We start from the raw sequence: 72,089 nt of genomic DNA, 5'->3' as shown, positions 1-72,089 counted from the left end.
TTATTAATAATATGATGTTTTAAGTTAATAAATGTCATGGTTTAAGTTTTAAAAGTTTTAAATCGGTTTTATATAAATTTCATTTTTTAAGCCGAAAACGACGGTTTTAGCCACGTTTTAAGCTAAATTAAACATTTAACCGAAAAACAAACTGAACCAGATTATCCAAAACATTATCCGGATTTCCAAAATCTAAATGAGTGGCTAGAAATGGAAAGGTGGGTCCCACCCCACCCCTCTCTTTGGTCCGATCGGAATAAGGGGATAAACCTCATTCCATTATTATTTTTTTCTAAACAACCATAGCAACATTTCTTCTCCTCTTCACTTCATGATCTAAAAACCGAGATTTGGATCAAGAAACCGAGGTAAAAAGTCGAGTTATTTACGTTTCCATCTTCGTTTCTTGAGTTTATTTGCAAGAAATGAGGTTTCAAGTGAAAAAGGGTGAAAACCCGAGATGAAACCGATTCTTGCATGATCAAGTGATGTATACGGGTTATACAAGGGATCTTGGTCCAAGAAAGGAGTTAAACGAACCAAAAAAACGAATTTTTACGGTTTAAACTTTAGTTTTGAAACAATAACTGAAACTATAGTGTAAGAAGCTTGATGGTGAGTGTAACTTGCTTGGTATTGTGGTATGTTGGTTGTAGGTTCTGTATTTAGTGGTAGATAAGGCGGAAAGACGAGTGTGTAGCTTGTAGTGGCGGAAAACAAAAGGTATATTCGGTTTTTGTTCGGTATGAGTGTTTTGGACAGATTGTGTACGCTTAGAGTTAGGCTACGAAATTTTACAGAGAGATCTACACATGAAAATATGAGATCTTGAAAATTTGTAATTTTTCGACAAAGGATGAATATTTGGTGAATTTAATGCTCGGTTTTGGCTAAAAATGGTGAAAAATAGTTAAATATCATGAAAAATTCTGGGAAATTCATATAATCTTTTTATAACATGTAAAAGTCACACAAAATTTTAGGTCCGTTGGATAAGTCTAAGTAGGCTTCTCGGTTAAACGAGTTCTAGGGTTTTCTAGCTCGGTTTTAGTGAAAATGGTATGTAAAAAAATATTTTGGTTCTGGATAAATTACAGGGGACTATGTGGATGGCAGGAGTCATCCAGGAAAAATTTGGGATTTTTCTAAGGTCGTTTGGTATTTACGACATATTTAGTGTTTAAATGGTGTTTAAAATAGATAATAAATTTTAAATATAAAAATTAATTCTGGAAATATTTTTATAAAATTCCCCACTGTCAAAAAGTGATTTGTGCAAAATTTCAAGATCTGAAATTAAACGGATAATTATTTGTGCTAAAAAGAAAATAAAAACAAACTTTTAAAGTTTAAAACGCGTAAACCGGTAAAGTTCGCCTAAACGAGCTGACTGGTGTATAAAACCCTAAAAATGGACTATTTTCATATAACTAAGTTAAACAGGTAAAATAAATCATCCGAAAATAATTCGGATGATTTGGGTAATTTTATCCGATTTAACAGTTTCCGGTGCACTAAAGACGGAAACGGGTCCCGCGGCCAATCGGGGCGTCTAAACCGAGCTCTAATTTCACAACTTTAATAAATTATCAGTCAATGACTATTTTCGGGTCGTGTGTGACCAAACTCAATTTTGGAACGTAAAAACGGATAACCGTGCTAGGCACGCAAAACGGGGGAAAACGAACTAATAGTAATTTTGACTACTGAACTCTAAACAATATCACAATCTGAGTCCGGAGAAGTGTTTCTGGGTTAACATGCCCCCGGAACGGGTACAGTATTGGGTTAACAGTGTCCCCAGATGTACCGGTTAACACGGTTAAAGCTATATTAATAGTGATTGTATAGTAACGATCGTAGGGATCATATTACAGATTGGACGTGTTAACTGATAATGACTGTTGTTACCTGGTTGCATGTGCTAAGGTGAGTTTCACGAGCCCTTTTTCTGAATTGTTTTTAAATATTTTCCCGGGGCGGAAAGCATGATACTATTAAAATGTTTATGTACATACTGAACGCCTGGAATTGCGTGGATTTATATATATTTTATTGTACGGGAATCGTACGGAAATGTACTAAGATGGTAATTGTCTGAGTTGCTAACATTGTAAGGCCCCGCAACACGAGTGATTAGCTAAAAGCCGGTAGAGTGTGAATAGTATTATTGGTCTGACAAACCCAACTGGTCCGGCATGGATTTGCTGATGTTTCCCAGCCAGTTGCACATGTCTATTTTGTTGTTATATATTTTTGCTATGTAATGTTAGGCATAGCGGTTTGGGGCAGGTTCGTGGGCGGAGTATGCCACGGGGTTGTATGTGGATAGTCAGAGGTTTCACTTGTGGGCTCAGCATAATTACATCGATAATATTATATTATGATATTGATTTATCATGGTTTACTCGAATTGTGAAACTCACCAACTATTCGTAGTTGACCCGTTTTCTCACATGCTTTTCAGGTACGATTAAGATGAAGTGATTGCTTACGTGCTAAGTGCTTGATGTGTGTAAGATTTGCGTGCGGGATGTTATGATACATTAAATTAAATAGAATTATGTATCGTATTGTATGATGTGTGTATCACCTAGACGGTAATGAAATATGAGATAATGTAATTTGAAGTATATTAATGTATTCAGTTTTCTTTATAAACAATGTGGTTGATATCAGAGGTGTCTGTGGCGCCCCGGTTACGTTTCCGCTGCGGTTACGGGGTGTTACAGAACTTGGTATCAGAGCCATTGGCTATAAAGATTTAGTATGTCTTTAAAAGATACCTAAAATATAACCGGAGGCTCAAGTATTATTGAAACTGAATATCAACTAATAATATATGGCGACGAGTATCGGGATGAACTCGGTCGGACAAGTGAGTTATTATGGTCCGGAACATAATAACAGACTTGTCTGCACGAGGTAATTCAGGGGAAGTCACTGGGTACATTAATAGGTAAAAATGGCAACATATGTGTAAAGTATATAATATTATTTATGCGTACTAATGTGTATATATATATATATATGTACATATCTTGTGGGTACATGTATTGAGAAATAGGACCCGGATAAGGAACCGGGGAATGAAATAATAAAAGTACCGAGGATGCTGAAATTTCTAGAGCATCGGTTGATGATAAGTCTGACTTATCGGGCCATAGTTATGATAGTACCAAATTAGATCTCCCGTTTGACATTAACCAGAAATATTTAGTAACTGTCACTCCCAACCGAAATTAATAAATCCCATACCCTACCAATACCGGTACCGTATATCTTAATAACCCCCTATGTTCACCCGAACCACCGACCCTAACGTACGGACGGACCTGTACCTGAACCCATTCTTATTCCATTAAGGAAAAAAAATATATAGAAATATATATGTGTATTTCTCACTCTCAAACATATGAGACATACCACCTCCAGATCGAGAATTACTGATTTTAGCGAACCTAGAACGCCTGAGGACATTGACTGAGCAAGTGATAGAGTTTCCCATAATAGTAATTGATAATATTTGAAGGCAACATGGGTTGCGCGATTACCTTGAACCTTGCAACTCCCTATGTTATCCTTACATCCGTTAGATGCCTATACCCATGTACACTCGAATAGAATGATTACCCATACACAAAGAGGTGTTGGAATCATTATAGCATAGTTGGTTGTTCGTTCGTAGGTGGTATACCGTGTATGCCGGATATACAAATAGACACGGATATTATAACTCCGTGGTACGTAATCGTTTGGTGCTCACGGTGAGCATGTATCAGTTATGCTGACATGCAGAAAGATATTGAAATCAAGCATATTAAACATTAATCTTTGTTGAGAAAGATATATATGTCAGTTGGTGACAAGAGTTATGAAACATATTTAAACGTTAACCGACGTTAGGTTAAGTGCATATGTTATTATATTTGTGGGACATATATACTAGATACTGGTATGTGTAATGTGTATGATAATATTTGGTGTATATGTGTACCTGCTGTTATGATTGAGCTGGTAACGAGTTATACTGTGAGATTAGTATTGATTACTGCGTACGGGATGGGTACGGCAGAATGACATAAAAAGAGTAACTCCAATGATGGAGATTGATATGATTCAGTTGATTGCTCAAAGATAGCAGATGATGATACCGAATGTCGTATCACAGATCACTGCTAGTGTTGATGCAAATGTGGTCGCAGAATTATAGATTGAGCAATCACATGAGTATGAATATTTCAATTCTTAGTGGTATTACTAAGAGTGATAATGTCCCACCGAATACTATTATGACTACAAGTATTAGTTATAAACTAAACATGAATAGTAGTCGTAATGAATTAGATCCGGTATGAAGGATATGTTTGTTGGTTGTGTTAAGGAAATTATTAATAGTTTACTGATGGTAAAGGGAGGAATAGATTAGCGAGTGGATAGAAAAGATCGAAATGGTTAAGGATATTGGTAAGAGTCTAGAACATTGTGTAGTGAAATATGCTACAGATATGTTGGTAGATTATGTTGTATCGTGATGGAACACGATGGTACAAAATTATAGTTAGAAAATTATTACTCAGATGATATGGTCGGAATTTAAAATTCTTGGGCTAGAGCACTTTTATTCGAGTAATTAAGTTCAGAGATTGGAAACTGAGCTATAGAAGATGGAAATGTTGTGTGCTGATCACTTAGAACACGCTAATCGTTTGAAGGAATTGTCATGTCTGGAAACATGGCTAATTACTCCTGAAACTAAGCGAAGTGAGCGCTATATTGGGGACTAACTCCATCGATAAGGAGTATAGTCAATCCTGTAAAATATACAACCTTTGGAAGGGTTGTGTCACAAGCCAGCATTGATATATTTGACTCTATGGGAAGCATACTGGAAGGACGTTAGGTGAGACGTCGAGTGTCAAAGAAGAGAAATGATAAAGGTATAGTGCAAGATAGGCTTTTGAATAAGTAGGTATGTCCTACAACCCAGAATTATACTAAGACTAGTTCTGGTGTGAAAACATGAACCGCATGAAGGGTCCTTCCCTAAATGTGGAATATATGGTTATCGGCAGGAAGAAGAATGTCGAGTGATAGTTGGCCACAGGTGTGGTAAAGATGGACGTAATGCCCCATTTGTAGAACCAATTGAAGCCATGTGAACCGGCAACCCCAACCCATTCGTGTACAACCACTCCGAACCCAACAGCTTCAATAACAATCCATCCAAAGAAATCCGATTATGCCAAACAGTTGTACTTGCTATGAATGTGGCAGTACAGAACGTTTCAAGAGAAATTTCCCAAAGTTGAACCAAGGTGTCGTTGGAAGACAAACCTCATGACAAGCATCAACCTCTGATCAAGCAAGGAGCCGTGTTTTTGTGAGTAATTCGAATAAAGCACGTCATGATCCAAAGGTGGTATTAAGTATGTTGTAGTTTTAAATCAATAGGCTTCAGTGATATTTTTACGGTCGCCGATAGAAGATAGTTCCTGTTAACCTCCTACCATTTGGAAAGATACCGATTAGTGAAACTATAGAACCCTATACTGTAGAATCGCTAACGGTAAATCCCTAATGGTTAACTAAATTGTTCGGAATTGTCCTATTATTCTGAACGATTAACCTTTCCTTATTGACCTACGACCAGTAAAGTTAAGAAGTTTTGACGTAATAATTAACATGGATTGGCTAACTCAACATGAAGCTGAAATCCAATATGAAAAGAAGATGATTAGAAGCTCTCTTTCGGACGATGAAGCGATTTGATACAAAGAAAAGTGTACGATTTAAAGAAAACATATAGAAGATGTTCCGGTGATACGTAAATATCTAGAAGTTTTCCAAAAAAAAAAAAAAAAAAAAAAAACAACAATTGCCCGGAATACCACCAGCATGACAAGTTGAAATTCGTAATCGATCTAATACCAGGAGCGTATCCTATTGCCAAAGTATCTTACCGACTTGCACCAATTGAAATGCAAGAATTATTGGATAAGGTTTTATACGACCTAGTTAGTCACCATGGGGTGCACCAGTGTTATTTGGGAAATGAAGGACGGAAGTGTTAGGATATGTATTGATTAGGGAGAATTGAATAAAGTGACGATCAAGAATAGGTATTCACTTCTTCGAAGTAAATGATCTGTTTAACCAACCGCAAGGGGCGATTTATTTTTAGAAAATTGATCTTAGATATAGTTATCACCAAATGAAATAAAATCCAAGAGGAGGACGTTGCAACAACAGCGTTTCGGACTCGCTACGGCCATTACGAGTTCTTAGTTATGCCTTTCGGACTAACAAATGCGCCGGCAGTGTTCATGGACCTCATGAATCGAGTCTGTAAACCCTACCTCGACAAATTCGTCATCGTGTTTATTGACGATATTTTGATCTACTCGAAAAGTAAAGATGAGCACGAGCAACACTTAAGAATAATTTTAGAGCTTCTGAATCAGGAGAAGTTGTATGCAAAATTCTCCAAGTGTAACTTCTGGTTACAAGAAGTGCAATTCCTCGGTCACGTTGTAAACCATCAAGGAATACACGTTGACCCGAGTAAGGTTGAAGCAATTAAGAATTGGCAAGCGCCTAAATCGCCAAAGGAAATCCGCCAATTCTTAGGCTTAGCTGCATTTTATTGTCGATTTATAGAGAATTTTTCCAGCATCGCCCAACCTTTAACTCTCCTGACTCAAAAGGATCGAAAGTATGAATGGGGAGAAGAGCAGGAAACGGCGTTTCAAACGTTGAAGCAAAAATTGTGCCAAGCGCCGATTTTAAGTCTCCCCGATGGAGACGATGGTTTTGTCGCGTATTGTGACGCATCGCGTAGAGGGTTAGGATGCGTGTTGATGCAGAATAATAAGGCTATAGCCTATGCTTCCCGACAGTTAAAAGTACACGAGAAAAATTACACTACTCATGACTTAGAACTTGGAGCGGTTATCTTCGCACTTAAAATCTGGAGACATTATCTCTACGGTACGAAGTGCACTATCTTCACCGATCATAACAGTTTGCAGCACATATTCGATCAGAAAGAACTGAATATGAGGCAACGAAGATGGGTCGAGTTGTTAAGCGATTATGACTGTGACATCCGTTATCACCCTGGCAAGGCTAACGTCGTAGCCGATGATTAAGTAGAGAGGATCGGATTAGACTATTGATGATACGAATATCTGAAAGAATATTATTAATGGCCGAGTTTGGAGAAAGATATGGTTACGTACGTTGGTGAATATTTAAGTTATGCAAGAGATAAGGCTGCACACCGAAAACCCTAGGGAACGCCACAACGACAGAAAATTCGCCAATGATAGTGGGAATAAATTACAATGGATTTCGGGACGCAAATTCCCAAGATATATCAAAGGCATGATGTAAATTGGGTAATCGCGGATCGATTAACCAATCCTCGCATTTCATCCCAATCCATGACGATTACCACAATGAATTCTCGCTCAGATTCATGATGGTGAAATGGTATCTCGTCGTGGAGTACCATTTTCAATTATCTCAGATCGAAATAGTCATCCTACTTCCATTATTGGAAGGCGGGGAAGGAAGCATCGAGAGCTTGAAGCATTCTATGGGTGAAGTAATTATCACCAATTTGTTAAATTGAAAATGGGCGTCACTCAAGCCATAAGATTTGAATTGATTCAAGAAACAATCAATCGGATTTATAATATTTAAGATAAGTTGAAAGCAGCACGAGATTGACAAATGATTTATGCCAACATTCAAAGGAAACCGTTGTCACCGGAAAGAGGTGACAAGGCATTTTTAAGGCATCACCTTCGAGAGGTGATATAAGGTTTGGCAAAACCGAAAATAGCTCCTTAATATATTGGACCTTATGAGACTATCTCCATGACTGGTCATTTAGTTTATCGATTAAAGTACTTTAGGGGCTAAGTACTATACATGATGTTTTGCCATGTATACGGATTGAAAAGTACCTAAGGGATGAGGCAACGAAAGTGCTAGTAATGGAGGTACTCATAGAAGACATGCTTGATATCATAAATAATTCTGTAGAGATAGTAGACGGGAAAACTAAACAGTTTGGACATACCGAACTTTATTGATTAAGATTAAGTAGAATTCACAGCGAGGACCAGATTATACCTGGTAACGCGAGGGTGAATTCTGAAGGAAAAACCCCCCACCTTTCTCTCAGAAGGGGATAGTGGGCGTGTAAAATTTCGAGGACGAAATTTCTTAACGGGGGGAGAATGTAACGATTCCGACGAAACCAGGTATACCCTAACCGGTAGACAATAGTTACGTTATATTTAATGTCGGGTACATGAATTACCATAGTAATTATACGAGAATACATGGTTCACTGTATTGATTGTACGTGAATATATAATTCATCGTATTGAATATGCGATTAATCGATCGATAGTTATTGAAACCCGATCGAATCGAGGATTACATTATAGACGAGATATATGATATTTAGTGATGTTTACGAAGTATTAAAGCTTCGGGATAAGTGAATTAGAGCACAGAAAAAGAATTTTCGATTTAATGGTACGTCGGTACGTTAAACGAAACCTTTAATACCAAACCAAGCAAGAGACGATCGATCAAGCCGAAAAAGATGCACAATTATTAATAATATGATGTTTTAAGTTAATAAATGTCATGGTTTAAGTTTTAATAGTTTTTAAATCGGTTTTATATAAATTTCATTTTTTAAGCCGAAAACGACCGTTTTAGCCTCGTTTTAAGCTAAATTAAACATTTAACCAAAAACGAACTGAACCAGATTATCCAAAACATTATCCGGATTTCCAAATCTAAATGAGTGGCTAGAAATGGAAAGGTGGGTCCCACCCCACCCCTCTCTTTGGTCCGATCGGAATAAGGGGATAAACCCCATTCCATTATTATTTTTTTTTCTAAACAACCATAGCAACATTCTTCTTCTCCTCTCCAGTTCATGAACTAAAAACCGAGATTTGGAGCAAGAAAACCGAGGTAAAAAGTCAAGTTATTTACGTTTCCATCTTCGTTTCTTGAGTTTATTTGCAAGAAAATGAGGTTTCAAGTGAAAAAGGGTGAAAACCCGAGATGAAACCGATTCTTGCATGATCAAGTGATGTATACGGGTTATACAAGGGATCTTGGTCCAAGAAAGGAGTTAAACGAACAAAAAAAAAACGAATTTTTACGGTTTAAACTTTAGTTTTGAAACAATAACCGAAACTATAGTGTAAGAGGCTTGATGGTGAGTGTAACTTGCTTGGTATTGTGGTATGTTGGTTGTAGGTTCTGTATTTAGTGGTAGATAAGGCGGAAAGACGAGTGTGTAGCTTGTAGTGGTGGAAAACAAAAGGTATATTCGGTTTATGTTCGGTTATGAGTGTTTTCGAAAGATTGTGGTACGCTTAGAGTTAGGCTACGAAATTTTACAGAGATGATCTACACATGAAAATATGAGATCTGTGAAAATTTGGTAATTTTTAGACAAAGGATGAATATTTGGTGAATTTAATGCTCGGTTTTGGCTAAAAATGGTGAAAAATAGTTAAATATCATGAAAAATTCTGGAAAATTCCAGATAAGCTTTTTATAACATGTAAAAGTCACACGCAAAATTTTAGGTCCGTTGGAGAAGTCTAAGTAGGCTTTTCGGTTAAACGAGTTCTAGGGTTTTCTAGCTCGGTTTTAGTGAAAATGGCATGTAAAAAAAGCTTTTGGTTCTGGAAAAATTACAGGGGACTATGTGGATGGCAGGGGTCATCCAGGAAAAATTTGGGATTTTTCTAAGGTCGTTTGGTATTTACGACATATTTAGTGTTTAAATGGTGTTTAAAAATAGATAAATAAATTTTAAATGTAAAAATTAATTCTGGAAATATTTTTATAAAATTCCCCACTGTCAAAAAGTGATTTGTGCAAAATTTCAAGATCCAAGATTAAACGGATAATTATTTGTGCTAAAAAGAAAATAAAAACAAACTTTAAAAGTTTAAAACGCGTAAGCCGGTAAAGTTCGCCTAAACGAGCTGACTGGTGTATAAAAACCCTAAAAATGGACTATTTTCATATAACTAAGTTAAACAGGTAAAAATAAATCATCCGAAAATAATTCGGATGATTTGGGTAATTTTATCCGATTTAACAATTTCCGGTGCACTAAAGACGGAAACGGGTCCCGCGGCCAATCGGGGCGTCTAAACCGAGCTCTAATTTCACAACTTTATTTAAATTATCAGTCAACGACTATTTTCGGGTCGTGTGTGACCAAACTCAATTTTGGAACGTAAAAACGGATAACCGTGCTAGGCACGCAAAACGGGAAAAACGAACTAATAGTAATTTTGACTGCTGAACTCTAAACAATATCACAATCTGAGTCCGGAGAAGTGTTTCTGGGTTAACATTGCCCCCGGAACGGGTACAGTATTGGGTTAACAGTGTCCCCAGATGTACCGGTTAACGCGGTTAAAACTATATTAATAGTGATTGTATAGTAACGATCGTAGGGATCATATTACATATTGGACGTGTTAACTGATAATGACTGTTGTTACCTGCTTGCATGTGCTAAGATGAGTTTCACGAGCCCCTTTTTCTGAATTGTTTTTAAATATTTTCCTGGGGCGGAATGCATGATACTATTAAAATGTTTAAGTACGTACTGAACGCATTGAATTGCGTGGATTTATATATATTTTATTGTACGGGAATCGTACGAAAATGTACTAAGATGGTAATTGTCTGAGTTGCTAACATTGTAAGGCCCCGCAACATGAGTGATTAGCTAAAAGCCGGTAGAGTGTGAATAGTACTATTGGTCTGACAAATCCAACTGGTCCGGCATGGATTTGCTGATGTTTCACAGCCAGTTGCACATGTCTATTTTGTTGTTATATATTTTTGCTATGTAATGTTAGGCATAGCGGTTTGGGTCAGGTTCGTGGGCGGAGTATGTGTAACGATTCCGACGAAACCAGGTATACCCTAACCGGTAGACGTTAGTTACGTCATATGTAATGTCGGGTACAAGAGTTACCATGGTAATTATACGAGAATACATGGTTCATTGTATTGATTGTACGTGAATATATAATTCACCGTATTGAATATGCGATCAAACGATCGATAGTTATTGAAACCCGAATGAATCGAGGGTTCAATTATAGACGAGATATATGATATTTAGTGATGTTACGAAATATTAAAGCTTTGGGATAAGTGGATTAAAGCACAGAAAAAGGATTTCGATTTAATAGTACGTCGGTACGTTAAACGAAACCTTTAATACCAAACCGAGCAAGAGACGATCGATCAAGCCGAAAAAGATGCGTAATAACTAATAATATGACGTTTTAAGTTAATAAATGTCATGGATTAAGTTTTTAAATCGGTTTTATATAAATTTCAATTTTTAGACCAAAAACGACCTTTTGAGCCTCGTTTTAAGCCGAATTAAACATTTAACCGAGAAACGAACTAAACCAGATTATCCAAAACATTATCCAGATTTCGGAAATCCAAGTTTGTGGCCAAGAATGAACTTGTGGGTCCCACCCCACCCCATTAACATTTCCGATCGGCCTCCATGGCCCTCATTTTCTTTTTTTTTTCTTTTTTCAATCAACTCTCTCAAAGATTCATTAATCCTCTCAAGATCATGATCCAAAACCCGAGATAATTAGCAAGAAAAAAAGTTAAAGAATCGAGTTAATCACGTTTCCATCTTCGTTTCTTGAGTTTGTTTGCAAGAAAATGAGGTTTCAAAGATGAAAACCGATTCTTGCATGATCAAGTGATGTATACGGGTTATATAAGGGATCTTGGTCCAAGAAATGAGTTAAACGAATCAAAAACGAATTTTTACAGTTAAATCTTTGTTTTTAGTATCATAACCGTAACCATCAAAGAAATGGCTTGATCGTGAGTGTAACTTGCTTGGTATTGTGGTATGTTATTTGTAGGCTCTGTATTTAGTGGTAGATAAGGCGGAAAGATGAGTTTGTAGCTTGTAGTGGCGGAAAACAAAAGGTATATTCGGTTATGTTCGGTTTTGGGAAATTTGAACAGATTGTTGATGCTTTAGAGTTAGGTCATGAAATTTTACAGAGGTGTTAAACACATGAAAATATGAGTTCTGTGAATTTTTGGTAATATTTGGATAAAGGATGAATATTTGGTGAATTTAATGCTCGGTTTTGGCCAAAAATGGTGAAAAATAGTTAAACATCATGAAAAATTCTGGAAAATTTCAGATAAGCTTTTCATATCATGTATAAGTCACACACAAAATTTGAGGTCCGTTGGAGAAGTCTAAGTAGGCTTTTCGGTTAAACGAGTTTTAGGGTTTTCTAGTTCGGTTTTGGTGAAAATGGCATGAAAAATGAGTTTTTGGTTCTGTAAAAATTACTGGGAACTATGTGGATGGCAGGAGTCATCCCAGAAAAATTTGGGATTTTTCTAAGGTCGTTTGGTATTTTCGACATATTTGGTGTTTAAATGACGTTTAAAAATAGATAAATTAATGTTAAATATAAAAATTAATTCTGGAAATATTTTTATAAAATTTCCTACTGTCAAAAACTGATTTGTGCAAAATTTCAAGATCCGAGAGTAAACGGATAATTAATCGTGCTGATTATCAAACTTTTAAAGTTAAAACGCGTAAACCGGTGAAGTTCGCTTAAGCGAGCTGACTGGTGTATAAAAACCTTAAAAATAGACTATTTTCATATAATTGAGTTAAACAAGTAAAAATGAATCATCCGAAAATAAGTCGGATGATTTAGGTATTTTTAACCGATTTTAACGGTTCCGGTACGCCAAAGACGGAAACGAGTCCCGCGGCCAATCGGGACGTCTAAACCGAGCTATAATTTCACATTTTAAATTAAATTATCAGACAACCACTATTTTCGGGTCGTGTGTGACCAAACTCATTTTTGAAACATAAAACGGATATTCGTGCTAGGCACGCAAAACGAGAAAACGACTAATAGAAATTGTGACCATGGAACTCTAAAAGACATCACAATCTGAGTCCGGAGAAGTATTTCTGGGTTAACATTGCCCCCGGAACAGGTACAGTACTGGGTTAACAGTGTCCCCATATGTACCGATTGATAAGGTTAAAGATTATATAAACAATAATTGTATAATAACGATCGTAGGGATCATATTACAGATTGGACGTGTTAATTGATAATGATTGTTGTTACCTGCTTGCATGTGCTAAGGTGAGTTTTCACGAGCCCCTTTTTACTGAAATGTTTTAAATATTTTCCCGGGGCGGAAAGCATGTTTCTATCAAAAGGTTTAAGTACATGCTGAACGCATGGAAATGAATGTATTTATATAATGTTTATTGTACGGGAATCGTACGGTAATGTATTAAAATGGTAATTGTCTGAGTTGTTAATATTGAAAGGTCCCGCAACAGTGTTCTAGGTTAACAGTGTCCCCAGAGGTTATTGGAAGTGTTCTGGGTTAACAGTGTCCCCAGAGGTTATTGGAAGTGTTCTGGGTTAACAGTGTCCCCAGAGGTTAGTGGAAGTGTTCTGGGTTAACAGTGTCCCCAGAGGTTATTGGAAGTGTTCTGGGTCAACAATGTCCCCAGAGGTTAGTAAATGTGTTTATGGGTTAACAGTGTCCCCAGATAATATTATATTATGATATGGATTTATCATGGTTTACTAAAATTGTGAAACTCACCAACTATTCGTAGTTGACCCGTTTTCTCACATGCTTTTCAGGTACAACTAAGATAAAGTGATTGATTACGTGCTAAGTGCTTGATGTGTGTAAGGTTTGCGTGCTGGACGTTAGGATACATTATAACAGATAGAATTATGAACCGTAGTGTATGATGTGTGTATCACCTAGACGGTAATGAAAGATGAGATAATGTAATTTTGAAGTATATTAATGCATTCGGTTTTCTTTATAAACAATGTGGTTGATATCAGAGGTGTCTGTTGCATCCCGTTTACGTTTCCGCTGCGGTTACGGGGTGTTACAGAACTTGGTATCAGAGCCATTGGTTATAAAGAATTAGGATGTTTTTAAAAGATACCTAAAATATAACCAGTAGCTCAAGTGTTATAGGATCTGAATATTAACTAATAATTTATTGTGACGAGATCTGGATGAACTTGGATGGACAAGTGAGTTATTATGGTCCGGAACATAATAACAGACTTGTCTGCACGAGGGAATTCAGGGGAAGCCACTGGGTACATTAATAGGTAAAAATGGCAACATATGTGTAAAGTATATAATATTATTTATGCGTGCTAATGTGTATGTATATATATATGTACATTTCTTGTGGGTACATGTATTGAGAAATAGAACCCGGATAAGGAACCGGGGGATGAAATAAAAAAAGTACCGAGGATGCTGAAATTTCTAGAGCATCGGTTGATGATAAGACCGACTTATCGGGCCATAGTTATGATAGTACCAAGTTAAATCTCCCGTTTGACATTAATCAGAAATATTGAGTAACCGTCACTCCCAACCAAAATAATTAGTAGATCCCTTACCCTACCAACACCGGTACCGTATATCCTAACAAACCCCTATGTTCACCTGAACCGCCGACCCTCACGCACAGACGGACCTATACCTGAACCCATTCTTATTCCATTATGATAAAAAAAAATAAATAAATAAAAAATAAATAAAAAAATATATATATATATATATATATGATAAATTTGATGATAAATGAGCAGATAAAAATAATATATGGAAGTATATATATGTATTTCTCACTCTCAAACATATGAGACATACCACCTCCAGATCGAGAATTACCGAATTTAGCGAACCTAGAACGCCCGAGGACATTGACTGAGCAAGTGATAGAGTTTCACATAACAGTAATTGATAATATTTGAAGGCAACCCATGTTGCACGATTACCTTGAACCTTGCAACTCCCTATGTTATCCTTACATCCGTCAGATGCCTATACTCATGTATACTCGAGTAGAATGATTACCCGTACACAAAGAGGTGTTGGAATCATTAAAGCATAGTTGGTTATTCGTTCGTAGGTGGTATACCGTGTATGCCGGATATACAAATAGACACGGATATTATAACTCCGTGGTACGTAATCGTTTGGTGCTCACGGTGAGCATGTATCGGTTATGCTGACATGCAGAAGGATATTGAAATCAAGCATATTAAACACTAAACTTTGATGAGAAAGATCTATATGTCAGTTGGTGACAAGGGTTATGAAACATATTCAAACATTAACCGACGTCAGGTCAAGTCCATATGTTATTATATTTGTGGGACATATATACTAGATACTGGTATGTGTAATATGTATGATAATATTTGGTGGGTATGTGTACCTGCTGTTATGATTGAACTGGTAACAAGATATACGGTGAGATTAGTGTTGATTACTGCGTACGGGATGAGTACGGCAGAATGACATAAAGAGAGTAACTCCAATGATGGAGATTGATATGATTCAGTTGAATGCTCAAAGATAGCAGATGATGATACCGAATGTTATATCACAGATCACTGCTAGTGTTGATGCAAATGTGATCGCGGGATTATAAATCGAGCAATCACATGAATATGAATATTTAAATTCTTAGTGGTATTACTAAGAGTGATAATGTCCCACCGAATACAATTATGACTACAAGTATTAGTTATAAACTAAACATGAATAGTAGTCGTAATGATTTAGATCCGGTATGAAGGATATGTTTGTTGATCGTGTTAAGGAAATTATTAATAGTTTACTGATGGTAAAGGGAGGAATAGATTAGCAAGTGGATAGAAAAGATCAAAATGGTCAAGGATTTTGGTAAGAGCCTAGAACATTGTGTAGTGACATATGTTACAGATATGTTAGTAGATTATGTTGTATCGTGACGGAACACGACGGTACAAATTATAGTTAGAAAATTATTACTCTGATGTTACGGTCAGAATTTGAAATTCTTGTGCTAAGAGCACTTTTATTCGAGTAATTAAGTTCAGAGATTGGGAACTGAGCTATGGAAGATAGAAATGTTGTGTGCTGATCACTTAGAGCACGCTAATTGTTTGAAGGAATTGCCATGTCTGGTAACATGGTTAATTACTCCTGAAACTAAGCAAAGTGAGCGCTATATTGGGGACTAACTCCAGCGATAAGGAGTATAGTCAATCCTGCGAAATATACAACCTTTGGAAGGGTTGTGTCACAAGCCAGCATTGATGTATTTGACTCTATGGGAAGCGGACAGGAAGGACGTTGGGTGAGACGTCGAGTGTTAAAGAAGAGAAGTGATAAAGGCATGGTGCAAGATAGACTTTGAATAAGTAGGAAGAAGAATGTCGAGTAATAGTAGACCACAGGTGTGGTAAAGATGGACGTAATGCCCCAATTGTAGAACCAATTGAAGCCGTGTGAACCGGCAACCCCAACCCATTCATGTACAACCACTCCAAAACCAACAACTTCAATAACAATCCATTCAAAGAGACTAAATTATGCCAAACAGTTGTACTTGCTATGAATGTGGCAGTACAGAACGTTTCAAGAGAAATTGCCCAAAGTTGAACCAAGGTGTCATTGGAAGATGAACCTCAGGACAAGCATCAACCTTTGATCAAGCAAGGAACCGTGCTTTTGTGAGTAATTCAAATAAAGCACGTCATGGTCCAAAAGGGGTATTAAGTACGTTGTAATTTTAAATCAATTGGCTTCAGTGATACTTTTACGGTCGTCGATAGAAGTTAGTTCCTGCTAACCTCCTACCCTTTGGAAAGATACCGATTAGTGAAACTATAGAACCCTATACTGTAGATTTGCTAACGGCAAATCCCTAAGGGTTAACTAAATGGTTCGGAATTGTCCTATTATCCTGAACGATTAACCTTTCTTTATTGACCTACGACCCGTAAAGTTAAGAAGTTGTGACGTGATAGTTAACATTGATTGGCTAACTCAACATGAAGCTGAAATCAAATATGAAAAGAAGATGATTAGAAGGAGAAACACATATATATAGAAATATATATGTGTTGGGTACAGAGAAATATATAACATACAGAGAAAAGTGTACGGTATTATGTTACCACTCTAATCTCACCTTGAGGTGTTATAATATTTACGACAAGAAGACGTGGTATACTTAACAAACGCGATTGCCAAAGTATTTAAAAGAAAACATATAGAAGATATCCCGATGGTACGCGAATTCCACAAGTTTTCCCAGAAAAACTTCCTGGATTACCGCCAAACCGACAGGTCAAATGCAGAATCGATTTAATGGCTCAAGCTGGTCCTGTTGCTAAAGCACCCTACCGACTTACACCGTCCGAGATGCAAGAATTATCCAAGCAGTTACAAGAATTGTTGGGTAAAGGATTCATACGACCTAGTTAGTCACCATGGGGTGTACCAGTGTTATTTGGGAAATGAAGGAAGGAAGTGTTAGGATATGTATTGATTAGGGAGAACTGAATAAAGTGACGATCAAGAATAGGTATTCACTTCTTCGAAGTAAACGATCTGTCTAACCAACTGCAAGGGGCGATTTATTTTTAGAAAATTGGTCTTAGATATAGTTATCGCCAAATGAAAAATCCGAGAGGAGGACATTGCAACAATAGCGTTTCGGACTCGCTACGGCCATTATGAATTCTTAGTTATGCCTTTCGGGCTAACAAATGTGCCGGCAGCATTCATGGGACTCATGAACCGAGTCGGTAAACTTTATTTTGACAAACTTGTCATAACATTCATTGATGATATTTTGATATATTCGCAACGTAAAAAGGAGCACGAACGACGGTTAAGGAAAATTGTGGAAGGGTTAAAGCAAGAGGAGTTGTACGCGAAGTTTTCGAAATGTGATTTTGAATAAAGAAGGCATAATCCCTTGGTCATGTTGTAGAACAACAAGGATTTCACATAGATCCAAATAAGATAGAAACCATTAAAATTGTGCCAAGCGCCGATTTTAAGTCTCCCCGATGGAGACGATGGTTTTGTCGCGTATTGTGACGCATCGCATAGAGGGTTAGGATGCGTGTTAATGCTGAATAATAACGTTATAGATTATGCTTCCCGACAGTTAAAAATACACAAGAAAAATTACACTACTCATGACTTAGAACTGGGAGCAGTTATCTTCGCACTTGAGATCTGGAGACATTATCTCTACGGTACGAAGTGCACCATCTTCACCGATCATGTAAGTTTGCAGCACATATTTGATCAGAAGGAACTGAATATGAGGCAACGAAGATGGGTCGAGTTGTTAAGCGATTATGACTGTGACATCCGTTATCACCCTGGCAAGGCTAACGTCGTAGCCGATGCCTTGAGTAAGAAAGATCGGGTTAAGCCATTGCGAGTGCAAGTGCTGGGGATGATAGTCCAGTCGAACCTTCGAACCTGATTCGAGTCGCTCAACGTGAGGCGTTGAAAGAGGAACAATTGGAAAAGAAGGAAACTTACGGCAATGAGGAGAATTTCGAACAGCGCGTGGACCTAAATTCTCTACTTCAAAAATCGGGTTTGGATCCCGACCCTCCATGACCTTCGTGAATTAATCATTGACGAAGTGCATAGATCGAAATAATCCATACATCCGGGATCGGATTTGACTATTGATGATACGGATATCTGAAAGGATTTTTATTAATGGCCGAGTTTGGAGAAAGATATGGTTACGTGTGTTGGTGAATATTGAGTTATGCCAGAGATAAGGCTGCACACCGAAAACCCTAGGGAACGCCACGACGACAGAAAATTCGCCAATGATAGTGGGAATATATTACAATGAATTCTTGCCCAAATTCCTGATGGTGAAATGGTATCTCGTCGTGGAGTACCATTTTCAATGATCTCAGATCAAAATAGTCATCCTACTTCCATTATTGGAAGGCGGGGAAGGAAGCATCGAGAGCTTGAAGCTTTCTATGGGTGAAGTAATTATCACCAATTTGTAAATTGAAAATGGGCGTCAATCAAGCCATAAGATTTGAATTGATTCGAGAAACAACCAATCGGATTTATAATATTTAAGATGAGTTGAAAGCATCGCGACATTGGCAAAGGATTTATGCCAACATTCATAGGAAACCATTGTCATTGGAAAGAGGTGACAAGGCATTTTTAAAGGCATCACCTTAGAAAGGTGATATGAGGTTTGCCAAAACCGAAAATAGCTCCTTAATATATTGGGCCTCATGAGATTATCTCCATGATTGGTCACTTAGTTTATTGATTAAAGTATTCCAGGGGCTAAGTACTATACATGATATTTTGCCACGTATACGGATTGAGAAGTGCCTAAGCGATGAGGCAACGAAAGTACTAGTAATAGAGGTACTCATAGAAGACATGTTTGATATCATAACTAATTCCGTAGAGATAGTAGACGGGAAAACTAAACAGTTTGGACATACCAAGCGTTATTAATTAAGATTAAGTGGAAATTCACAGCGAGGACCAGATTATACTTGGTAACGCGAGGGTGAATTCTGAAGGAAAAACCCCCCACCTTTCTCTCGAAAGGAGATAGTGGGCGTGTAAAATTTCGAGGACGAAATTTCTTAACGGGGGGAGAATGTAACGATTCCAACGAAACCAGGTATACCCTAACCGGTAGACGTTAGTTACGTCATATGTAATGTCGGGTACAAGAGTTAACATGGTAATTATACGAGAATACATGGTTCATTGTATTGATTGTACGTGAATATATAATTCACCGTATTGAATATGCGATCAAACGATCGATAGTTATTGAAACCCGAATGAATCGAGGGTTCAATTATAGACGAGATATATGATATTTAGTGATGTTACGAAGTATTAAAGCTTCGGGATAAGTGGATTAAAGCACAGAAAAAGGATTTCGATTTAATAGTACGTCGGTACGTTAAACGAAACCTTTAATACCAAACCGAGCAAGAGACGATCGATCAAGCCGAAAAAGATGCGTAATAACTAATAATATGACGTTTTAAGTTAATAAATGTCATGGATTAAGTTTTTAAATCGGTTTTATATAAATTTCAATTTTTAGACCAAAAACGACCGTTTTAGCCTCGTTTTAAGCCGAATTAAATATTTAACCGAGAAACGAACTGAACCAGATTATCCAAAACATTATCCAGATTTCGGAAATCCAAGTTTGTGGCCAAGAATGAACTTGTGGGTCCCACACCACCCCATTAACATTTCCGATCGGCCTCCATGGCCCTCATTTTCTTTTTTTTTCTTTTTTCAATCAACTCTCTCAAAGATTCATCAATCCTCTCAAGATCATGATCCAAAACCCGAGATAATTAGCAAGAAAACAAGGTAAAGAATCGAGTTAATCACATTTCCATCTTCGTTTCTTGAGTTTGTTTGCAAGAAAATGAGGTTTCAAAGATGAAAACCGATTCTTGCAAGATCAAGTGATGTATACGGGTTATACAAGGGATCTTGGTCCAAGAAATGAGTTAAACGAATCAAAAACGAATTTTTACAGTTAAATCTTTGTTTTTAGTATCATAACCGTAACCATGAAAGAAATGGCTTGATCGTGAGTGTAACTTGCTTGGTATTGTGGTATGTTGTTTGTAGGCTCTGTATTTAGTGGTAGATAAGGCGGAAAGATGAGTTTGTAGCTTGTAGTGGCGGAAAACGAAAGGTATATTCGGTTATGTTTGGTTTTGGGAAATTTGAACAGATTGTTGATGCTTTAGAGTTAGGTCATGAAATTTTACAGAGGTGTTAAACACATGAAAATATGAGTTCTGTGAATTTTTGGTAATTTTTGGATAAAGGATAAATATTTGGTGAATTTAATGCTCGGTTTTGGCCAAAAATGGTGAAAAATAGTTAAACATCATGAAAAATTCTGGAAAATTTCAGATAAGCTTTTCATATCATGTATAAGTCACACACAAAATTTGAGGTCTGTTGGAGAAGTCTAAGTAGGCTTTTCGGTTAAACGAGTTTTAGGGTTTTCTAGTTCGGTTTTGGTGAAAATGGCATGAAAAATGAGTTTTTGGTTCTGTAAAAATTACTGGGAACTATGTGGATGGCAGGAGTCATCCCAGAAAAATTTGGGATTTTTCTAAGGTCGTTTGGTATTTTCGACATATTTGGTGTTTAAATGACGTTTAAAAATAGATAAATTAATGTTAAATATAAAAATTAATTCTGGAAATATTTTTATAAAATTCCTTACTGTCAAAAACTGATTTGTGCAAAATTTCAAGATCCGAGAGTAAACGGATAATTAATCGTGCTGATTATCAAACTTTTAAAGTTAAAACGCGTAAACCGGTGAAGTTCGCTTAAGCGAGCTGACTGGTGTATAAAAACCTTAAAAATAGACTATTTTCATATAATTGAGTTAAACAAGTAAAAATGAATCATCCGAAAATAAGTCGGATGATTTAGGTATTTTTAACCGATTTTAACGGTTTCCGGTACGCCAAACACGGAAACGAGTCCCGCGGCCAATCGGGACGTCTAAACCGAGCTATAATTTCACATTTTAAATTAAATTATCAGACAACCACTATTTTCGGGTCGTGTGTGACCAAACTCATTTTTGAAACATAAAACGGATATTCGTGCTAGGCACGCAAAACGAGAAAACGACTAATAGAAATTGTGACCATGGAACTCTAAAAGACATCACAATCTGAGTCCGGAGAAGTATTTCTGGGTTAACATTGCCCCCGGAACAGGTACAGTACTGGGTTAACAGTGTCCCCAGATGTACCGATTGATAAGGTTAAAGATTATATAAACAATAATTGTATAATAACGATCGTAGGGATCATATTACAGATTGGACGTGTTAATTGATAATGATTGTTGTTACCTGCTTGCATGTGCTAAGGTGAGTTTTCGCGAGCCCCTTTTTACTGAAATGTTTTAAATATTTTCACGGGGCGGAAAGCATGTTTCTATCAAAAGGTTTAAGTACATGCTGAACGCATAGAAATGAATGTATATATAATGTTTATTGTACGGGAATCGTACGGTAATGTATTAAAATGGTAATTGTCTGAGTTGTTAATATTGAAAGGTCCCGCAACAGTGTTTTGGGTTAACAGTGTCCCCAGAGGTTATTGGAAGTGTTCTGGGTTAACAGTGTCCCCAGAGGTTATTGGAAGTGTTCTGGGTTAAAAGTGTCCCCAGAGGTTATTGGAAGTGTTCTGGGTCAACAATGTCCCCAGAGGTTATTAAATGTGTTTATGGGTTAACAGTGTCCCCAGATAATATTATATTATGATATGGATTTATCATGGTTTACTAAAATTGTGAAACTCACCAACTATTCGTAGTTGACCCGTTTTCTCACATGCTTTTCAGGTACAACTAAGATAAAGTGATTGATTACGTGCTAAGTGCTTAATGTGTGTAAGGTTTGCGTGCTGGACGTTAGGATGCATTATAACAGATAGAATTATGAACCGTAGTGTATGATGTGTGTATCACCTAGACGGTAATGAAAGATGAGATAATGTAATTTTAAAGTATATTAATGCATTCGGTTTTCTTTATAAACAATGTGGTTGATATCAGAGGTGTCTGTTGCATCCCGTTTACGTTTCCGCTGCAGTTACGGGGTGTTACAGTATGCCACGGGGTTGTATGTGGATAGTCAGAGGTTTCACTTGTGGGCTCAGCATAATTACATCGATAATATTATATTATGATATTGATTTATCATGGTTTACTCGAATTGTGAAACTCACCAACTATTCGTAGTTGACCCGTTTTCTCACATGCTTTTCAGGTACGATTAAGATGAAGTGATTGCTTACGTGCTAAGTGCTTAATGTGTGTAAGATTTGCGTGCGGGATGTTATGATACATTAAATTAAATAGAATTATGTATCGTATTGTATGATGTGTGTATCACCTAGACGGTAATGAAATATGAGATAATGTAATTTGAAGTATATTAATGTATTCAGTTTTCTTTATAAACAATGTGGTTGATATCAGAGGTGTCTGTGGCGCCCCGGTTACGTTTCTGCTGCGGTTACGGGGTGTTACAATTCCTGAATGGAAAAATAGAAGAGGAGGTGTATGTTTCTCAACCACCAGGTTTTGAGGACCCTATTTATCCTAGTAGGGTGTATAATCTACACAAAGCCTTGTATGGACTTCATCAAGCTCCTAGAGCTTGGTATGATGAGTTGTAAAATCACCTACTTGAAAATGTTTCCAAAGGGGAGCTATTGACAAGACCATCTTTTATAAAATTAAAGGAAGATATTTGCTATTGTTACAAGTCTATGTGGATGACATTATATTTGGGTCAACCAATGAACATATGTGTATGGAGTTTGAAGAGGTAATGAAATCCAAGTACAGTATGAGCTCAATGGGAGAAATGAATTTCTTCCTTGGATTGCAAGTCCAACAAAAGGCTGATGGGATTTTCATCTACCAGTCTAAGTATGAGCAGGACATACTAGACAAATTCAAGTGTAATGATCTGAAGACATCTTCAACTCCTATGGAACCAAAAGAAAAGATGATAGCTGATGAAAAAGAGGAGCCAGTGGATGAGCATGAATACAGAGCAAATATTGGATCACTGATGTATCTGACTTCTTTAAGGCCTGATATCATGTTTGTTGTGTGTGTACGTGCAAGATTCCAGTCAAGTCCTAAGGTTTCTCACATGAATGCAGTCAAGAGAATCTTTAGATATTTGAAGGGAAGACCTGATTTGGGTATTTGGTATCCAAAGAACCAGTTATTTGATCTGATTGCCTACACAGATAGTGACTATGATGGGTGCAATATGAGCAGGAAGTCCACCTCAGGAGGGTGTCAATTTTTGGGAGACAGATTGGTGTCATGGCAATGCAAGAAACAGACAACAGTGTCAATCTCAACTACAGAAGTTGAGTATATAGTTGCATCTGCCTGCTGTGCACAAGTCCTCTAAATTCAAAATCAGATGCTAGATTATGGTCTGAATTTCTTAAACACCCGTATTTACATTGATAATTGTTGCATCTTTTATTGTTAAGAATCCTGTGCAACATTCCAATACTAAGCACATTGAAATCAGACATCATTTTATAAGAGACTGTAGTGAAAAAGGTTTAATTGAAGTAAAAAGAGTTGATACAAGTGATAATTTAGCTGACATATTCACAAAACCACTTGATAGAACCAGGTTGAAAGCCCTGGGGATGATCAACTCTAATGAAGTCTGATTCATGATGTGTTCTTGTTGAGCAAACTGACTATCTTCGCAAAGTCTCAGTGAATTTTGTGTGTATGTGTTTGATTATGATACTTTTTGATGTTAAGTGATATGTGCTTAACTGATTATCTGTGCAAATTTAGGTATCTTTGATTCTTATGCTTGTTTATCAGTTGAATTGTAGGATGTCATGATGAGTATTTTGAATTGACATACTTGATTATATGCTTATCTGATGTCATATTTGAGTGTTTGAATATGTGAGTAATCTGATCTAATGATGTTGTTAGGATAAATTAGACTATGCATTATGTGAAGTCTGCTTGTTTTAGCAATGTCTATAATTATTATGATTTGAATATGTTGCTTGTCTTTGTGTCAAAATGTGTTTTTGTGTCAAGATGTTATGCTCAATTGAAACTGTCAAGAAAACTTTTGATCAAAACAATTTTGATAACACAGAGAAAGTTGTTAATGGTGTAGAGATATGGTAATACTATTCAATTTAAGCTTTATAGAAGCTTAAAAGAAGTTTTCAATGAAAAGACTCAAAAGAATTACTTTTGCTTAAAACTATGTCATTTGCCCAAGTCTGAGGAGCATATACTTGTATATGTTTGGTCCTGTCATCTACTTGTAGATTTAAAAAGATAGCCATTAGTCCAAAGACTGAAAGCATTTGGGCAATTGTAATTTGTTCTTTCACTTAAAATTATGTCATTGACTCTAAGCCAAAAGGACATGTATTTATTTAGGTGTTTGGTTCTGCTGACTACTTGTAAATAGTCAGGATAGCCATTAACCTGGAAGCTAAGAGTAAGTGGGGTGATTGAAACTTTTAATTTGGGAAATGATAGTACATTGACTACTTGGCCAATCATCTGGATTTAATAGGCTAAAAAGGCACTTAGTACAATCATTAACATGTATGGTTGCTTTCCCATTATGTGTAAAATATAAGGTGATAGAAACATACAGAATCTACTAAGCTTTATGTGGAGTTACATTGTTGTCTGTGCATGTTCCAAGATAAATATTTCCGAATGATAGGCAGAAAAGTTATTATCCAGTCACACACGAGCCTATTGGTATTTGGTCCCCAAAATGAAGTATTTATATGAAAATGACAAAGAACAAATGCTGAGCAAAAAGTACAGTTTAAACAACACAATGTTGTTATGTGCTCACAACCTTACTAAAAATAAATTAAAAAATAAAAAAATTCTGTCATTAAAAGTTTTTAAACCAAAACCAGGGGATCAAAGTCAAATCAGGGTGATCTGGAGAAAGCAAATAAGCCTAGAGAATAGATATGGAGCATCAGAAAACAATATGTGTTATCCATTGAGTATTATGCATCTTAATTGAACATTAACCATATCACCAAGGAAATGAAATTCATGCTAAGTCTAGACCTGCTGTTAACCTATCTATACTGTCACAATAATTATGAGAATGAATTATTGAGAAAGTTACTTAGTCAATATGATCCCATACATGAGATATTTTTAGAAAAAGAAAGAAACTGTTTTGAAAGGAAACATGACTGAAATTTGATCTCTAAATGCACCATTTTCTCTTAAACAATGATCTTTAAAGATAAATATGTTTGATATTTGGTTTAAGTCAAAAAGTGTTGCATTTTACTTCAAAAGGTTTGAATATGCATTTTCGAGTAAGATTTGATGATTTATAACCTTTTCGAGCATACTTAGTCATTGTTGTCTAAGTTTATCCTTATCGAGCATACTTTAAAGTTTTTTATACTTTTCGGGTAGAGTTTACTATTTTATCTGAAATTTCAACCTTCCGAGCAGGCTTGATATCTGATTATGTTTGAATGTGCTTACTAGCAAGCTTTAATGTTTTTAAACTATCTAACACACTTATGTGATTGTTTGACTGTTTGAATTTATTCTAGCAAGCTTTGTGATTTTGAGTGTGTTCCTGAATTTGTCTTAGTATGTACAAGCAACCTTTAAATTCTAGCACATTTAATGATTATGTAAAGTCTGAATATGTTTCTTTGAAATTACAAGTGTTTTCGGGCAAACCTAGTTTCCCGTGCACACTTTATGTTTTGAGTACACTTTAAAATCCTCAAGTGTTCTCTTGACATACATGATAATTATTCAAATTTTTGCTTTTCGATTACACTTTGTGTCTAGAACTCACTTCTAGCACACTTTGCTTATACAACAGTGTCTCGGGCATACTATGTATAACAGTGTACTTGACTGATTATTTGTTAACTGTTTATACATTTTCGGGTAAGGTTTGAGTTTGTCAGATATTCGAGCAAGGTTAACAATTAGGAATATGTCTAAGATATTATTTTGGGATTCTTAATTGATTTCTTGCAAGGTTGCCTATTTGATAATGTATACTTGATTATTAGTCTTGTGATTTATTTCTCGAGCAATCTTGTATTTCGAGTATGCTTCCTTCATTTTACATAGGTTTATTTCTAAAACTACTTTTTGTTCTGAAATAACTCTGAAACGAGTAACTTTTGAGAAAGTAGAATATACCTAGAGAGCTTTGTAAAAACTGACTTTTCCAAGCAAGGTTTGCTAAATGAACTATATCGAGCAAGGTTTTAAATGTGAATATATTTAATGGATAATGTTACTATTTGACAGCTATTAACTCACTAAATAACAAAATGCATTTAAAACCCACTTTCAAAAAGGTATAAAAGAAGGAGATAGTGAAATATTCATCACTCTCACTTCTCTCTCTCCTTCCACACTTGCTCTCGTTTCAGAAACCCAACCGACTTATCGCTTTCATCTAAAAATCCTGTTGAGTCAAATATTTGACTAAAGGAAAGTATATGGAAGATTGGAACCAAGTATGGAACCGGGCACACCTTAGACTTTCGAGCAAGGTTTTACTTAGCCGGGCATGATATTTTGTCTACCGGGCAAGGTTATCTTCTAGAATTCTTCTTAGGTGCATATCCGAGCAGGGTTCGCCAATTAGTGAATAACCGAGCATGGTTCACTAGTTAGTACATACCCGAGCAGGGATCACTTTACCTAGCAAGTTTGTTCTTCATAGCCGAGTAAGTTTTACTTCATAGTAGGCTCTTGGCTAACCAAGCTCATGAGACCAAGTGATTGGAAGATCGGGCAAGGTATTCATAAATACGACTAGTGGTCCAAGCAAGCCTGATAGACAAAGGAATATCTTAAGTAACATCGGGCAGGGTTCAACTCAAGCAGGGTACAAGTGCTACCGAGCACACTTTGCTAATAAGCTATTTAGCAATGAGTTGAAGGGACCATTGAAGAACAAGGTTGCTCGTAAGAGTTTGTCGGGCAAAGTCTGATGAAGTCAAGAACATTGAAGTCTACCCGGTGAGTATTTCACTTGGTGAAATACTCTTTAAGTAAAGTCTACCCGGAAACAGTTCCCGGGCACACCTCTATGTTACCAAGTACTGAAGGAAGGCAGAGCACAGCGCCTACTCAGAAAAGTTAATACTGCTACAAGGACTACCCGGAAGACTTGTTTTACACTTAGAATAGTTTTGAATATGTAATTTGAATATGTTTTAGTATTTAGGGTTTCTAGAAGGAATGACAGTTGTCTTAGGATGGCAGGCCTATAAATAGAATATTTTAGGGCACGCCTCCTACGGATTTTAGCCTTTACACTTTTCAGATAAGAAAGAATATTTCTTGAAAGTGACGGCTGTCCTAAGAATCGTACGGATATAACTTTCCTATTAAGAAACCCTAAATCGATTATCGTTTATATGATTTATATTATATGAATGGAAATCTTTTGAGTGAATCTTGTGTGTTAGTTACTTTTGATTAATCGTTTAGCAACCACATCTTTTGTTATTGATTCCGCCTTTAAACAAACTGTTTTCTTTCTAAATATAGCAACCCGTCATTAACTCCCTTGTCAACACATTTATTTGTGTGAGTTATGACTTGATTTGTGTAAGATCTACCTGAAATCGGGGACCTGACAAGTGGTATCAGAGCTTGTTGCTGCTATTTTAGTAAGAAATTTGTTGCTGATTGAAGAAGAACAATGACGTATGCAAAGCACTGTTCCATTGAAGAGTGACGTCAGCTGCTCTGTTGTTCTTCATTTATGCCTAGATCTACAACTTTTCGGTGTTTTCTTTTCCTTATTTCACTTAAAGTTTGAGTTTTGATTCAAAATTTTGTTCTAAACGCACCAGATTCATCAAATCTGAAACACCGGTTATCAGATCTGATTGTTTTTTAAAGTCTGTTTTTCGAAATAACTGATTTTGATTTTCAAGATGTCTGTTACGAAGAACAAGAAGTGTCTTCTAATAAGATTCCTAGACTCTATGGACAGGAAAACTTTACAAAATGGAAGGTCTTATTTGAGGAAGCTGTTTGATATAATGACGTGGATATGTGGAACTCAATTAAGTTTGGACCACAAGACACTACTGAGGGTGCAAATATAGGTGCAACTGCAGCTGTGCGTGAAAGATTGAAGAAGGTGGATGACAGGGCCTTAGCTATGATAAAGCTGGGACTGTCTTGGGAAAAATTGCAAGGTTGCACATCATGCCACCGCAAAGGCAATGTATGATGCAATCCTTGAAATGTTTGAGGGAAACACTGAGTTGAAGAACATCAAAAAGCAAAGGCTCAAAAAACAGTTGGAAAGGTTTAAGTATAAGGATGGAGAGAGATTGAAGTCAATTCTAGAAAGATTTCTAGAAATTGTGAATGAGTTAAGAACAACTGATTATGTCATGACTGATTATGACTTGAAAACCAAGTTGCTCAACTCAATACCTAAGGAATGGTACACTACCTGCAAATTCATCCTTCAAAAGCTCAATTTCAATGATTTGAAAGTGGATGATGTAGTGTGCTTCCTTCAGGCTGCAGAAATAGAAATGATTGAAAATGAGATGATCAAAGAAGAGAATCCATGTTTCCAGGTCACTAATGCTCTCATTGCACCTACGGGCAACTTGTCAACCAAAAACCAACAACAGATACCCATAATTGAAGAACCAGTTGAGCATGGTGTTAACCACCAAAATCTTTTGTTGGTGGAAGTACAAGTCACCATGGTAACCAGCAAAGGTTCAATGTCCAATTGAATTATGATACTGATTCTGCCTCTATGGCAAGTGAACAGTTACCTTACACTGGTGGTGGAAGTGGCCAAGGAAGTGAAACACGGGATTTTTTTTCCATGTTTACAGAGTCATACAATGCTTTTGTAGCAAAGAATCTGATTCATACCAGTGTCATCCAGGATGACCTTGAGCAGATAGATGCTGATGTTTTGGAGGAATGGATTTGAAATGGCAAGCAGCCATGTTGGCTCTTAGAAGCAAGAGGCTATATAACAGGACTGGTAGATCACTTTTATCAGGGCCTAATGAAAGAATTGGATTTGATAAGTCAAAAGCCATTTTCTATAGTTGCCAACAGCCTGGTCATTTTGCTAGAGAATGCAACATGCCAAGAAACTTTCAGATGAACCAATTTCAAAACTAGCCAAGAAATCAGTAGCATCAATTTCAACAGAACCAGCAGAGAAACAACAATCCCAACAACAACAACTTCAACAACTATAATCCCAACTTCAACAACTTCCAGCCTCAAATGAACAATCATCATCAAGTTGTGCCACATAACCAAGGTTTTCAAAGAAACAACAACCAAAACCATCAAACTGTTCCAAATAACAACTCAGCCATAACCAACCAAAACCAACCAAAACCAACCCAGAAATCAAGGAAATGTGGTTGTAACTACACAACATGAGGGTAGTTTTGACTAGAGAAATCATGTAGAAGATATTGCAGATGATATCAAGGGAGCAAATGTGGAATTTATGGCCTTGATTGAGAAAGAAGTTGGATCATCATCTCAGGTACACTCTGCTCCTATTGTTGATTTAAACGAAATTATCAATGATTTAAAAGCAAAAGTGGGGAAGCTGGAAAGTGAGTGTTTTAGGAAACAAAGTATAATCAATGGGTATGAGGCTAGTGAGCTAATTAGTGAAGAAAGGATGAAAAGTTTAGAAGATGACTGTGTAACCAGTTATAGAGCTCAGAAAAGCTTTACCACTGAGATAGATTGGTTGAAGAAAATGATTGTTGAAGAAAATGTGCGGAACACAAAACTGCAAGTTGAAAATGAATTCTTGAAGAACTTGGTCTCCATAGGAAACATCTACCATTCAACAAAGCAGTAAAAAAAAAAGACAAATACAAAGCAGTACCACCACCATTCAACAACAACTTTATGCCAAAAGTTGATAAAGATAAAAGAGATGCATATCCACAACAATTCAAAGATGTCTTTCAAGACAAAGGGAGTTTGTTGATTTGTACAAGAATGTTGAGATGAATGAAAAAGGAGAATTTGTGGTAAAGGAAGAAGTAAAAGAAGACAAGTCAATTGGAGTTCAAGTCCTGAAGATGACTTTGATTCTGTTGATCTGAATCAAGATGATTTAAGTGATTTGAGTGATCAAATCACTGATGAAGAAATTAAAGCTACTGAAAGAGGAAGAAGATACAAGAAACCAGATTCAGTTGAAAAGCTGCCATAACTTCCACCAGTGACACCCAGTATGAAGAAAATGAATGAAAGACTAAGAAGAGAACATGTATCATTTGATATATTGAGAGAAAGAAGGTAAGCTACAATGCAGTCAAGCCACCAAGCAATGATGTATTGGAGTGGATAAGTAAAAACAAAAAGAAAAGAGACAATGAAGAATTTAATGTTGAGAACTTTATTCCAGTTTACCCTGCTTTCTCTAGTCATGAGGTGTTTGACATTGGAGAGGTGAAAACAATGGAAGAGTATGAGAAGAGGCAGTCAAGACATAGAGAAAGTCAAGATGAAGAACCATTGAATATGCGGAAAATTGTGTTTGTAAAGAGCAAGATTAAAAGACATGACATCAAGATTGAGGAATGTGTTCATTTCTCAATTAATTTTGATAGTCTAAAAAATCAGAAGACAATTGGAGTCAAAGAACCTAGACCAAATGAAAGGTTCAGAAAAGGAAGTGATCATGAAAAATACAAGAGAAAAGTTTGGTGCAAGACATGTAATGAGTATGGCCATCACACAGATTCTTGTAATAAGAGACTCAACTTCAAGCCTTTTCATGTCCCAGATGAGATAATGTATGGACAAGACTTTGTTCTATACAAGCAAAAGTATGATGCATACCTAGGAAAGGGAAAGGTTTGTGAGAAAGGGACTTTAAATGAAGAATGTTTGAGACCATCAGTAGAGACCAAGAGAGAGAGAGAAGAAGACTGATGAAAAGATCAAGAAACATGTGGCTGAACAAGCTAAAAGGAGATACACAATCAGTAAAATCTGATAGCTCTCAAGGATCACCAAACAGTGAGAAGACAAGAGTCAGAGGTATCTTTCCTAGAAAGAAACCAACTGAACTTACCGGTGATGAGAAGTTTCTAATGAAACATGGTTATGAACCTGAAGGATTCCTTTGGAAGCCTAAGATTGAGGCTAAGGTGAATGAAGTTGCTGATGTAAGAGATTACTCAGAAAAGAAAGACTATGTGGTACAAGAGTATGATATTACACCAAAAGAATGCCAGAGCACAACCTCATTTGTTAAAACTCCAAGAGAGTGTGGATATGAAACTAATAATTTAGACAATATTGAAGTACTCATGAAGATCTTGAACCAACAACACTCACTTCCCATGCTGCCACTGAAATTCAAATTGATGAGTTGCAAGCTGAGATAGCTTGCACTTCATCACTTAACTAATCAAATTCTTTCTTGTGTGCAGGAACAGTCCACTCCACTGAATGAAATATGGTACATGGATAGTGGATGTTTTAGGTACATGACTTGTGACAGGAGGTCACTTGTTAATTATGAAGAAAAGTTTGAAGGTCCTGTGGCTTTTGGGAGTGATGAGAATGGCGGAAAGATAGTCGGAAAGGGAATTTTAACAAATGGAAAAGTTTCATTTGATAATGTGTTTCATGTTGAAGGTCTACAGTATAATCTGCTGAGCATATCACAAATGTGTGATAAGGGGTACAAAGTTGGTTTTGATGATACACTCTGCTTCATCTTAAAACCTGAGTTTGTAATCCCGCCTGAAATGATTATGATGATGGCCCCAAGAAATGGCAACCTATATGAGTTGAATATGAAAGAAGCTGTTTCAAGGGGAGATGCATGTTTTGTTTCCAAAGCCACTGAAAATGAGTCAAAATTGTGGCATAGGAAATTGCGTCATGTGAATCTGAAGAACATGAACAGACTTGTCAAAGGTGAGCATGTAATTGGCTTACCTACAAGGCAGTTCAAATTGGAAGATCATTGTAGTTCATGCTAGAAAGGCAAGCAACACAAATCCTCTCATAAGACAAAACTCATCAATTCAATTGATCAAGTACTTGAATTACTTCACATTGATCTCTTTGGTCCTATGAGTGTACCAAGTATAGGGAAGAAAAGATATTTTCTTGTGATCATTGATTATTATTCAAGATATACTTGGGTATATTTCCTAAGTACAAAGGATGAAACTGTAGAGTTAATTAAGGGCTGTGTGACACTGATTGAGAACAAACTGAGTAGGAAGGTCAAAATGATGAAAAGTGATAATGGTACTGAGTTCAAATATGGAGTTATGGAAGAATTTTGTGCAGGATATGGAATACTTCGACAATTCTGAGCTCATAGAACTTCTGAACAAAATAGTGTTGCAGAAAGAAGAAATAGAACACTTATTGAAGCTGCAAGAACCATGTTTGCAGATGCTAATCTACCAGTTACATTTTGGGCTGAATCCATAAATACTGCCTGCTATATGCAGAATATGATACTTGTCAACAAAAGGCATAACAAGACACCATGTGAAATAATCTTCAATAGAAAGCCTTATATCAAGTTTTTCAAGCCCTTTGGATGCAAATGTTTTCTTCTGAACACAAGGGATCATTTGAACAAGTTTCAAACAATATCCTTAGACTGTTTCTTTGTTGGATATTCTACACACTCAAAAGCATACAGAGTATATGTGAAAGACCATTTGAGTGTTATTGAATCATCTGACATCATATTTAATGAAAATCAATTCAACACAGTTGATGGTGCAGCATGGCTGTTTGATCATGAGAAATTGATAAGGTCTTTCAAGATTTATCCTGAAGACTTTGATGACTCATTCTACAAGACCAGTGTTATTGAAGAGAAAAGGAAAAAAACATTGGACTTGGAAGAGTTGTGGAAGAAGGTTGCTAGTAAAGTAAAGGAGTATACATTTGTAAAGGTTCCCTCAAGTGAAACTGTTGAACAAGTTCACGACAATGCTGAAGAGAACAAACAAAGTCCAGAACAAGATCATGTAGATTTCAATCAAGAAAATGAAGAAGTAATTGATGATCAAGTTCAGACTGAGGGAAACACAAGCAACCAAACAAATGAAGAAGAAGTTGTAACAACTGCAAGATTTCAAGATCTGTTTGAAAGATTGAATATGGACAACAATGGTGCATCTACTTCAAGAAAGAACAATGAAGAAGCATCAGAGTTTCATGATACAGAAACTTATTTGATCATTGAAGAACCATAACTCAATCAATCAAATCTTGACACAACTGTGTCTGCTGATATGATATTACAAACTCCTTATGTTGAAAAGAATCATCCCTCAGAAAATATCATTGGAGATATACATGAACGAGTCACAAGAAGTCATTATGAAATTGCAAATATCTATTTATACTCCTGCTTTCTATCCAAAATAGAACCAAAGAACATTTTTCAAGCCTTAAAGGACAATAGTTGGGTGGAAGCAATGCAGGAGTAATTGGCACAGTTCAGAGATCTACATGTTTGGGATCTTGTTGATAGGCCAAGAAACAGGTCTGCAATTGGCACAAAATGGGTTTTTAGAAACAAAAGGGATGAGAGGGCTTTGGTGATTAAGAATAAAGCTAGGCTTGTGGCACTGGGATGCCTTCAAGAGGAAGGAATAGACTTTGAGGAAGTCGTTGCACCTGTTGCAAGACATGAGGCTATCAGGATTTTTCTTGCATATGCTGCCTCAAAGAACATTAAGGTTTTCCAACTTGATGTAAAGTCTGCATTCCTAAATGGCAAGATTGATGAAGAAGTGTATGTTGCTCAACCTCCAAGTTTTGAGGATCCAATGTATCCAAACAGGGTGTATAAGTTAAATAAAGCCCTATATGGATTGCATCAAGATCCTAGAGCTTGGTATGATGAGCTGTCAAATCATCTTCTTGAGAATGGTTTTCAAAGATGAGCCATTGACAAGACACTCTTCTACAAAAGAAAGGGATCAGATTTGCGGTTGTTACAAGTCTATGTTGATGAGATCATCTTTTGCTCAACAAATGAACAAATGTGTATGGAGTTTGAAAGGGTAATGAAATCCAAATACAGCATGAGCTCTATGGGATAAATGAAATTGTTTCTTGGATTGCAAGTTCAACAGAAAGCTGAAGGGATTTTCATTTACCAAACTAAATATGTGCAGGACATTTTGGATAAGTTCAAATGTCATGAATTCAAAACAGCTTCAACTCCAATGGACACAAAAGAAAAGATGATTGCTGATGAAAAGGGGGAGCCTGTGGATGAGTATGAATATAGAGCCAAAATTGGGTCCCTGATGTACCTTACTGCTACAAGACCTGGCATTGTGTATGCTGTGTGTGTTTTTGCAAGATTTCAATCAAGTCCAAAAGTCTCCCACATGAATGCTGTCAAGAGAATCTTAGATACTTAAAGGGAAGACCAGACTTAGGAATTTGGTATCCAAAGAACCAATCTTTTGATCTGATTGTCTACATAGACAGTGATTATGATGGCTGTAAGATGAGCAGAAAGTCAAACTCAGGTGGATGTCAATTTTTGGGTGACAGGCTAGTGTCATGGCATTGCAAGAAGCAGACTACCGTCTCAATCTCAACTGCAGAAGCTGAATACATTGCTGCCTACTTTTTGTGCACAAGTTCTCTGGATTCAGAACCAAATGCTGGACTATGGTTTGAATTTTCTGAATACCCCTATTCTTATTGATAATACTGCTGCATATTTTACTATTAAGAATCCAGTTCAACATTCTAAGACTAAGCACATTGAAATCAGACATCACTTCATAAGAGATTGTAGTGAAAAAGGTTTGATTGAAATGCAAAAGGTTGATACAAGTGATAATTTGGCAAACCTATTCACCAAACCACTTGATAGAACAAGGTTCAACTTTCTTCTGAAAGCCCTGGGAATTATCAACTCTAATGAGGTCTGATTGATGATGTGTGCTAGTTGTGTGCCTCTATGTGCTAACGAATTATATTGTTAGAGGTTGCATAAATTGAATGTTGAGTGAATGTGCATGATTATGATACTTGTTATGTTGACTGATATGTGCTTTAACTGTTTATGAGTGCAAAAGTTAGATATAATTGAAGTTTGTGCATGTTTATCAGTTGATGTGTGAATGTGATGTTATGATGAGTGCTTTTGTTTGAATTACTTGTGAGTGTAAGCTTATCTGACATCACTGCTTAATTGCATGATTATGTGTATTATCTAATCATTTGAGGTCATTAAGATAGGCTAGACCTTGAATGTTAGTATTGTCTGCTTGTCTTGATGATGTAATGTTTGACTAAGATTTTATTATGATACAACTGTTTGTGTCAAAATGATTTTTATGTCAAAATTGAATGATAGAATGAATTTTCTAATGAATTTGGATAATCACTTTATTTTGGTCAAAACATGAGCAAGTTGATTAATGGTGTTGAGATATGATAAGACTATTCAGTTCAAGCTTTATAGAAGCTTAAAAGAAGGGTTTTTAAAGGAAAGACTCAAGTAGTTATTCTTGCTGAAAATCATGTCATTTGCCCAGTTGGAAGGACATACACTTGTGTATGTTTGGTCCTATAATCTATATAGATTTAAAGGATAGCCATTAACCTGAAAACTATGTCAATAACTCTGACTTTGAAAGAACATATATTCACATATATGTTTGGTCCTGTTGACCACCTGTGGTCAAACAGGATGGCCTTACCTGCCAAATAATAGAAATTCGGGTGACTGAATATTAAACTGAATTTAAAATGGGAAATGATAGTACATTGACTACTTAGCCAATCATATGGATTTAATATGCTGAAAGAACACTTAGTATAGTCATTAACATGTATGGTTGCTTTCCCATGATGTGTAAAATCCAAGGTGATATAAACATAATGAATATGCTAATCTATATGTGGAGATACATAGTTGTCTTTGCATGTCACAAGATAAATCTCTCCAAATGATAGGCAGAAAAGTGATTACCCAGTCATACACAAGCCTGTTGTTATTTGGTCAACCCAAAAACGAAACATCTTTGAATATGACAAAGAACATGCTTTAGAAAAATTTGAGAAAATATCAAATAAAAAAAACAAGGGGAAGAATAAATCAACCAAAAGTTGATAAGTGTTTTAAATATTTTATCAAACAAGAGGGTTACAACTAGAACTACAAAGATGTTGACAAAATCTGACACATCTTGAATGAAAGGCCTGTTATTTAAACAGTAAGTCCAACGTTCAACCACTATATATGTTTGACAATCAAAAATACAAAAAGATCCAATAAGTTCTGTCATACAAAAACAAATTCTGACCAAATACAAGAGGTTGGAGTCAAATTGGGGTGATCGGGGGAAAGCCAAATAAGCTTTGAGAAGAGATATGAGGCATCATAGCACAGTGTTGACCATTACTGAATTATGCTTAAATTGAACCTTAGTCATATCACCAACGAGATGAAATTCATGCTAAGTCTAGACCTGTTGTTAACCTATCTATGTTGTCACAATAATGCTGAGAATGAAGTATTGAGAAAGCTACTTAGTCAATATGATCCCATTCTTGAGATCTTTTCAGAAAAAGGAAGAAATTGTTTTGAAAAGAAATATAACTGAAATTTGATCTCTAAATGCACAATTTGCTCTCTAAATGCACAATTTGCTCTTAAACTATGATCTTTAATGAAAAGTATAATTTGACAAGTGGTTTAAGTCAAAAAGAGTTGCATTTTACCTCAAAAAGGTTGAATAAGTATTTTCGGGCAAGGTTTGATGTTTTCTAACCTTCTCGAACACAAAACAGTGTATTAAGTATTTTTGGGCAAGGTTTGATGATTTATAGTCTTTCCGAGGAAGCTTAGTCACTTTGGACTAAGTTTATGATTTCCGGGCATGCTTTGAAGTGTTTACACTTTCCGGGTAGAGTACACTTGTGACATTCGTGACAAAACGAGGTATATTATATTCACTATGTAGCAAGCAAACGATAAATCGGTTAATTCGTAGTGCTTAAACGAGTAACCGACTGATAATAATTATGACCCGTATACATACTGAGGGGTCATATACGAGTTATAGATATATTATAAGGGCTAACATATTGATATTTAGGCCCCAGTACGTTTAAAACTCTTTAAACGAAAAAGGTTTCGTTTATCGATACGCTATAAGATTTGGTAATTTTTCGATAAACGGAGAATATTTAATGAATTTATTTCCGTTTATGAGCGTTTATTTGGGAAAAATAGCTAAACATATTGAAAAATTATGAAATTTGGTTTAGGAGATTAATATGTGATGTTAAGATCACTGGTAAAGTTTGGGGATCATTGGAAATGCCTAAGTATGGTTTGTGCAATTATGATTTAACCGAATTTTAACAGCCGAAAAACGCACAAAAAGGAATTTTGTCTAAAGAGTTAGGTTCTGGAGATTTTGCAGGGGCTATGTAATAATATTGAGGCTATTTGTAAAAATTATCGGATTTTTTGGAGGTCTTTTGATATAAACGGGCCATTTATTACACGATTATAACCTATTAAATGAATTTTTATAAATAAATAATTATTTATAAAATTTCTGAAAATATTTTTATAAAATTCTTCATATTTTAATGTATTTTTAAAAAAATTTACATAATTTATATATAAGTACATATTTAGTTATGATTAATCAAAGATTTAAATTATTATTGTTTTAATGAAACCGGCAGTTTGATGTTTAACGGACTGACTGGTACATCAAAATATCAAAAGTGGTCAAATATTGTATTTTTGGATGAAATTGATAAAAACGAACTTTTTACGAGAATTCCGGACAATTCGGGTGGATTATACGCGTCTTGTATAATCAAACCCGTGTGAAAACGGAAACGAACCCTGCGATCAATCCAGATACCGAAACCTTAAAATTCTTTTATAAATTAAATCATTTTATCAATCAATATGTTTACTTAAGTTTTTATGATCTTACCTATTCCCGAAACGCGTAAACGATCAACTTGGCTAGGCTCGGAAAACGGTGAAACTGAGCCAAATCTGATTTTAAGTATTTCACAGTATACAACGTCACAATCTAAGACTATGGTCATGTTTTGGGCCTAACAGCTATAACCAAACTAGTTATACAGCCCGATTTGGTTTAAACACTGTACTAGTATTAACAGTACGATACCGATTATAGGATACAAGCTATAATCGAGGCATAACACTTATTGACGTATATTACCTGCTCGAACTATAATAAGGTGAGTTTCACGACCCCCCTTTCTAAACTGTTTGATGAACTTTTGGGGTGGAAAACATGTTTACGTATACTTACTTACTTGAAATCGTGTGATGATGTGATTTATCTAAGTACTAACACTTGAAAGTCCCCACAAACACAAGTGATTAACTTCGTGCCGGTGACGTGTGGATAGTAATATCGGTTTGACAAACCCAACTGACAGAGCCGGTGGGGTATGCCGGAACATGTTAACCCAGTTGCACATTATCAATAACTTATTACATCTGCTATCTGGTGTTATACATAGTACATACTTGGGGCAAAGTGGCTGTTAAATGCCAACGGGAGTGCATGGGCAGGGGTGGCCATGTGTTTTAGCTCGTTTCGGTTTCACTTGTGGCTTAGTATAATACATCATACACATACATGTATATATACACACTGTAAACTTTACGAACTCGTATACTGATTTTGTTGATACTCGTGAAACTTGAAACTCACTAACTAGACGTAGTTGACCCGTTTTAACATGCTTTTCAGGTAAAGCAAAGGTGGAATGATTTGCTTACGTTCTTGGTGTTAGGAATGAAGTTGAATGGCTGTGAATAGACGCAGATATATAATATTGAATAAGAAGCTCGTAAACCGGTTATGTGATTCTCATCTAGTTTGTAAACATAGTACCAACCCATGTAATATGATGTAAATTAGTTTGTGAATTTCTTTATAAACAATGTTGTTGATACCAGTATTATCTGTTACATTCCCGTTTTACGCTTCCGCAACTACCTAGTCGGGGTGTAACAGAAGTTGGTATCAGAGCCAGGTTATAAAGAATTAGGTTGTCCCTTAGGATACCCTAAGATAACCGTAGGCTCGATTAACTCTGGGAATAAAATAATATTAAATAATATACACTGATGAGTCTCGTGATGAACGCGAATGGACAAGTGGGTTATTATGGTCCGGAACGTAATAACGGACTTGTTTGTACGAGGGAATTCGAGAAGAAGTTGGTAAACAATCCAATAAGTAAAAACAACAACATATGTGCATAAAATATAATAATAATAATAATAATAATAATAATAATAATAATAAATATATATATATATATGTATATAAACGAATATTTGTGCTTATGTGTATAAATACCTGCATGTATTTTACTATGATTAATAAAGAAAGATATTATTCTTATTACTAACCATTATGCAGGAATATGTCAAGATCTACTGATCGTTTATCTAATACCCCACCAATATTGTCTAAGGAGGAGGAGGATCCAGAAGAGGAAACTGGGGAGGAATCAGAGGAAATGGAAGAAGGTTCAGATGTAGTAATTCCCCACGAGGTGCCCGCAGATCAACCCGACTTATCGGGTTACCGTTGTGACACTTATCCCTCTAGGGAATCCCCTAGGAATGTTGTAGGACAGGGAGCTACTAGTGCTTATCATTCACCGATTAGGGCACCCAGATCCCCTACTCCACCCGTACAGCATACACCAGTACCCCCACCCACTATTAGAAACCGTCAGACCGCTCGTATTTCAGTGCGGCCACCTGAGCACACCTCTCCCCCACCTCGATCTACGTACCATAGGGGAGAAACATCACATGTCCATGTCACTGAGATACCTATTCCTACTTGGGGTTTACTCGCCACGGTACCAGAGCCACCTCTTATGTCTGATTCAGCATGGTTGGGTTTAGTGACTGATCAGATTTTAGAACAATCACATTCGATAAATAACCTAAACCAGCATAGACGTGATATGCAAGATCACATGTGGTACATGCAGCAAGAAATCAGAAATGTGCAAAGATCCAATGCTCACAGCCACGGGCGTCAGGATCGGGCAATGATACTGCTAGGAGCATGTTTAGCGGTTAATGCAGCCCTAGTGGCTGCTGTTGTTTGGTTGTGGCTTCATGTTACAAAGAATGGATAGGACATAGTAGTATAGCCTTATGTATATAGTCTTTTGATATCCCAAGCAGCATTTTGTTACAGCGTGTTGGGCTGACTTGGGAGTTGTTTGTGGTTTAGTACTATTTCAAGCACTGGCCCTTATCGGGTTAAGTCTATATGTCACTTAGTGACAAATTTTGATACGCATATACAAGCGCTGGCCTATACCAGGTTAAGCCTATGCGCTAATTTTGGATGCATATGTATAGTAATGATTATAGTTAATACAAATGTGTTTTCTTTGGCATAGTTGTGTGTTGTGAAATTGTAATATCGTAAAGTTGTGCTGGTTATAGTGAAACGATATCAATTATTATATAATTGATTATTTTATAGAATGGTCCCGAAGAAAGCAAACCCTTTGTCTGAGGCGGAAGTGGCCGCAATGATTGCTCGTCAACTACAAGCAGTGATACCAACAATTGTAGCACAAGTCACTACAGGTATACGTGCTAACAATACTGTTAATCAACCTACGAGCACCACCACGGCCACTGTTAATATATCTCCGCCAGACACTAATGTAGCCCCGGGTGTTACTACCCCGGTGAATACTGATAATGTTATAAACACTAATAATACTCGCCCGACTGTTAATGTTGTTGGGAACCCTGAACCGTTTTGAACCCAAATAATGTCACGAATCCAAACCCCGTACCGGTTATCAACCCAACTATTAATAATAACACTCAACCAAATACGGGTAATGATCGTAATAATCCCAAACCCCCACGTCAGGATTACGCTTATAAACAGTTCACATCGTGTAAACCAACTGAATTCAAAGGTATTGAGGGACCGAAAAGATTGGTCAAATGGATTGAAAAGACCGAGTCCGTAATTAATATTAGTGAATGTCCACCAGACCGTATAGTCAAATTCGCTACAAGTATGTTTCTGGATCATGCTTTGATGTGGTGGAACATAGTGGTCCAAATAAGGGGACAGGATGCCATAAACCGTATGTCATGGACCGAACTTAAAACCCTTATGCTAGAGCATTTTTGCCCGAAAAGTGAGATTCAAAGACTGGAACATGAATTGTGGAATTTGGAAATGAAAGGTGCTGACCACGTGGGTTACACAAACCATTTTAATGAACTCTCTCGCTTAGTACCGTGGTTAGTTACCCCGGAAGCTAAACGTATTGAACGCTACATCTGGGGATTGACTCCTGCCGTGAGGAGTATAGTTAATTCAGTAGCCCACCCGACATTGGAAAGTGTTGTATCTCAAGCGGGTGTTGTTACTTTTGATCTTATGAGAAGTGGTGTGATAAGAATGTCGGGGGAAACATCGAGTTTGAAACGATCTGACTATGGGACAAGGATGCAAGAGAACCCTCAAAATAAACGAGCCCGTCCAAATACCCGAAATTATGCCATGACCGATTCGAATGTGAAACAAGAGACTTATAAGGGGACTTTACCAAAGTGTGGGAAATGTAATCTTCATCATACGGGTGATTGTAAATCAGTAGTTTGTCACAAGTGTGGAAGAATTGGACATTATGCCCCCAATTGTAGAACCCCCTCCAACAATGCAAACCGACCACAACAACCAACCCAACTACCTCGACCTCAACCAACCCGACCCCAACTCAATAAACAAACCCCACCCACCATGAACCTCCGTACCTGCTACGAATGTGGTAGTACGGATCATTTTCGGAGATACTGCCCCAAGCTGAACCAGGGTGCAGTGAGAAGGCAGAATCAAGCACAAACATCAACCTCCAACGCAGCTAGGGGACGCGCGTTTGTAATAGGATCGGGTGAAGCGCGTCATGATCCGAATGTGGTGACAGGTACATTCTTAGTTTCGGGTCAGTATGCTTCAGTCTTGTTTGATACGGGTGCCGATAGGAGTTTCGTATCTGTTAACTTTTTAACCTTAGAAAATATGCCGGTGAGTGAGCTAACGAAACCCTATACTACAAAACTTGCTAATGGTAAATCTATACTTGTTAACCAAATAGTCCGAAACTGTTCCCTTATCCTAAACGACCACCCGTTCCTTATTGATTTACTTCCAGTGGAATTGGGAAGTTTCGATGTTATAGTTGGTATGGACTGGCTATCTAAGTATAAAGCTGAAATTGTCTGTAAGGATAAGACTGTTAGGATACCTCTTCCGAATGATGAGGCTATAACTGTTCAAGGTGAGAAATCTGGTACTATGTTGCCTCTCGTATCCCAACTTAAGGCTTTAAAGTATTTGCGCCAAGGTTGTACATTATACATGGCGAGCGTAACAGTCAAAGACCCCGATGAAAAGCGAATAGAAGACATCCCAGTGGTACACGAGTATTCAGATGTATTCCCCGATGAGTTGCCTGGTTTACCACCGACCCGACAAGTGGAATTCCGTATTGATTTGATACCGGGAGCAGCCCCCATTGCTAAGGCACCTTATCGACTTGCACCATCTGAAATGCAAGAACTGTCCAACCAGTTACAAGAATTACTGGACAAGGGTTTTATCCGACCTAGTTACTCGCCGTGGGGAGCACCAGTGTTATTTGTGAAAAAGAAAGACGGAAGTTTTCAGATGTGTATTGATTACCGGGAATTGAATAAAGTGACTATAAAGAATAGATACCCCTTACCTCGAATTGATGACTTGTTTGATCAGCTACAGGGTGCGAAGTATTTTTCGAAAATTGATCTCAGATCGGGTTATCATCAAGTAAGAATTCAGGAAGAAGATATCCCAAAAAAAGCATTTCGAACTCGGTATGGTCATTATGAATTTTTGGTTATGCCGTTTGGGTTGACAAATGCACCTGCAGTGTTTATGGACCTCATGAACCGAATTTGCAAACCTTACCTTGACAAGTTCGTGATAGTGTTTATCGATGACATTTTGATATATTCGAGAAGTAAGGAGGAACACTAACAACATTTGCGGGAAATCTTAGAATTATTGAGGCAAGAGAAGTTATACGCAAAGTTGTCCAAATGTGAATTTTGGCTACAAGAAGTACAGTTTTTGGGGCACATTGTGAACCATCAAGGGATCCAAGTAGACCCAAGTAAAATTGAGGCCATTAAAAAGTGGCAAGTGCCTAAGTCACCAAGAGAAATTCGCCAATTCTTAGGACTAGCCGGGTATTATAGAAGATTCATTGAAAACTTTTCAAGTATTGCCCAACCTCTAACCCTCCTAACTCAAAAAGATCGAGCGTATGAATGGGGAGAAGAACAAGAAATGGCCATCCAAACGTTAAAACAGAAGTTATGTGAGGCTCCAATATTAAGCCTTCCAGATGGAACTGATGAATTGGTGGTATTTTGTGACGCGTCTCGTAAAGGTTTAGGATGCGTACTGATGCAAGGAAATAAAGTAATAGCATATGCCTCCCGACAATTAAAGATACACGAGAAGAACTATACAACCCACGATTGGGAATTGGGAGCGGTTATTTTTGCATTGAAGATCTGGAGACACTACTTGTATGGCACAAAATGTACTATCTATACTGATCACAAAAGCCTACAACACATATTTGATCAGAAAGAGCTAAACATGAGACAAAGGAGATGGGTAGAACTGTTAAATGATTATGATTGTGAGATTAAATACCATCCGGGTAAGGCCAACGTAGTAGCTGATGCTTTAAGCCGAAAAGATAGAGTCAAACCATTAAGGGTACGAGCACTCGGAATGATTGTTCAAAGTAGCCTAACCGAACAAGTTCGTGTTGCACAAGATGAGGCTTTGAAGGCAGATCAGCTAGAAAAAGAAAAACTACATGGGATTGAAAGGAATTTTGAGAAGAAAATTGATGAAGTATATTATTACAAAAACCGGGTCTGGATTCCAACACTTCATAAACTTTGAAAGTTGATTCTTGATGTAGAACATAAGTCCAAATATTCTATTCATCCAGGTACTGATAAGATGTATAAGGATGTTAAAGAATTTTACTGGTGGCCTGGCATGAAAAAGGATATAGCCGTGTATGTAAGTAAATGTGCAACGTGTGCAAGAGTTAAAGCCGAATATCAAAAACCTTCGGGAATGTTACAACAACCTGAAATCCCACAATGGAAATTGGAAAAAATTACCATTGACTTTGTGACGCACCTTCCTAAAACCTCCCGAGGACACAATGCTATCTGGGTAATTGTTGACCGATTAACCAAATCCGCACACTTTATTCCCATTCGTAACAACTACACCACCGAAAAACTCGCTTAAATTTACATCGATGAAATTGTATCCCGACACGGAGTACCTCTTTCGATTATTCCAGATCGAGACAGTCACTTTACTTCACATTTCTGGCAAGCAGTACAAGAATCTTTGGGAACTCGAATAGATTTGAGTACCGCCTATCATCCCCAAACCGAAGGCCAATTTGAGCGAACCATTCAAACCTTAGAAGATCTACTTCGTGCTTGTGTACTTGATTTCAAAGGAATCTGGGATCAACATCTCTCGCTTATTGAGTTTTCCTATACTAATAGCTACCACAGTTGTATAAAAGCTGCACCTTATGAAGCTCTATACGGGCGAAAATGTAGATCGCCACTATGTTGGACGGAAGTGGGTGATACCCAAATTTCAAGGTCAGATTTAATTCAGGAAACCACCGATAAGATTCACCAGATTATGCAAAAATTGAAAGCTGCCCGCAACCGACAAAAGAGTTATGCCGATGTTCGCCGAAAACCGTTATCTTTTGAAATAGGTGATAAGGTGTTTTTAAAAGTATCGTCGTGGAAAGGTTTTATAAGATTTGGAAAGACTGGTAAACTAGCCCCGAGATACATCGGACATTTCGAGATTATTGAAAAAATTGGTCCCGTAGCTTACCGATTAAAACTACCCTTAGAACTGAGCACTATTCACGACGTGTTTCATGTATCGAATCTGAAAAAGTGTTTGACTGATGAAACGACAATAGTACCACTGGAAGATGTTCAGATCAACGAAAAGCTCAACTTCGTAGAGGAACCGGTAGAAATTGTGGACGGGAAAACCAAACAGTTACGACACAACAAAATTTCATTGGTAAAAGTTCGGTGGAATTCAAAACAAGGACCCGAATACACTTGGGAACGAAAGAACGAATTCCGAAAGAAATACCCACACTTGTTACCTAAAAATAAAACCGATGACACATTAAATTTCGAGGACGAAATTTCTTAACGAGGGGAGAATGTGACATTCGTGACAAAACGAGGTATATTATATTCACTATGTAGCAAGTAAACGATAAATCGGTTAATTCGTAGTGCTTAAACGAGTAACCGACCGATAATAATTATGACCCGTATACATACTGAGGGGTCATATACGAGTTATAGATATATTATAGAGGCTAACATATTGATATTTAGGCCCCAGTACGTTTAAAACTCTTTAAACGAAAAAGGTTTCGTTTATCAATACGCTATAAGCTTAAACGCAATCGTTAATATCAAAACGAGCATTGTAGCATCCGTTAAGCCGAAAAAAATTTATAAAACACTTATATGACATGTTCTAGGCAATCCGTGAAAATATTTTGGAATTTTACAACGAGTCATTACGTTTTTCTTATTTTACAAAAAGAAGCTGAAAAACACTCGTTTTCGCGCTGGTTTTCGCACTCGAACTAGTTTTCTTGCGAAAAACCAAACCCGAATTAAATTTTGGACCAAAGTTTACGTATGGCACGAATACTGAGGCACCATTGGGCCAAAATGGAGGCCCAATGGGCCTTATACATTGGCGGCCGCAAAGGGGGCAGCCCACCCCCCTTCTAGTATTTTCAATATAAAAAAAAAATTAGAGATATTTTGGACCAACTTTTCCAGAAAATACTTACCCTTGCTGTTCTTCTTCATCCTCCAGCCCAAACCCTAAGGTAAATATTGATTTTTACATTGATTTTAACCATGATTAACATAGTTTAACCATGAAAAATTAATCCTTGATTAGTTTTAAACATGTTTAACCATCCAAAAAGCATAAAAATCAAGTAAAATCATTTTTTGATGTTAAACATGTGTACAAACCAGGAACATATACTTTATTTATCAAAAACGTGGATTAGAACATGAATACAACGTTTTTACGGTTTGAAAGTTCGGTTTGAACCCAAAACCGAAACCCTAATTATCAAGGCTGTTACATGGTTGATTTATGCTTGGTTTGATGTTATATGATATGTAGATACACTGAGTTTACAACCCGAGACCCGGAAAGTCGTTTAAGCTAGCAAAACTCATCGAAAACCGACAAGGTAAACCCGTAACACTCGTTTAAGGGCTGTTTAGTATTAGGTTGTGACGTGCTTGTTTGTTTCTTGTGAAAGTTTTCAGGGACATTAGGGATCATATAAATGAGTCCCTGTTCAAATTTTGTAATTTTTCGATAAACGGAGAATATTTGGTAAATTTATTTCTGTTTATGAGCGTTTATTTGGGAAAAATATCTAAACATATTGAAAAATTATGAAATTTGTTTTTGGAGATTAATATGTGATGGTAAGGTCACTGGTAAAGTTTGGGGATCATTGGAAATTCTTAAGTATGGTTGGTGCAATTATGATTTAACCGAATTTTAACAGCCGAAAAAACGCACAAAAAGGAATTTTGTCAAAAGAGTTAGGTTCTGGAGATTTTGCAGGGGCTATGTAATAACATTGAGGCCATTTGTAAAAATTATTGGATTTTCTGGAGGTCGTTTGATATAAACGGGCCATTTATTACACGATTATAACCTATTAAATGAATTTTTATAAATAAATAATTAATCATAAAATTTCTGAAAATATTTTTATTAAATTCTCGATATTTTAATGTATTTTTAATAAAATTTACATAATTTATATATAAGTACATATTTAGTTATGATTAATCAAAGATTTAAATTATTATTGTTTTAACGAAACCGGCAGTTTGATGTTTAACGAACTGACTGGTACGTAAAAATATCAAAAGTTGTCAAATATTGTATGTTTGGATGAAATTGATAAAAACGAACTTTTTACGAGAATTCCGGACAATTCGGGGTGGATTGTACGCGTCTTGTATAATCAAACCCGTGTGAAAATGGAAACGAACCCTGCGATCAATCCAGATACCGAAACCTTAAAATTCTTTTATAAATTAAATCATTTTATCAATCAATATGTTTACTTAAGTTTTTATGATCTTACCTATTCCCGAAACGCGTAAACGATCAACTTGGCTAGGCTCGAAAAACGGTGAAACTGAGCCAAATCTGATTTTAAGTATTTCACATTATACAACGTCACAATTTAAGACTATGGTCATGTTTTGGGCCTAACAGCTATAACCAAACTTGTTATACAGCCCGATTTGGTTTAAACACTGTACTAGTATTAACAGTACGATACCGATTATAGGATGCAAGCTATAATTGAAGCATAACACTTATTGACGTATATTACCTGCTCGAACTACAATAAGGTGAGTTTCACGACCCCGCTTTCTAAACTGTTTGATGAAATTTTGGGGTGGAAAGCATGTTTACGTATACTTACTTACTTGAAATCGTGTGATGATATGATTTATCTAAGTACTAACACTTGAAAGTCCCTACAAACACAAGTGATTAACTTCGTGCCGGTGACGTGTGGATAGTACTATCGTTGGACAAACCCAACTGACAGAGCCGGTGGGGTATGTCGGAACATGTTAACCTAGTTGCACATTGTCATTTAAACTTATTATATACTGCTATCTGGTGTTATACATAGTACATACTTGGGGCAAAGTGGCTGTTAAATGCCAACGGGAGTGCATGGGCAGGGGTGGCCATGTGTTTTAGCTCGTTTCGGTTTCACTTGTGGCTTAGTATAATACATCATACACATACATGTATACATATACACTGTAAACTTTACGAACTCGTATACTGATTTCGTCTCGTGAAACTTGAAACTCACCAATTAGACGTAGTTGACCCGTTTTAACATGCTTTTCAGGTAAAGCAAAGGTGGAATGATTTGATTACGTTCTTGGTGTTAGGAATGAAGTTGAATAGCTGTGAATAGACGCAGATATATAATATTAAATAAGAAGCTCGTAAACCGGTTATGTGATTCTCATCTAGTTTGTAAACATAGTGCCAACCCATGTAATATGATGTAAATTAGTTTGTGAATTTCTTTATAAACAATGTTGTTGATACCATTATTATCTGTTACATTCCCGTTTTACGCTTCCGCAACTACCTAGTCGGGATGTGACAACACTTAACTATTCAAATTTCCCGAGCAAGCTTGTAGTCTTGAGTTGAATATGTAATTTAGCTAGCTTTTAACAAGGATTTCTTGTTCCGGGCAGCTTTTCATCTTATATGCTGAATGATATACCAAGCAAGCTTTGTGAACTAAGAATTAGTACACCGAGCAAGCTTTGTGTTTTTAAGTGATTAGAGTGAATATGTTTCTTTCTTTGAAATTACAAGTGTTTCCGGGTAAACCTTGTTTTTCCCGGCACACTTTATATTCCGGACACACTTTGAAAATTCAAATGTTCCTCTAATATACTTGGGTAATTTCATTGATTTTCCGAGTACACTTTGTGCTATGAAATCTCTAGCACACTGTATTCTTTATCGGGCATACTTTGCATCAAAGTATACTTGACTGATTATTTATAAATTGTAATTGACCGAGTAAGGTTTGTGATTAACTGTTTTAAATGAGCAAAGTAGATAAATTAGATGTAAATTATATGGGCATCTTAATTGATTCCTAGTAAGGTTGCATGCTTGATGTGTAATACTTGATTAATGTTTCTTGTGATTTAGTTCTCAAGCAATTTTGTATTTCAAGTAAGCTTTCTTCATTTTAACTTCTAATTTATACCAACTTATAATCGAGTAAGCTTTGAGTAAGTGGAATATACCGAGTAGACTTTGCAAAAATTACACTGAAAAATTTCCGGGCAAGGTTTACTAAATTTAATACTTAGAGTTGGATGTTTTTCAAAAGTTTAAAATATCAAGTGGATAATGTTCTGACAGCTAATAACTCACTAAACGACAAAAAGCATTTAAAACCCATTTTTCAAAAGGTAATATAAGAGGGAGTGAGAGACGTTTTATACATTATTTTCCCTCTCTCTGTCTCTCTCCTTCTACTGATTACTCTACGAAATATTAACTGACTCATCGCATTCGATTAAATCCAAACCCTAACTTTACCAGCCCACTAATTCTGACTCGGTAAGCAATAATAACTTGTTTTCCGACCATGATTAGATGATTATGGGCTTTGATTATGTATTTGTTTTGCTAACACTCTGTTTTGTGTATAGGTTATTAATTTGTCGAAGATCTGGTTCTTAATGATATTTCTCTCTTTCTTCTTCAAATTTATAACTTGAAATTGCTTAAAGTAATGAACTTCGGGGCTAATTTCACTTTGAATATGTTTGATTATATGTTTCAGATATGGCAGACGAAGAAGAGAAACTGAAATATCCTTTTGAACAGAAGCACAACATGTGTGCCATGTTGCAAATTACTCCTGACAATCAGGAGGTGACCAGAATGATAACGTGGTTGTCAAGATCAAATGTTAGTTTGCCTTCACCGAGTGCCCAGTCATTTATATAAATCATTCACTGGATTTCTGGCGCTCAGCTAGACTGCGTGATGATATTAATGGTCGAAAGATTAAAGCTACAGTGGCAAGACAAGAAATTCAGATAACTGAACGTCTAATCAGAAGATGCTTACAGTTACACGATGACGACCACAATCCCATCAACTTCAATACTGATCGCCTGCTGAGAATTTTTGAACAAACAATGGGATATCATGGGACAGTGCATGATGGGCAATTTCAAAAGGGCATGTTTCCTATGCTATACAGATTTCTGATCCATCATGTGATTCAAGGATTTGCCCCGAGGAAAGGATCATGGACTCTAATGAGTCGTGACGTGGCAAACGCCACTGTTGCTATCATTTATGATCTACCATTCAATTTCTCCAAGATGATTTTTGAAGGAATAGTAGGAAACCTGAAGAAGGCTGAAGTGGACAGATTTCTGCAGTATCCCAGGTTTCTGCAGATAATATTCAATAAGGAGTTACAGGATTTGCTCACCATTGGCATTACTCATGTTCTACAGAATCCCAACACATTTAAACGAATTGTAAATTCGGGAAAAGCCAACAGAATTAATCCACACATTCCATTTGAGATTTTGCCATGGTTATTGAACCATGAATTGAATATTATGCCAGTACCTGAGTTGAGCTCTGAGGAGGACGAGGGGATGATGGAGGAGAAGGTGATGATGACAGTTCTGATGATGGAGGTAATGATGATGATGGAAATGATGTTGATGTGCTTGCAAATTTGGAAGGAGGATATGTTAATCCTGAGGTCATTGCACAACCTCAAGGGGAGCAAAATGTTATACTAGAACAGCAACCTCAAACACCACCACACCAACCTTTACCCATTGACCAACCTACACCATCACCACCACAGTCACCACTACCCATCCTAAACCAATCACAACCTTTGTCACCACAACCACAAGAAAAAACCACACAATCCCCAACCCAAACCTTAACCATAAGCCATCCTGAAACATCAACTTACATATCCCCAACACCACAAACACCACCAACCAACAGCCCAATCCAAACTGACACATTCATTCCAAGCCCAACCCATACCCAAACACCAACCCAAACCACACACCAAACTTCACCTGAAATCACATCCCAACCTTTAAATGAACCAACCTTTACAATTACCCACATCCAAACTCAAACCTCAAACCAAGAACAATCTGAACCTGAACCTTTCTCTACTTCACCACCTATAACCCCATATGTTGAAACAGATATATTTCAGAGGAACTTGGATTTGATGTTGGAGAATGCAAAGTTGAAGAAAATAAATGAGGAGGTAACAATGGAGAAAGTGATGTTGCTAGATCAGTTAGTCCGAGCAAGGTTGAGAATTCAAACCCTAGAGTAGGAGGTTGAGAAGACCTCAGCTGCCCCAAAACTGGGGGAGAACATTAATGTGCCAACTGACGCTATGGTGAATGTGGAGCCTGAAAATGATAATGATTTGACTGTTGATGGGTTGACATGCATTTCAAATGCTTATGATGAAGATGAGAAAAGTGAAGAAAGGAGGATGGAAGATGTTGATAAGGAGAACAAAATTATGATGTCAATGATGAAGTGATGAATGTGGTATGGAGAGAGGAGGAGGATGAGGAGGATGTGGAGATAGGAGAAAAGGAGTTTGAGACTGAAATTGAAACATCTGTAAATGTTTAAGAAAAAATAGTTAACACTGATGTTGCCTCCAATGTCCTAATTGACATTCTCACTGAAACACAAAATGTAGAAATCAATGATGCTGCTACTGAGGAGCCAATAATCACTGAAACAGAAATTGATCAAACAGGCTCCAAGAGAATGGACAAAGAGAATGGACAAAGGAAAGGCAAAAGTTACTGAAGAAGAGCCTGTTAAGGCAAATCCTGTGAAAGAAATTTTATTTACTGAAGAGGAAGAAGCTTCTGCTGCTGCAAGGAGAAAACTTGATGATGTTATAAGAGAAACAAGGGAGAGGAAAATACTGGCCCAAACCTTGACTCCTGAAGAGTTAGCATAGCAGGAAGCATTGATTGATCAGGCCAATGTAGCTAAAGTAATAAATGAAGAAGAGGCTGATGATCAAATTGTTATTGAAGCACTGATAAATTTGAAAAGGGATGAGGAGGTTGATAATTCCCTAGCCATGGTTGTGAGTATGTTTGCACAAAAGGAACCTGAAATTGAAAAAGAATCTCAACAGGAACCTGAAAAAGGAACCTGAAAACAATACTGAAGAAACAATTGAAGAAAAGTTAGCTAAAGCTTCAAGAATACATGAGAATATTGGCAGATTTGAAAAGACCTATTCAAGAAAAAGGAAAGCCACTGATCAGGGTATGAAGGAGGATCTGAAAACCAAGAAAGGAAAATAGGATGAAAAGAACAAATGTTATGTGGAAACTCCTGATGATGAAGCAAGTCTAATCAGAGCAGTTTCATTGCAAACACTGAAACCAGGTGAAAAGCTGCCTGGTGTTCCAGATGTTCCAAGTGTTGATAATTCAACACCAGAAAGTCCAACTCCTGATGAACCCAAAATTGATGCAGTAAATGAATCAACAGATGAGGAGGATGAGTCTGATGAATCTGATAATAATGATGATAATAATGGAAAAGGTGCTGAAGCTGCTAATGTTGTGTCCCCACAAGTCACAATGACTGATGAACAAAGGACAAACATTGAGCTGAGTATGACGGAGGCTAAAAAGAAAAATACATTAGTTATGAAACTGAGAAGCTTTGGTATAAGCTTTGACACTTTAGCTGAGTTACCGCAAAAGAGATTGGATAAAGAAAGAGATGAAATCAAAAAAAGAATAGAACAAAAGAATATAGAGGCCCAAAAATACAGAGAATATTTAAGAAAGCATGGGTATTCTGAAAAAGATCTAACTCACTACAAGTTTGAATCACTCAGAGAACTTTACAACAGCAAAAAAGAATAAATAAAAGAAAAGTATGTCACAGAAAATGATGAAGCTGAAAAGCTAGAAGCCTTGAAAGAAAGATTTGATGGAAAATGTGGATATTTGTTGGAAAGAGGGATGAAGCCAAGTATGATTGATTGTTTAGAGAGGGAGGCAGTTGAAACCATTTATAACAAAATAAAAAGAAAAGAAAAGATGAAAGAGTTGCTACAAACTGAATCATCCAATGTTAAAGCAAAGACTTCGAAGCTAGAAAAGGAAAGTCAAAGATTTAAGGAGTATCTAAGGTTGTACAACCACTCTGAAACAGACTTAAATAACTATAACTTTGAACAACTCAGTGATCTCTACCATAAAACAAAAGATGCTGAAAAGGAACAGGAGTTTGAAAGAGCCAAATTGAAAATTGCTAATGAAAAGGAAAGACTTGAAAATATTTATAGCAAATATGGGGGGAAATACAAATTCATGATTGAGCATGGAAGAACATTGAATGATGTTGAATCTATGTCACAAGAAATGGTTGAAGATGAGTTTAATTATATGAAAAGGAGACTTGAGAAGGAAGAAAAGGAAGCACAGTCTGAGCCTCCTAAAAAGAAGAGAAAACTAATTACTTTGAGGAAGCAAGAGGCTAAAGAAGGACAAAAGAGAGCTGAAACTCCTGAAACCCCAATCCCAAAGGAAGTAAAGCCTGAACATGTTGAAGAACCTATTGTTCCTTGGGAAAATGAAGAAATGATTGAAATCTTAAGAGGGGTAATGGTTAAACAAAAGGGAATGGATGTTGATGCCTTCAATGCACTAAACAAAAATGAACTGAAGGAACTGTTTTATCTGCAAAAGGCTGAGTGGGAAAGGGTGCTGCTGCAAGGAGACAACCCTAGAAGCTTTGTTGGAGGAAGGTTTGTGCCAGCAGGGTTATTGAGAGATCCCAGAATGGCTAAGATGATTGCCAGACTCTCAAGAGATGCAGGAGAAGTTTATGCTGACCTAATCTTCTATCCTAGTGAATTGATTGAATCTGTGTATGTGAGAGCCTTTGGTTTCACAAGGCCCAGCCAACCCATGATGACTATTCCAACAGGAACATCTACATCATTGCAACAACCAACAACACAAAGGGGAGAGTCAAGTAGACCTGAAATTCAAAGAATGACAAATCTACAATAAAATGTGTATCTACCAAGAAGACTCTACTTTGATTCAGTCTTCTAGTCTCTGAAAGTAGTAATGGAAAGTAAACAATTAAGAGACATTATTATGAAAAGTGATTTTGGTAAGTATACACAAGAACAGCTGGAGAAAATGGCCAAACTTGACCTTTATAATTATCATGATACCAGCAAGATGGCAAGACGGTAGCAGAATGAACTCTCCAAATTCTTAAAAGATGAAGCTGACAAAGGTTTCCCATTTTTGAAAGAAAAGAAAAGTTGGAGGGTAACAAAGTTGGAAAAGACAATAAAGGTTGCCAAGCTGAAAAAGATAGCAAGTGCTGAACTGTACTATCATATGCATATCAAGGATAAAAATCATTTGACAAACATGAATACCTGCATAAGAATGGAAAGAAGAACGACAAGACCTAATTATACTGTGCAGAAAAATGGCATCATTGCAGAGATAGAATACAAGGAAAATACAGGCCATTATGTTCTTAGAAACTCAAATGGAATAATTTTGGGAATAATCAGAAGAGATGAAGACTTGACCTACCTGCACTATGAAGATTTAAGAGATATTAGGGATTTGGTCATTCCAAAAAGTCACACTCACTACCAAATCCTTGATATTTTCAGACAAAGGGCAGCAACAGTCATTGTGAATAGAAGGCAAGCCTATTACAATGCAAGAAGAAAATGATCTTTAGTATAGGCTTTGTTTTGTAATGTCTACGGACAGCTTTTGATTATGTAATTATTTGATTTTGTTATGAATATGTATTTTGACTTTGATTTGAATATGTATTTTGACTAAGTGTATGTAACCATAGAGATGTTTTGGGACAGCTGAGGTGTTCCAATCTAGGGGGAGATTGTTGAGTCAAAGATTTGACCAAAGGAAAGTATATGGAAGATTGGAATCTTCTCAACCTCCTCAGAATTCGCCAAGTATGGAACCGGGCACACCTTAGACTTCCGAGCAAGGTTTTACTCATAGTTAATAAAGCGCATTGGGCGCACGCCTAGGCGATAATTCAAGGCGCAGCGCAGGTAGAGCGCCTGGTGATGGTCGAGGCGTGCTTCCGGCCATATTCCGGCTAAAATCTGAAAATTCCGTCCAGATTCCGGCAAAAACCTGTAAATTCCAGCCTGAAATGAAGGAGAATTACCTGGAAGGAGGTGGAGGAGAGCCTTTTTTGTGTTCTCGTTTTCTATACATGGGTTTAAACTTTAAAGCATAGAAAAGCTGCAACTTCATTTTGTTTTATATTTAAGGTAATACTGTAGCTGGGCACTGTAGCTCTGCTGCTAGTGTGCTACAGTAACCACAGGAGGTTAATTTAAATAATTTTTTTATTTTAAAACTATTTGTTATTGAACTATTAAAATAATATTTGAAGGTTTTATGAATCTTTTTAGCTTTCTAATCTCTATAGTTTAAAATTTTAAACTTATTGTTTAATTTTTATGCATATTACATAATAGCTTTTATTTTTATATATGAACAATAGTATTATTTTTCTAATAAATACATAATAGCTTTCAAGAATGAATGTATATTTTCTTATTAAGATGTTCTATTTTAGTTAAAAAAGTTGTTTTTTTAATGTGCGCTTTTTTTTTAAATCGGGCGCTTTATTTGCGCTTATCGCCTAAGCGCTAGGCCCAGCCTCAACGATTTTGAGTGCTTATCGCATTTGATAACTATGGTTTTACTTAGCTGGGCATGATATTTTGTCGACTGGGAAAGGTTATCTTCTAGAATTCTTCTTAAGTGCATATCCGAGCAGGGTTCGCCAATTATTGAATAATCGAGCAAGGTTCACTAGTTAGTACATACCCGGGCAGGGATCACTTTATCTAGCAAGTTTTTTCTTCATAGCCGAGTAAGGTTTATTTCAGAGTAGGCTCTTGGCTAACCAAGCTCATGAAGCCAAATGATTGGAAGATCGGGCAAGGTATTCATAAATACGACTAGTGGTCCAAGCAAGCTTAATGGACAAAGGAATATCTGAAGTAACATCGGGCAGGGTTCAACTCTAGCAGGGTACAAGTGCTACCGAGCACACTTTGCTAATAAGCTATTTAGCAATGAGGTGAAGGGACCATTGAATAACAAGGTTGCTCGTAGGAGTTTGTCGGGCAAAGTCTATTTAAGTCAAGAAGATTGAAATCTACCCGGTGAGTATTTCACTTGGTGAAATACTCTTTAAGTAAAGTCTACCCGGAAACTGTTCCCGGGCACACCTCTATGTTACCAAGTACTGAAGGAAGGCAGAGCACAACGCCTACTCGGAAAAGTTAATACGGCTACAAGGCCTACCGGGAAGACTTGTTTTACACTTAGAATAGTTTTAAATATGTAATTTGAATATGTTTTAGTATTTAGGGTTTCTAGAAGGAATCACAGCTGTCTTAGGATGGTAGGCTTATAAATAGAATATTTTAGAGCACGCCTCCTACGGATTTTAGCCTTTACACTTTTCAGATAAGAAAAATATTTCTTGAAAGTGACGGTTGTCCTAAGAATCGTACGGATATAACTTTCCTATCAAGAAACCCTAAATCGATTATCGTTTGTATGATTTATATTATATGAATGGAAATCTTTTGAGTGAATCTTGTGTGTTATTTACCTTTGATTAATCGTTTAGCAACCACATCGTTTGTTATTGATTCCGCCTTTAAACAAACGGTTTTCTTTCTAAATATAGCAACCCGTCATTAACTCCCTTGTCAACACATTTATTTGTGTGAGTTATGACTTGATTTGTGTAAGATATACCTGAAATCGGGGACCTGACAAATCCTAACCCTAGTTTGTCAGCCCACACAATATGACAAACTGAAAATATTTTTTTATTACTTTTCAGACACTCATCACGACTTGACTCAAATTTTCGGGACGAAAATTCTTTAACATGGGAATGATGTGACATTCGTCAATCCAGGTTAACTCCGTTAACTCAACTTCGTCAATTCAAACTTAAAGATCACTGAATCTATAACGCATACCTCATTGACAAACTGAAAATTTTTTTTCTTACTTTTCAGACACTCATCACGACTTGACTCAAATTTTCGGGACGAAAATTATTTAACATGGGAATGATGTGACATTCGTCAATTCCAGGTTAACTCCGTTAACTCAACTCCGTCAATTCAAACTTAAAGATCACTGAATCTATAACGCATACCTCATTACATTTAAACTAGGGTTTAAATGACGCTTGACACTTACTACATGTGTAGTCTTTCGGGAATTGCACCAAAACGCAAACGAGTTGACGCAAACCATTGGTGAATAAATGAAAAACGTCAAAACAATAATTATGTGATAATTATGTGTTAGACATATGTGATACTTGATTATATTATATGTGATGCTAGACAAGAAACAAGAACTAGTTAAAATAAGCTAGAAAAGTACAAACTAGAAGTTGAGGGACTAAAGTGTAACATGTTATTATTATTAATAATAATAAACCCTAACCTCTTCTCCCTCTCTCTCTTCCCAAACCCGACGGCAGCTACCCCCCCTCTCTCCTCACGATCGGCTCACACACACACACATATCTCTTGGTTTTTGATCTTGTTTTTCACAATTGAAGCATCCTACATCCGTTTCTAGCTATCTTCTACCTTCCTCTTGCTTATTTTTGTGCTTTTGAAGGTATAATTATAAACCCTAGAATCTGGAAATTATATATATGATGTTCATATGACTTGTTTTGATTAGATGATGGTTAATTATGTATTGATTGTTGATTTGATAACTAGAATTGATATTATTACATGTTAATTGTTTGTGTCTTTGATTTTGAGATCAAATAAAACCCTAATCATGTATGTAGTGTGTAATTGATGTGCATGGATAGTGGTTATGATGTCTAGAATGTCATATGAACGGATTATGATCTATAGATGGTTAATATGTTGAGTTTGGTTGCAAACAGTTTCTGGACAGATTGTGTTGCTGATGTTCAATTGACTGTAACGGGGTGTAAATGTGAAAATTGGTTGAGATTATTGATCTATTGTGTAATAGGTTGAGTCTAGTTTCTAAAGAATATAAATTTGCAATTTTTGGACGTGTAAAAGTTAACTTTTATGATTTTACAAAAACGTTGTGCAAAGCTGAGTTGTGAGACCTGCTGTTAGGTTGTTTTGTAAATATTATATCTCATGAACTACAAGACCAAATGGGTTGGTTCTACTTCTGGAAGTTAACTTGTTGAGTTAAGAACCTAACCCAATTGGTCTTGCATTTGTTGGATTTTTCGTTTAACGGAAATTACAAATAACATTCTGTTACGCATGAATTTGACTGTTGTGAGTTTGCTGTAGTAAATTAATCATTGTGAGAAGTATTTGTGGAATAAAAATACAACAAAATATGTTCTGAAAACCTAACACATGTATGCTTTTGTGATGATTTTTGGTAAATTAATTGAGATGCTATGATTGGTGGAATAGTACAATCTTTCAAGTAGAATTCTGTCTCGGTAAAGTTAACTGCCGAACTTTGTGAAAATGCATGAAAAGTGCTAGTTGCTAGTTAATTGTTATAATTTGACCAAATTGCCCCTGCGGGGAATAGTTGCTAAATATGTACACTATAAATACTTGACACGTAGATAGTCATTCACAACATGTAACGTATCACAAATGTACTTGTTAAAGTCACACACGATTCACAAACGAAACACGAAACGTAATATTTGCATAGGTATTACGTGCCGGGTCTAGAGACTCGTTAATAGCTTGAATACTTAGAAAATCTCTTTGTTGTTTTAGAACGCTAGAGAGAGTTTTCTGTGACGCGCATCACTTGGTGATTTATTTTTGGGAATTCTTCGCAAACAGTGAGTTTCACTTTCCCCTTTTAAACTCTTTAAACGCTTTTCACTTGGGAGAGATAACATACTCCGAAAACGCTTTTAGATTTTGTTAGTAAATTATATATCACTTGTAAAGGCTAAGTAGCAAACGAAACAATTGAAGTCCTACACATCGAACCGTTTAATATTGGATAATAGCGAGTCACTGTTGAGTAGTACTACTGGGTTTGACAAACCCCACCCAACGCTAAACTTGACTGGAGGTCGAGTGGGTGTAATTTTGGCTAACACATTACCATGGTCTGGATGACCTGGTGGCAAGGAACTTGATAAACAGTCAGCTTCGGTGTCGAACACTTAGTAATACTTGTTGTATAGGCTAGCTACCTATCGATATATAATTGATTTAACACTATCTTGTAACGCAAAACGCTAAACGCAAAACGCTAAACGCAAAACGCTAAACGCAAAACGCAAAACGCAAACGTAACGCTTTATTGATATAAACTTGTGAACTCACCAACCCCGTGTTGACACTTTTAGTATGTTATTCTCAGGTAGCCGAGGCGGGCGCGCGGTATAGAATCATGCATTGCTTGAAACGCTTTTGTTATGCAAACTATTTTAAAACTGTTATCATTGGATTTAAGTCGTCCTGCGTGACGCAACATTTATTTTATGGTTTTTAAGCTTCCGCATTTAATTACTCGTAAACGTTTTCGTGGTTTGAAAACTTTGTTTTATGGTTTGATTATAACTAATGAATCCGATCCTGTTAGTTCACACCCTCTGACGGTAAAACTCCGTTAGTGGATTTTGAGGGTGTGACACACAATCCGACTCGGTAAGCGTCGATTAAGTGTTTTCCGACCACGATTATGTGATAATGGGCTTTGATTATTCATGTTTACTAACTCTCTGTTTTGTATGTAGGTTATAAACTTGTCGAAGATCAGTTTCTTAATGAAATATGTTCAAATCTTCGTCAAAATTGTAACTTGAAATTACTTAAAGCTGTAAAGTTTAGGACTAATTTCTGCTTTAAATATGTTTGTTTACGTGTTCAGATATGGCTGATCAAGAAAATTCGAGATATCCATTTAAGCACAAGCACAACATGTGTGCCTTGTTTCAAATCACTCCTGAGAATGAGGATGTGGCTCTGATGATAAGGTGGCTGATAAGATCAAATATTCGTTTTGCCTTGACAGAGTGCCCAGTCATTTATAGAAATCATACGCTAGATTTCTGGCGCTCAGCTAGATTGTATGATGATGTGAACGGTAGGCGATTGGATGCTACCGTGACAGGGCAAGAAATACGTGTGACTAAACAAGTGATTAGAAGATGTCTCCAGTTGCATGATGACCCACAATCCAATCAACTTCAACACTGCTCATCTGCTGAGAATATTTGTGCAAACAATGGGATATCAAGGAACAGTGCACGAAGGACAATTTCAGAAGGGAATGTTCCCAAATTTGTACAGGTTTTTAATTCACCATATTATTTAGGGGGGTTTCCCCTAGGAAGGGCTCATGGATTCTGATGAGTCGTGATTTGGCCAATGCAACTGTTGCCACAGTCTATGACCTTCCATTTAATTTTTCTAAAATGATCTTTGAGGGCATGGTGGACATATTGAAGAAGAATGAAGATAAAAGATTTCTAGCCTATCCCTCGATTTCTTCAAATTATATTTAACCAGGAGTTGGAAGGTTTGCCTACGATTGGTACAACACATGTGCTACAAAATCCAAATACCTATAAAAGGATTGCAACTCTGGGTAGCACAAGCAGGTTCAATCCTAATGTTGAACTTGATATATTTCCATGGTTGGTGAACCATGATGCTGTCATTATGTCGGTACCTGAGTTAACCTCAGAGGAGGAGGATGATGATATGGAGTTGAATGATGATGATGATAGTAGTGATGGAGGAGATGCAGGTGATGGTGATGAAGGAGGAGCTGGAGGAGCGTTGGTTGATAATGTACAAGTTCAGGGGGAGAACCAACCCATACCAAAACCACCAACCACACCCTTAGCCACACCACCTCACTCACCACTACCAACCCCAACCCAATATCCACCTCAAACTTCACCTACGCTGACCCAAACCCCACCTCAAAACCCACCTGAAAACCTAAGCCTAAGCCCATCTCACACCAACACCCAACCACTAACCTAAACCCATGACCATGAACCATACATTCCAGAAACCATCCTTTCACGCTTACAAAACATCCCACCAACACCACCTCAATCACCAACAACAACCCAAGACCCATCTCATATCCAAACCTCAGACCAATCCATTCAACCTACATTCAGAATTATTCAAACCAAAACCTTTACAATACCAAACAATAATCCTTTACCTTCAACAAGTGAAAATATTATTGAAGACCTAAGCCCTCCCACTAACCCAATTCCTCCACCCCAAACCCAACCCACAAACCAAACCACAAACCCTATACCCGAACCTTTCTCTACTTCACCACCAATAACCCCTCCCTTCGGTACTTATCTGTTTGACAGAAATTTGGATCCTTTGTTAGAAAATGCTACTTTGAGAAAGAGGAATGAGGAGGTTTTGAAAGAGAATAATGATTTAAAAGCTCATTTGGCCCATGCACTTTCAAGAATTCAAACCCTGGAGCAGGAGGTTGAGAAGACCTCAGCTGCCCCAAAACAGGGGGAGAATATTCCATTGAATGAGGCAACTGATGTTGATAATGAGGAGATGGTGGAGACGGGAGTTAAAGCAGTTGACGATGATGGTTTATGAAGTATATTAACTGCTTATGCTGACAGTGAGGATGAGGATAGTGGTGAAAGGATGATATTTGATGAAGATTATGAAGGTGATAGATCTGATGATGAGGGTGAACAGAACTACAATGTGAATAATGAAGTATTGAATACTGTAGCTAAAGATGTTGATGATGATTTGTTAAGAAAGGAGAAGGATATGGAGGATGAAGTGGAGAATCTGAATACTGATCAAGTGGCTACAACAGATATTGCTAATGATGTTATGGCAGATGTACCAACTGATGTTATGACAGATGTGATGACAGCCACTTATGTACAGACAGACATTGTGATGGATGAGGGAATTTTTACTGAGGAACTTGTACTGACTGAATAAGAAAAAAAAATGAGATAAGTTCCAAGAGAGTAGAGCAGGATGAGGAGATGGATGATTTGGAGAAGGATATTTATGACTTTCCATCATAAACAGAGGAAGAAAAGAAAAGAAGACTAGACAAAGGAAAAGCTATTGCAGATAGTGATGATGAAGAGAATGAGCCTGTTAAGGCAAGTGTTGATGAAGAGGAAGAAGATGGGAACGCTGCTGCCATAAGGCTTGAGCAAGTTTTAAAAGAAACAAGGGAGAGGGAATTCATTTCCTAAACCCTATCTGCAGAAGAGCTGGCAGAGCAGGAAAATCTGATTGATCAGGCCAATATTGCAAAAGTTTTTAATGAAGAAGATAATGTTGAGCATGAAGTGATTGAAACTTTGATACAAATGAAAAGGGATGAAGAGATTGATAATTACCTAGCTATGGTTGTGAGTATGTTCAATCAATCCAAGAATCAACCTGAAAAGGAACCTGAGAAGGAAATTGGAGAAACAATAGATCAAATGAAGGAAAACCTCTCCAAGTTGGATGAAGAGTTTGCAGAAAAGGTCAATAGATTTGCAAATATTTACATGAGAAAGAGGCCGGCCAGTGAACAGGTTGAGAAAGAAAAGTCTGCTAAAAAGGGAAAATGGATGAAAAGAATAAATACTTTGTAGAAACTCCTGAAGAGCAAGAAAGCCCGTTAAGGCCTGTTCCAATTCAAATAATAAGGCCAGAAGATGTTGCTGAAAATGTTCCAAACCCTGATGAAGCAAAGATTGATAATGTAAATGAATCAACTGAAAAAGATGATACATCTGAAGATGATAATGATGAAGATCAGGGTGATACGGCTAAAAATGTTGATGTTTTGTCTCCACAAGTAGAAATGACTGAAGAGCAAAGAACAAACATTCAACAAAGTTTAAATGAAGCTCAAAAGAAAAATCCATTGATAGTGAAGCTGACCACATTTGGTCATAAATTTGAAGATCTGGCTCCACTCTCTGATGAGGAGTTGCAGAGGATGATAGAAAAAGAACATGATGAGTTGAAAAGAATAATGTAGAAGAAAAATCGTGACTCTTTGAGATATAGAGGATATTTGAGAGGTTGTGGACTCTTTGAAAGGGACTTAACCAAGATGACCTTCAAAATTCTTGAGGAAACTTTTAATGGAAACAGAGAAAGAAGGGAAACAGAAGAAAGAGAAAGATTGGAAGGAAAAATTGAAGAATTAAAGAAAAGATATGCTGGTAAATGTGGTTATCTGATTGAAAGAGGTATGGCACTTGAAATGGTGAACAGTTTGTCTAAAGCTGCTGTTGAATCTCACTATAGCAGACTACAAAAGAAAGATAAATCAAAGAGATATCAACCTGAGCCCTTTGTAAAACAATCAAGGGAAGATCAACCTGAACCCAATGTCAAGAAAAGAAGGCTTATGACTCTGAGAGAGAAGCAGAAAGCTGAAATTGAAAAAGAAGAATTGAAAAGAACTGCAACACAAGAAATCCCTATCCCATTGGAAGTAAAACAAGAACCATATGAACCTACAGATCCATGGGAGGATGAGGAAATGATAAGAATCTTGAAGGAGGTAATGGTGAATCGAAAGTGAATGAATGAAAATGTCTTTGACAATTTGGGTCAAGCACAATTGAAACAACTATTCTATGAACAGAAAGCTGAGTGGGAAAAGGTATTGTTGGAAGGTGTGAACCCAAGAAGTTTTATTGGTGGAAGATTTGTGCTAGCTGGAAGACTTGATGATGAGAAAATCTTGGATATGATTGGAAGACTACACAGGGATGCAGGTGAAAACATGTTTGAGAACTGATTAGACTGCCTGCTGAGTTGGGTGTAGGGATGTATAGAAAAACATTTGGAGTCAAAGGGCCTACTAAACCAATGAATTATATTCCCACAAGGCCCTATGCTTCAAGGAGATACACCTCAACAACCAGGGGTGAGTCAAGTAGATCTGGAACTCAAAGAGAAGCAAGACCACAACCAGATGTGGATCTACCTATGACACTCTATTATGACTCAGTCTCTCAAACTTTGAAAGTGATTATGCAAAGCAGACAATTAAAAGAAATCATTTTTAAAGATGACTTTGCTGAATTCAAAAGAGAGCAGCTGGAGAAAATGGCCAATCTTGAGTTGTATGACTATCACGATAGTAGAAAGTTGGCTGGGAGACAACATAATGAGTTGTCAAAATATTTGAAAAGCAAAGCTGAAAAGGGATTTCCTCTGCTTAATCAAAGAAAGAAGTGAAAATTGACAAAGCATGAGAAAACCAGAAGAGCAAGTCGGATAAGGAGCATAAGGAATGCTGAATATGATTTTGTTTCAAAAGTCAGAAACAACAATCCCTGGTCCAACATGAACACTTGTATAAGCATGAGACAGAGAATGACTCGTCCAAGCCATGAAGTCCAGAAGAATGGCCTAATTGTTAAGATTGACTACAAAGAAAATGAAGGCCACTACATTCTTCATAATTCAGATGGACTTATCTTGGGAATCATCAGAATGATGAAGACCTGACCTTTTTGCATAGAGAAGATTTTAGGGATATAATGGAGATGACAATTTCAGAAAATCACCCTCATTATCGAATTCTATCCATCTTTCAGCAAAGGGCAGGAACAGTAATAGTTGAACGAAGACAAGCAGCCCACAACGTAAGAAGAAGATGATTCTTAGTATAGGGTTTGCTTTGTAATGTCTACAGACAAATTTTCAACTATGTAATCTTTTGATTTTGATATGTAAATTTGATTTCAATTTGATGTGTATTTTGACTAAGTGTAAGTAACCTTAGAGGTGTTTTGGGACAGCTGAGGTGTTCCAATCTAGGTGGAGATTGTTGAGTCAAGAATTTGACTTGAAATGACTTAAGGAAGATTAAGGGAGATTGGAATCTTCTCAACACTCCTTTGAAATGGCTAAGTATGGAAACCGAGCACACTTGGACATTCGAGCAGGGTTTTACTTGTCCTAGCAAGGTATTTTGCCTATCGGGCAAGGTTATCTTCTTGAAGTCATCTTAAGTGATCATCCGAGCATGGTTCACTTTGTCTAGCAAAGGTGTTCCTCAAGTCGAGCATGGTTTGCTTACTAGCAAACCCTTGACTAAACCAAGCTTTTGAAGCCAAGTATTTGGAAGATTTAGCAAGGTTTGATTAATAAACAGTAGTCCGAGCATGCTTGTTGAAAGTGATCAAGAAATATTCTAAGTACTTTCTCCAGCAAGGTTCAACTCCGAGCAAGCTACAGTGCTACCAGCACAGTTCAAATAGTGTTACTAGCACACTATGGTTTGCTTAATAAGTTATTATTTAACAACGAGATAAAGGGATTCATGAAGAACACTTTGCTCGTAGGACCATATCGAGCAAAGTTCGCTATGGTCAAGAAGATTGAAGTCTGCAAGGTGAGTATTTTCTAAGGAATATACTCTAAGTAAAGTCTACCCGGAGAACTGCTCACCAGCACACTTCAAGGTTACCAAGTCTACTCGTAAAAGACAAAAGGCACAAAGCCTACTCGGAGAAGACAACTAACATAATGTCTACCCGGAAGACCTGTTTTTACACTTAGTATATTTTTGAATATGTAATTTGATTATGTACCAATCATTAGGGTTTCTAGAAGGAATGACAGCTATCAGGAGGCTAGCCTATAAATAGAATGATCTAGGGCACGCCTCCTACGAACGTTTTAGCCACTTTACACTTTTCAGACCTAAAAGAATATTCTTGACTAAGTGTGATGGTTGTCCTAGAATAGTACGGATAATACATTCCTTACAAGAAACCCTAATCAATTAACATTTGTATGAATCTTTTCTATAAATGGAAATCTTTTGAGTTATTGTTTGTTATTGTTACATTTATTAATCCTTAAGCAACAACTCTGTTTGTTTAGGATTCCGCCGTTAACAAAAATTTGTCCTTACCTAAAATAGCAACCGTCATTAACCTGCTTGTCAACACATTTATTGTGTGGGTTATGACATTATTGTGAGTTTGAGTGATCCGTTTTCGGGACCTGACAACGAATTAAAGGTTCATTCATTATCAAGTCACACGAATTAGTCCCATTCGTTATCATCGTGTAACGAATGATCAATCATAACGAATTATCAACAGTGTTTATCCAAACTTTGACTCAGGAGTCAAAGTCAAAATCGTCAAGAACAGTCAACATCAGATATGAGATTAAACCCCAAATCACGATTAAACAATGTGATTTTGGTATCAATGAACTCGTATTTGCAGCGCCTACAAACCCTAACCATTCATTCATCCAAATATTCGTCTTTATATGGTGCGATTACCCAATGCACAAACCCGGTTGTTCATGTTAAAAATTAACCTATCTATTGTTAATGATTTTCAGTGAGATTTGTTGCGTTGGATTCGTTTATACCATACTCAAATAGATCTATAATTTCTAGACTAGATCCGAACTTAAACGAACAAGTTCTCGTTATAAATGTACCTTAAACGAGTCGGTTTACGAACACAGTCTAGTATTGATGTTGTTTTGGTTTGTCACAATGTTCTAGCTCCAACGGGTTCGGGTTTCCACCTTCAGATATTGGCTCAGGATATAGGATGGTGTTTGTGTGTGTTTTTCAAGGTGTAGGGTATGGTGTATAGATGGATAAAAATGGAAAAGATTAGGGTTTAAGGGGTATTTATACTCCCCTAAGCCCATAGACCTAAGGCCCATTCCATTTCTTATTCCATTTTCTAAAGTCCAAGCCCGTCCTCTTAGAATTTATTATCTAAACCAATACATGACACATTATTGCATAAACGAAATTCCCTTTTATTATTATAACCGAAATTAGGATGTTACACAATCCCCGCTCACTCTCATTTGAACCAGCTGCATTTTCTCCTCTTGCATTACTCACTGAAACCAATGCCCTTTCTCTGTTTCCCTCCTTGGCTGGATTCGTGCATTCACGAACAGAGTGACCTAGCTCGTGACAATTATAGAACCTTAGAGTATCTTTGTTAAATCCCACCTTCTGGTTAGCTGGCACATTCATGTTTCTGCATGTTCTCTTGGTAAACTACTTCTCTTTAAACACAGGCATGGCTATATGCCAAGAGATATCCATTTCCTCCACATCATCAGGATAGATTTGATCCAGCTCAGCAGCTACAACTGGTTGAACCAGATCTACAGCAAGAAAAGCATTGTAAGCAGTTCATGAAACCTGCCATCAAGGCAATGTTTTCTTAAGTCTCCTTTGAAATAGTAGGAACCTGAGTGGGAGACTGACTGGAGGATGCAGTAGTTGATTGAGGCTTAGTTGCAAGAGCAGGTTGTTGAAAGAACACAGGACTAGGTTGTGATGGTGGCTGAGTGAATTGACCTTGAGCAGACTTAAACATTGAGAAATTGTTCTGAGACTGCTGTGGTTAAGCATACTGACCCTGAGAGGATTTGAACATAGAGAAGTTATCTTGTGAGATGAGAGCATTTTTAGAAGCAACACTGTAGCCGGCCGCATTGTAGGAGTTAGCATGATTTATGGCACGCTGATTATCATCCATATCACAGGATTTAATGATTGCCATCACTTCTGGCAAGGTTAGCCTGGCCAGGTCTTTTGTTTTCTTGAATCCTGCAATATTCATGTCCCGAGTTGACCAGCTTGTTATTAGTTTCAACAAAAGTCAGGTTTATGTTTGCAGATCACATTCCAGTGACCAATGATATAAATCTTTGAAGTTGTGTCTCCAAAGACTCTCCCATGACATGATTGAACATGTTACACTTTTGTTTTAACAGATCTTGTCGGCTTCTTCTCATATCCTCATTTCCCTCATACACCTCAATACGGGTTTTCCATAATGCCTTAGCAGACTGTAGCTTTCTGAATCCCAAGGAAATTTTATGTGAAAGTGCCATTGTTAAGGTGACAAGATCCTTTTCATCCTCTTCAATCTTTTAAAAATATGTGTCGACGTACATTTCGACAGGCTTTACTACCACCTCATCAGAGTTTTCTCTTTGATAAGTAATAATTTGAGGGCCCCAAACGATGCTTCTCCAAATCTTTGCATCTTTCATCTTCACATATTTCTCAAATCGGAACTTCCACTCAGCGAACCCCTTATGAGACAGTAAACGAGGTACACGAGTAACAGTTCCCATGATAGAATCCAACTCTTGATGTAAAGCAGCAATTAATAATGTATTAGTTAATTGGTCCATTTTAAATTATAGTCCAAGTAAATAGTCCAAGTAAACAATCCATAAACAATCTGGCCCAATGAAACAGAAGCCCAAGAACAGAAAACCAAACCGAGAACCCAAAGCCCAACATCTAGGCCCAAATGCTACCAGAAGCCCGAGAACCTTGAAAAGTAACCGAGAACACGTGAACAGTAACCGAAAACACAGAGTTTCCCTTTTGGCCTAGAACGATCAAAACTACTCGAAAACACGCTAAATTCAACGAGGACAATCAAGGATGCCTGAGAACTCAACAAAAAGAACACCGAGAACGATCAGCAATGCCCGAGAACCCTGAAAAAACTTGACCAAGTAATCTTGGTGATTAAATCAAATCCCGAGAATGATGGGATTTGAATTTAAATCAGAAATCAAACCAAATATTTCCTAAGAATATCTCGATTAGCCCCGATGAACACGAAGAACGACTGTTCTTTAATTTCCAGAAATCTTCAAGTAGTTGTCAACGAAAAACCACCCTTTGAATCAATGATATCACTACCACCGAGCCTAGAATAGATCTATAGGCTCTTATACCAATTGTAATTCCCGTGGAAGGATCTTTCATTGTGATATAAAGTAAATTTGTTGTTAGGCGGAATCTAACAATGTACATACACCATCTTTATAGTATAAGCTATAGGCTCTCTCTCTCTCTCTCGTCTCTCTTTCTCATCTAATCAACCAACACCAAAACCATATACATACACCATCTTTATAGTATAAGCTAAACCCTAAGCCCAAACACATATTAAGCCACCGAAATCCATGATTTCGGTTTACATAGAGTAGCCCAATTACATAAGCGTAAACCATTAAATATAGCCCAACAGTATATAAAACGAAAGTGGTTTATTAGCTGTCGTGAATAAAATGAAAGTGGTCTAATAATGTTTCGTAAATAAAACGAAAATGTTCTAATAGTCTTTCATAAATAAAACAAAAATGAGTTTTAAATGACTTTCGCAAATTAAATGAAAGTCGACTTAGTACCGGAAAGAACGAAGTGGTATTTGTAAGAATATTTTATCAAAGAAAAACTTTGTTTTAAAATAATTTTTTGATAATTGTGAACTAGCCAACCATTGAGTTGACGTATATGTTTAAACATGTTTTTCAGGTAAATGACATAGATGGAAGCTTCGTGAGGAAAGTTGGGAAAAATGGAAATGTGTTTGAATGATCAAAATGTTGGACAAGTTTGTTCAAATAAAATTGTGTAATGTATAAACGCGTGTAAAACTCTGATGTTCTATAAAAGTCCAACTTGTGTTTGTATTGTTAATATGATTGGCTGAGCAACATCTGTCAACGCCCAAAATAAGTGATTAAGACTTCGCTGTTTAAAATTAACGATTTTGGGGTGTGACGGTAGTGGTTTTCAGCATTGCAAAAATATATATTTAGGTCCGCATTTATATTGTCTGTATGCACATTGATTGATCATCATCTTTTAAATATTGTTACACGGGAAATTAAATTAAGTTCATATAATTTCCATCAGATGTAGTGCACGGGGTGAAACAAGAAAAAGATACATTTCATAACTCGTGAAACATGAAAAAAAAGTATATAATTCATAAATCGTTTACTTTATACAGTACATTCATTTACATGTTAGATGAGACCTTAAAATAATTATTTACAAATTTGAAAATACTTCTTTGTATACAATATTTGTATCACATGTTACGTTTAATTTGAAGACACCTTTCAAGCCTGCGATCCTATTCCCAAATAGTGTCTATCACATTTTGGACTATTGCATCAAATGTTTCATTTTGATTTGACTTGAGACAGTCATCGAATACATACGGGAATGGTGACTTTGGCTCAAGTCAAAAGTACTTTAATATAAACTGATATAGCTCACAACTGGTCATTTTAAAAAATTTGTAGCATGTCAAAATAGTTCAAGTCGAAAAGACATATTGAGAGACCTTATATTAGTGTCAAACAACACTTAATCAGTTTATACGAGATAGGATCTAGTTCTTTGATATAGTTAATTGATTGTTTAGGGTTTAGTATGTGCATTGTGTGTTTTCTAGAGAGATTTGGATAGAGTGTGGACACATTTATCATAAAATAGATTGATTCGTTAACAAATCATAATTTACATATCTTATATAGTGACAAGGCCATTCGCCAAATCACTAAGCGAATGGACTCTCCACACACAAAGCCATTCAATGACAGGCCAACGAATGGCTATTACAAAATACTTCTCATACACTGCTAATTCAGCCTATGGACTTACAAACCCAAAACCCATTCGCTTAACATGCTAAGCGAATGGACTATCCTTTGTGAGACTCGAGTTCAAGTTGCAAACCATCTTGAAGGAGCTCCGTTCAATTCGACTCACGTTTGAAGCCCGCCACAACCCTACATCGGCCACACCGTCACTATCAGTTTCCACCCTAAAAATTGCAACACCGACCGTTTCACCTAGACCGCATACACTAACACCCAGCCCAACCCTCATTGTATCACATCCACCAATAAGCCAAACTTATTCGACCCACCATGACTGCACACTAGCATCAAAACAATGTTTGTCACCATACATATTTGCACCAGCCGACCGTACCGTGGTGAACTTGTTAGGTGTAAATGCTATTTGTTCAAAAGGGGCCTTGGGAATTGGTGTTGACACACCCAAGTCACCACTTGGTCGACATAAATATGTTCAAAAACCATTATTTCCATCACAAACTAGGATATTATGTGGTGGAAATGGTTTAGTGGGTGAAAAGTCTCAAAGCTCCACTGTGAACAACAAAGCATCAATCAAGTGTGCAACCAAGAGACGTGAATGGCGTCCACCGTGGCGCCTTGTTAGGTCTTCGTCTAATATAGTCGAGAGAACCGAGTGGCGACCGCCTTGGTAATTACCGATGTGTCCAGATTATCAACCTTGTGGACAAGGTTATTTTAAGGGAGAAGGAATGATATGTGCCAAACAACATTAACGTGCATGGAGTTTAATATTTTAATTATTGTTTATCTTTTATTTGTTTTTACTTAATTTAAGGTAGTGGACATGTTAGTTATTAAGTAGTGGGTTGGTTAGTATGATCATGAAAGTTGTTCTCTTTCTTTTGTAAGCTTTTATAAGGCAATTTAGTTCTTTGAATTGATTATCAATGAAGAATATGAATTAATCTGAATTTTCTCTCTAATTGCTAATCTGGTTTCCTTTTTATTTCTTTGGCCAATCGATTATCGGTTGGAACCACATCATGATATAAGCTTTATCCTATTGCAAACAGTGACTTGCTACAATATTCTTCTCAATTGCTACTAAAATACTAAAATTACAGTTGTTACCGATTATAAAATAGTTGGGA

The sequence above is a fragment of the Bidens hawaiensis genome, unplaced genomic scaffold, assembly GCF_021521415.1.
Source record: "Bidens hawaiensis isolate Kalapana, Puna unplaced genomic scaffold, B.hawaiensis_p1.1 tig00024620_1, whole genome shotgun sequence".
NCBI lineage: Eukaryota > Viridiplantae > Streptophyta > Magnoliopsida > Asterales > Asteraceae > Bidens > Bidens hawaiensis.
Note: the sequence above shows the minus strand (reverse complement) of the source record.